A 72,089-nucleotide genomic window follows, 5' to 3' on the forward strand; every position below is an offset into this window, starting at 1 on the left:
GTGACTTTGGTGATATCTGAGTTACGCACTTGCATGGGGACGCTGTTGGTCTTGTATCTCCAGTGCCACAGCGCTGTGTGCAGTTCCTCACAGCACCCACCTGCAATGCCGCGATGCCCACTAAACTAGAGAGAACCCCCTCTGTGACAGGGATCCCAAGCAGATTCCTCTTACCCCTTCTAACTTACACACGTTCAAGGGCAGGAGGCTGAAAACAATCTTTGTCCCGTGTTTAGAAGCACCTTCTTTTTCTCCAGCTCTGGACCTTGTCCTTGGACTGAGTTCTGATGTCGTAGTCTCACCCAAATTGGTGAGTTCTTTCTTTCCCAGGAGGATCCTTGGTTGCTTTATGCAAATAGACTCTTGGCAAGGCCACAGCCTGTCATCCTGCCCAGAAGTGCCTGCTTCCTAGAGTGAATACAGACTTAAGATAAACCCATTTTTATTTGAGAGCTTTGCTTCCCAGGTATCAGGAGTCACATGTTCAGAGTTCAAGTCCTGTTGCAGCAACGATGATGATGATGACAAATCTTTCCCATGTATCCCATACTAAACACTTTGGATACATTACTGGATTTAATTCTGCCGACAATTCTGTGTGATGTATATTATTATTATCCTCATTTTACAGAGGAGAAAACTATAGCTTAGAAAGCTTAAATTGTAGCCTGTAGTCACACGGCTGGCAAAACGCAGAGCCAGCCCTGGACCCACTCAGCTACTCCTCCAGGCTGGGCCTGGCATCGAGCCTTCCTCAGCCTGGCCTCCCAGACCCCCTGGGCCTTCTTCCAGCTCTGCTTTCATCCTTTCTAGGCCAATCTCCCAGGGTCCCCACCGCAATCCACAGGTGGCTTATCAAACCTTATCTAAAGGTGTCTGAGTTTGTGGAAACTCCTAAGCCTCCATCCTCTCGATTCCCACAACTCTCTGAGCCCAACCAGGGCTTCCTGGAGAAGGGGGAAGTGTTATCAGCAATAAGAGCCCCCTTGCCAGGCCCCCTAAGACTTTAACATGGTAAACTGCTCTCCCTAGCCCCCTCCTCAGATCCAATCCTTCAGTCAGGACTTTGTCTTTCCTAAAAGGCCATTAGCAATCTACATGACAGGGTTAACATTTTGCCTGATCTTAGTGGGTTAGTGGGTGTTTTCATTGAATAGGGAATTCAAGTCTGGGCTTTAAATGCCATAGAAAAAGAAAAAGTTACTGTCTTTTCAGAATGCCCATTGTAATTTGTCCTTAGAGTCCCCACTCCCCTCCCCATGGTCCTTTTTCCACTTGAGCTGACAAACTTAGCCACCAGATACATATAGCAGCAAAGTGAAGTTATGGATATGATTTCTTTTCCTCATCCATTTGCCCTTCTGGCTTACTCAAGTCAAAAATAAAAGACTGCTCACACTTTCTTTGACCATGTCTAAAGAGTACAAAGCCAAGGTCTGATCAAGCAATCTTGATAATTTGATACATTTGAAGGGGAAACACAGGGAGCGAATGATCCTGTTTAACCTCATTGATCACTTTAACCAGGTATCTGTGATGGTGTCACCCCACACAGAGTGGTGGCTCTGCTCCTAACCGTCCGAATGACCTCTCAGTAACTCAGTTTCCTCATCTATAACATTTTGGAGATCGAATCTGAGAACTCCAAGGTTCCTGAAAGTTCTCCGGGTCTTTATTTTATAATTACAAAATGCATCATTTACAAGTCAGATAAGTTAGGGGATGGGTGGTAAGAATAAAAACAATCCTCTATAAAATTTTTACCACATAATTATTTTTATGGAGCAAATTTCCACTGTGCACTTGAAGCAGGATGCAATTTACAAAAATCTGGCTTGCAGCCAACTTTTAAGTGACACTTTTACCATTTCAAGTAGGGCTTGCCCCTGGGTCACAGTCTAAAAACACTCTCATATACTCCCTCTCTCCCTCCCTCCCTCCCTCCCTCCCTCCCTACAGAGACTTTGACAGTGAAACATTAGTAGAATCTATTCTAAAATCATTACTTATCTTGGATTGAGGTGTTTTTTTTTCCTTTTCTGTAAAAATGCAACATATTTATATACCCTCAAAAACTGGCTGAATGATAATAATCTACTGGTCCTTTTGAAGCACAAACCAGATTAAATCACTCCTAAAACACTGGAGGGGTGTCCGCTGCTCCCTGGGGGGAGGCCAGGCCCTTGTGTCTGTTTGCCCCACCTAGAATGCTCCCACTCTCTCTTTCATTCCCCCTTACCTAGGAACTCAGTTTAATCATTACTTCTTCAGGGAACTGTCCCCAGACTCCCTTGATGAGATCAGATCCCTCTATTGTAACTCTGAGATGTGATGTGACATTTCTTTGGATGAGCATGTCCTGACCATGAATAGCTTCTCTGCTCCATTGTCGCTCTAGAAGGCTTACTTTTTGCACACTGCGTGCACAACGCTGTCCAGGCACTGGGTTCACTGCAGGGTGCCTCCCTTCATGAAGCTTACAGTCTTTTGGGTAAACAGACAGAAATCAGCTACAAGAATGAACATGCCTTTGCTGCTCCGCCCTCCCCCCCCCCCCCCCCCGCCTCCAGAGTTTATAGAGATTAAACAAGTGATAGGCATGAGCATGGGGCATGTGATGCGAGGGAAAGGGGAGATGGGTAAACTGACAATGCATCAAGCTCCCGTAGAGGTTGAGTTTATGTCATAATCACACCTTTGCTCAAATGTTCCTAAGAACATGTCTCCGCTAAGAAGCTGAGCAGGAGACAGGATTGCAGGCTGACATCCCCTGGCCAGCTGTGCCAGCTCTAGGGATGGCCAACTTCAGCATGGTAAGAGGACCCACAGTTTATTTTCCAACGTGTCCTCCAAGCTAAGGGTCTTCCCACCCTCTTGGACTATACCGCCCTATCCCAATGTCAAGGACTGTTGTGGGTTTTTTTTCTTCTTTAAATTAATTTCCTATTCCAAGGGTACATTCTCTTTTCCATCAAATGTGACAGTAACGTAGCCTACCGTTTTGATTTAATGTTCATAATATTTATGGAACACCTTGGTGACCATCCTCATTTCACAGGCAGGGGAACAGATGCAGGGATAACATCAGCTAGTTTGTGGCAGAACTGGGACCTCAACGCCAGGTCTCCGGCTCTTAGTCCAGTGCTTCCCCCACCCTGTCTGAGCCTCCTGGGCTAAACCAGGATCTTTTCAGGGCCCTGAGAAGCCAAAGTTGGCTGCCTCCTGCTGGCAGGGAGCTCTTTCAGGCTTCTGGTTCCACTACTAACGCAGGGGGAGTGAGAAATGAGGAAAGTGGATTATGCACAGAGGCAGTCCACACTGCCATCTCCACACCTCATTGGGGACGGAGAGGATGGCTTACATATGGGGGGGAGGGGGGTATTATGATAACCAATAATTCATAACTGTTGATAAGTGTCAGAAAAGTATTTACTCACATTCATTCCCTGAAAGTCACATTCTCCATGTGTTCTCATTTGTCTTTCAACGATGGCATCAGTCAGGTGGATTCAGCAAAAACTACCAAGGTTTTAGCCAAATGCTGCAGAGGGAGAGAGTTTCATTTAACTTCATTTTTCCAGCCAGGGCTGGCTCCAAAGCGAGTTTTTGGTTTGCTACATGCAAAGCAAATTCCCAGAGGTTTCTGAGACTGCCGAGATCTGATACAAGATGACTGCTCCCACCCACCCACCCACTAATAAGACAGAAAGCCATCCTATTTTTGGTAACAATTAAAGAGCCTCCCCGTGCAAGCGGAACGCTGTTTATTTTCTGTTACATCACTTCACTTTGCCTTTGAAGGCTGGTCTGTGCTCAGTGTTCTCTGTGGTGATGCAAGTCGGCTCTCTCCTCCAGCCGTTGGGTCCCTCCCATCACACAGCACCTCACAGGTCTCTTCCCGGAGCAGCGCATTGCTGGAGCGAAGAGCAGCTCACGAATCAGCTGCAGGTCCCCGGTTTGAAAAGCAGAGATACAGAGAGGCAAAGGAAAAGGGTGGACTCCTGTGTGACCTGGTCTCAGAGCAAGACAATCACCAGCTGAATTCCAGAAGCCCTGTTCATGTTTGGGGATATTTTTTCGACTGCATGGAATCAGAGAGAAGCCAAAGGATGGGAAATGCCTGCATCCCCCTGAAAAGAATCGCTTATTTCCTATGTCTCTTATCTGCGCTTTTGCTGACTGAGGGGAAGAAACCAGCGAAGCCAAAATGCCCTGCCGTGTGTACTTGTACCAAAGATAATGCTTTATGTGAGAATGCCAGATCTATTCCACGCACCGTTCCTCCTGATGTTATCTCATTGTAAGGCCCGTAAGCATTTTGATATCTAATTTACGATTTAAAAATTCCAGCCGATGTATTTGGGGCTTTTTGTATGTATCGGTAGGAGGGCATGGAGAGAGAAATTCCTCTTGCGTGCTTGGCCATTTGACAATGCTAACATTTTGCTGCATTTAGAAATTTTGATTTTTATTAGCTGCTATGGAACCTGCTTAGAGACCCCCCAACCCCTGAACATTATTGTGGGAAACCTGTAGCCGATTCATCTCTCCTACTTCATCTGGGAAGGAACAGTATCGTACTTCATAAAATAGTGTCAAAATAGTGACTGTTTTGCTAAACCGGATTAACATAAGGTTTGTTCTGTGTGTGTGTGTGTGTGTGTCTCTTTGTGTCTGTCTGTCTGTTTGTTTTTTGTTTGTTTTCTTTCAGATCCTTTGTGAGATCTGGTTTTACTGAAATCTCAGAAGGGAGTTTTTTATTCACACCATCGCTGCAGCTCTTGTGAGAAATATTTATATCATGACTATTTTTAATATAGCATATATTTGGATAAGCCCTCTAGTAAAGCGATCTCAATATTAATTTTGTCAAATGTGACTGTGTTTCTGGAAAGAAAAAGAATATCAGTAAAGTAAGAGGTAGCTGGGTTTGTTTGCGACTTGACATGGGCAGTGCAGGTTGTTTCTTGCAAGGGTAAATTTGCTAACCTGTAATGCTGTCTACTTTCATGGCTATTTATGAAGTTGTTGGAATGTTTGCAACAATGATCCCAATTCCATGCCACTATTTTACTTTCATTTTTGACTTGGGAACTTTGCTTATTTCGCCCTGGAGTTTTTGAATTAGTCCATACAGAACCCTGCGTAACATATGCGCTCAAGATGTTGTCTCCCAGGGATCTGGGGCTGGCTGCTACCTTGTATGATTTACCATGTGGGGAAAAACAAATCCGGGTTCCTTCGAGGTAACTCCTTAATATATTAACTCTCGTGAGATTGTTTTCTAATCTCCTGTAATTTATAACTTACAAGGAGGGAAGGAAAATATTAATATAGGATAGTGCAAAGGATTAGTCTTTGCTGTATGTTTTGAGTTAGCCACGAGGGAACCACATATTCAGTCTATGTCTCAAAACAGTCAAAAAACAATATTCGACTAAGAAATCAGATTTCTCCACAGGCACAATAATCACATGTATAATTTGTTTGGACGTGTAATGTTGGGGCCACTGGAGTACTCGTCCTTAGAGCAGGACCACGTGAGGGTCAAGAGGTCCCCTGGTACTCAGGTATCAGGCAACAGACTAGGGTTGTAGTGACATGGGTCCAGGAGGAAATTTAGGCAATTGTCAATCAACTGAGTTTTGGCTATCTGAACTGCATGATTCAGGACCCAAATTTTTTGCTTGCTTGTTTTTTGTTTTCTTGCCTTAATTGACCATCTTGGCTGTTTTAAGTTATATATAGAGAGACAAACAGCATGATTTGAAATTGGAGAGACCTGTGTAAATCTAACCCCACTATTCATTAGAAACTAGACATGGAATCTTGTGCAAATGACTAAATCTCTCTGAGCCTCAGTCTCCTCATCTGTAAAATGGAGGTGATAATGCATTGAAGGAGTGTTACCAGAGATAATCAAGATTTAAGTAGATAAAATGCTTGGCATCAGGTATGAAAAATTGTTTACACGTTTTACAAAAGGTGGAGGTTTAATTTTTTACATAAAGCTATAAAGCTAAAAAAAAAAAAAAAAACCTCGGTTAAATCTGTTAATATATTGCTTTATCTATATGAAATCCCAAAACTGGTTTGTCTATGTCATTGATTCACAAACCCGATCAGGTGTTATGACATTATGTAACAATGTTGGCTAATGTCTTTCTACCAGCTAATGTCTTTGAGTGATACACAATTGAGTAGAATATTCTTAAGGGATTTACCTGATTGATGGCTAGTGGTGTGATTAGGGGAAGTGTTTACACATCAAACAGACCCAAAAAAGAGTCAGGCAAAGAGCACATGAAGAGGCAAAGTCTCCAGTGCTGGAATCCTTCCATAGCGTAAGAATTGGTTGTATCTGAAAACGCGATACATTGTGCTTCTGTTGTCCACTTGTTAAATAAATAAATGGCTCATTTAAAAAGCATCCTTTTGATGAGCTGAGGCACCTCCTTCCCCCCAGGATAGTTAAATAGATCAGTCCTTAAAACTCAAGAAGGGTCAGTCAACACATACTAATATTCCAACACTAAATAGACATTAGCTGTGACACAGAAAACCTGGATAGAGCAACCCCATCAGTCAGAACGCCCCTACTTTGTTTTTGCTGGAGGACCAGCCTCACAGGCACAGATGCCGGACAGTGTTATAGGAATAGTTACCGGCTGCTGCGGGGTAATGTGATTCCACGTATTTAGAATCACAGAGGGAAGCCAAGGAACTGGTTTTTAAATAGCCCACACCGAGTGTGTGCCATGCCCCTGTGTCCCATGCTCTGAGTTCCTATGGAACATTCCAGCCCTTATTTCTAAAAGCAGTTCAGGTTTCAGAAATAACAAAAGGGCGAGTGATTCTTGCCCGGTATGTCCTTACTTAACTCACATTGGGTAACCTCAACATGGCAGACTTGTGCCAGGGCAGAGCTTATGCAAAAATGTCAGGTGTCAAAGTTTGTCTCTGATCTCAGGACCCTGTTTCCTAAAGATTTTGCTCCCTATTCTTCCTGCCCAATGTTCTCTGCTTCCTGCTCCTCAGGAAAGGGTCTAATAAGCTGATTTTCACTGAGCAGGAAATAAATTCTAAGGCTCCAAATACGAATTGTGCCATAATCATAACATTGATGGGACTAGATGGTTCACAGACAGGAAGAGTTCTCCTATGGGGTAGGGCCATCCAGTGCCCTGAAAAACCCATGTGGGCTGCCAACTCCCCATGGAACATGAAGACAAAGGGGCCTGAATTTGCCTTTGCATGACTTTTGCCATCAAACGAGGCCGGATCACACCAGCCATTGCTTGTGTTTTGCAATGAATTCTAAAGCATTTGTGACTGTGGACTGACCTGTCATATCCTGTGAAGATGCAAACTTCAGACTCAGTTCTGCTTGATTGACACACAAACACAGTTGGTTTCTTGCTCTGTTTTTGAAAAGGGAAAAGAAATGACCCATTCCCATCATCCACACTAACAATCTGATAATTTTGTTATGGCTTTTTCAGACCTTCTGCAGAAGCATGATGAGAAGTACTTTTTGAAATGTCAGCTCCAGGTAGTGAGGGAAACGGACGCAGTGCCTCCTTAAGTTGCATACCGTGTTTTGGGGGAAAAGATCCTGGTAGGCCATGGCTGGCAATGTGCATTGGAGAGCAAGAACAGCAAAAGCCCAGACTCTGTAGAGAGGAGAGAAAGAATAGAATTATCACCAAAAAAAAAAAAAGAAAAGAAAGAAAATCATCAAATTAGTTGTACAAAACATTTAAAAAATGTCTTATTTACGGTTTTTAAGCAGCAACAATAACAAAACTTTGCCTAAGAAAATGCAATTTCATTCATGTTTTCCATAGGGCCAGTCATGAAGCATAACCAAGGAGAATGATTATTCACTTGGGTTTGATTTTAGCGGTGGAGAACAGTGCTTGGAGTGAATGCAATTTACAGAAATGTGTTTTCACACATTAAAGCCCTGTTCTTCTCAATTACAGACTGAAATCCCCAATGATAAAGGCTCATTCCAGAAGTAAAATTCTAACTGAAGAGTATAAAATGTGGCCACATTTCCATTCATTTATAAAATGTTTAATAAACAAAATCCCTCCAATTCTTATGAGAGTGCTATATGCAGGGAATAAATTACAGGGTTGATTTTAGTATCCTGCTATATATATAAGAATTCAGTGTGGTCAGAAAAAAATTCTATTTATTCCAATGAGATTTGATCTTGTTTGAAGCAATAGAATTGATCCTTGTGGGGGAGAAGATATCAAAAAAATCACTATTTCTTTTCTTAATCCACAATCGGCACACAAGTACATAGTCCATAAGAAGTAAAAAAACTAAATAAGGAAAAAGCAAATACCATGAACAAGGTAAATAATAAATCCATCCTTATTAAAGTTTTATCGTTTAGTCCTTCAAAATATTCTTTGTCTGGGAAAATATATCCATGGCCTATCTCTTCTTTGCAGTGATCAGCCCCCTTTCATCCTTAGGTTACAAGATTAAGAAAAATGTAGCACTCTTTTTTTTTATTTTTATTTTTTTAATGATTATTTGTTTTTGAGAAAGAGAGGGAGAGAGAGAGAGACAGTACATGAGCAGGGGAGGGGCAGAGAGAGAGGGAGACACAGAATCGGAAGCAGGCACCAGGCTCCGAGCTGTCAGCACAGAGCCTGACACTGGGCTCAAACTCACCAGCCATGAGATCGTGACCTGGCTGGGCGCTTAACAACTGAGCCACCCGGGCACCCCATATGTAGCACTCTTTGATGAGTACTCAAGCCAAACCTAAAAGCTAAAAGGGCTTCTAGAGGAATTATTTGCTGGCTGTGGATGAGCCTGTTTTGGTTTATGCCCAGCTGATGCCCCTCCCCCCCACAATAGACCAAGAAGTAAAAATTTCAGCCAGCTAACTAGGTTGTTCTGTCTACAACTTGCCTAAGGACCCATAGATCTGATTTTGAGCTTTTTAATTAATTAATTGTCGTGACTGCAAGCTGACCCTGTACAACCAATGTTTTCTCTGAAAGTGTATTTCATCCTTTCAATTATTCAAGCAAGAAACTTAGGAGTTACCAGCCCCTTATCCCTCACTATCCACTTCCAACCAGACAAGTCCTCTCTCAAACAGGATGAGAACCCGCCACCTCTTCTTCACCCCAGGGCCATGGCCCTGAATGAGGCTGCAATTCACCCCTCAGGCCACTGTGGGAGTTTGTGCACTGGGTGCCTGTTTAACCCTCCTCCATTAGTGTTACTTTCCTGAAACACAGATCTCATCAAGTCACACTTGTGCTTGGAAATGTTTAATGTTTCCCTAGAAACAGAGAAAGACTGAACATCTGAAGTGGTATTAATAGAATTTGGCTATTGGTCCAGGGTCATCTCTCATAATATTGACACCACACACACACACACACACACACACATTCTCTCTCCCTTGGCTCCATTTATACCAGACTGAAGTACCTCATTCCCTGACCTCTATTTTCTCAAGCTCTATAGATTTTACAGATGTCTCTCGTTCTTCCTGTCACTTACTAGAGTTCTTTGTGCTTGTATCTGCCCCATGTCTCTGGACATCATGGAGGGTTATCAATAGCCAAGGTCCTACAAAAGAGCCCAGATGTTGTAAGTCTGGACTAAGCATGTTATTTGTTGGATTCAATCCATATTTCCACAGATTTTATGCTTAATACTCTTGCTTTCCTATCAGTAGATAGTCACATCCTTTTTCATGTTCGGTGTACCCTATCAGATTTCACATGAGCTAATTGTGTGGAGAGCTAGAAAGTGAACTGAACCAAAAAAGAAAAAAAAGTGAAGAGATTTTCTTCAGCCTCAGAATAAAGGTGTTGTTCACCGACTCAGTTCCCTCCTTTTTAAAAAAAAATTTTTTTTAATGTTTATTTATTTTTGAGAGAGACAGAGACAGAGCACGAGCGGGGGAGGAGCAGAGAGAGAGGGAGACACAGAATCTGAAACAGGCTCCAGGCTCTGAGCTGTCAGCACAGAGCCCAACGCGGAGCTTGAACTCACAAACTGCCAGATCATAACCTGAGCTGAGGCCAAAGCTCAACCAACTGAGCCACCCAGGCACCCTCTCAGTTCCCTCCTGCATACTGGCACCTTAAGTTGGGAATCGTCCCCCTTCCCTAGGAACCAAGGACTGTTCCTACAAAGAGAGTAATGGTTGGGTGATATTCTCTCAAGCCAAAGAGAAGCTCCCTAATATGTCCTAGGGACCCAGGTTGACCTAGAAAGTGTGGGATAGAACACAATGTGGGGAGCCCCTGGCTCTGAGGTTCAGGTTACTGGAGGACTTCTACCCTCCTCCCTCCTGAAGACCTAGATATAGACTAAATTTGAGTGGGTCAGGCAGAGAGTCTAGTCAAGAAACTACCTTGCCTTTGGGACCAGAACAAAATAGTGGAAGGCAGACTGCGAGGCACGGCCACATCCTCTTCCCCAGGAGAGGCCAGGGCCAGTAGAAGTTTACCTGGAGACCCCGTCCTCCCTGTTCTCTGCCTCTTCACTTTCTTTATGCTTCCCCCCCGCCCCCACCACAGCCCGTCTCTTCACACCTACTCCTGGGCTGTCCCAATCCTCTCTTCTGTGTCAGGTGTGTTATCTGTACATAAAAATTATACTTTAAAAAAAAAGGAAAGGAAAAAAGCATGGTGTTATGATGTTAAACTTCACCAGAGATTTCCAGTATACCAGAACGTAAAAGGCAAAGCTTTCAAAGCCTTTCCTGAGACGCACTGCCTGAGTCTCTTCTGTCCCACTTGGACTTCTACTAGGCCTTTGACATGTAAGAAATCAAATATTTCTCCCAGGTTCTCTATTGATTCTGGAGGTCAACTAGCTTCTCTCTTATGAAGGGTAAAATTCCCCCATTATCCTGTCCAACAAGACATCCAAAGGGAAAGTTGCTTAAGCTTAAAGAGTATGAAGATGAAAAAAAAATTCATTAACATAGGGTAATTTCCTTTTTGACTTATTTATATTTGCTTAGCTAAAAGTATTTATTCATTGCATCGTGGCAAGCAGTAACAAAATGAAAGCAAAAAGCTTCCCATTTCATAAACACATTTTTGGATTCTGCTGTGCAACAGGCATAGCATTGGACTTTGTTAGGGACACAGAGATGAGTGTCACCTCCCTCCCTGACCTGATATGGCAGCTCTCAGTTAACAGAGATCCCTAATAAGGTAAATTATAATTGCCTGATTTTGAATGTATCATAATGTAGTCTCTTTTTTAAACAATTTTGTCGTAAAGTAGTCTTTAAAAAATTTTTTTAATGTTTATTTATTTTTGAGAGAGAGAGAGAGAGAGACAGTACATGAGCAGGGGAGGGGCAGAGAGAGAGGGAGACACAGAATCGGAAGCAGGCTCCAGGCTCCGAGCTGTCAGCACAGAGCCTGATGCAGGACATGAACTCACGAACCATGAGATGACCTGACCCATGAGATCAGGACCTGAGCCAAAGTTGGATGCTCAACTGACTGAGCCACCCGGGTGCCCCTATTGTAAGCCAGTCTTGATTGGCTTTCTCATTTTGTTCAAAATGATATCCAGTTGATTGGTGATGATGGTGACTTGTGCCAACTGTTGAGATATAGGCTACAGAATGATTGAAGGGGCTTTGTGGTGACAGCTGTGATATCCAAATGGCTAACCCTGGAGAGCTGGCAATGTGGCAAGTAGCAAAGAACACAGGTTTTATGGTGAAATAAACATGGGTTCAGTTTCCACTCTGTTGCTTAGTAGTTCTATGAGTTGGGGCAAGTTTTATCAAGCCTCATTATCTGCATCTGCAAAATGGGGACTAATCATAGATTGCACAGGCTTACAGTAAAGATTAAATGAAGCAATAAAGCAAAAAAATTTTCATTCAAAAATGAAAAATAAAGTACTTGGCACTGTGCCTGTAAGTCAATATTAAATGTTAGCTTTTATTATAGTTTTTGAAAATCACTTTAGTATATATTAGGCTGAAGCGAGCACTGAAAATCACTTTAATTTGACTGACCACAACATCAGATTAGCATCCGATTGTATGGGCTGGGTTTGCTTAGGATCCTAGATTCAAAATTTTGTTGTTCTACACATAGGTCTCCATCAGAACCTGCTAAGAAATCTTTCCTTCAAATACTCTGACAGAAAACATGAACTATTTACCTTTCTTGGGGTCAGGGACAGAGAGGAAGCAGAATGCTCTCACTTCCTCCTCATGAAAAAAATGCACCACATTTTGTAAAACATGATTTTGTTCAAAATAATGAACACTGACCAGTATTCAGATGAGTGGTTCTGTGACAGGATAGAAAGAAGTCTGCGCTAGAAGACATTTGTTTCAAATCCAGTTCAGCCATTAATGGGCTTTCTGAACTTGGGTTGGTCACAAAATGTCCATGGGCCTCAGATTTTATATGTAGAGAATACCAGAGATAGACCAATTATGGTTCTCAAACTCAAATGCCAGTGGGGGTTGGGTGGTAGCATAAATAAAGGAATCAGCTGGGTATAAGACCTTAGGGCCTGGTAGTGACTGGGGTAAACCAGAGAAGACATGCCTTGCCTAAAAATGACATCCTCTGCTCCAACTGATTATTGCTGATGAGAATATGGTACATGAACATGGGGTCATATTTTCCTTATTTTCAGGAAAAGGCAAAAATCTGGAAGCAGATTTTTTTAAATTTTTTTTTTTCAACGTTTTTTATTTTTATTTTTGAGACAGAGAGAGACAGAGCATGAACGGGGGAGGGGCAGAGAGAGAGAGGGAGACACAGAATCGGAAACAGGCTCCAGGCTCCGAGCCATCAGCCCAGAGCCTGACGCGGGGCTCGAACTCACGGACCGGACCGCGAGATCGTGACCTGGCTGAAGTCGGACGCTTAACCGACTGCGCCACCCAGGCGCCCCAAATGTTTATTTATTTTTGAGACAGAGAGAGACAGAGCATGAATGGGGGAGGGGCAGAGAGAGAGGGAGACACGGAATCAGAAGCAGGCTCCAGGCTCTGAGCCATCAGCCTAGAGCCTGACGCGGGGCTCAAACTCACGAACCGTGAGATCGTGACCTGAGCTGAAGTAGGACGCTCAACCGACTGAGCCACCCAGGCGCCCCTGGAAGCAGATTTTTTTTAAAGGATAAACACCAAATAAAATGTAAGTTGACATTTTGAAACCTTTACATTCAATTAACTAAGGCGTCTTCCTGGCTTAAAACAATTCTATTGTATTCTGTTCTATTCTACAAATAGTTACTTTAAATTATAATATAGAAAGTGGTCTTGTTAAAGAAATGGACAAAATTTATTGTATCAGTTCTAACAAACCAGTAAATTGGATTGTTAAATGAAAGAGCCTCATAATATGGAATTGACTATTATAGAATCATTATTAAAATAATAATGTAGTTCTCAATTTCTCATGGTGGCTGATGATAAAACAATATTTCACTATCCCTCCCATGGGCAGGGACTAGAAAGGAATTGTGCCTGTTTGCATGGCAAGATGGCAAGTGTTTGCCTGTGTCAGGTGTGATTAAAAAGCAACGAACCTTTAAAAAAAATAAACAGACAAGAATTTGTATGTACAAATAACTCTGGAGTTGCAGCGAATTCCTGTGGAAGGTCATAGATTCCTCCCTTCCATGCTTCCATGGCGAAGCATTTCTAGGTCCTTCTCTGAGAATTGTCTTTGCTGCCACTTTACAAGCCATGCAGTAAAACCAGGCAGTCTTTTTAGGGGGGTTTTGTCATTTTTGAATCGCCTGATGCTAAGCACTTTATAGATCTCTCTCTCTCTCTCTCTCTCTCTCTCTCTCTCTCTCTCTCTTTTTTAACTTCATCATCACAATAACTCTATGAGGGCGTATGATTACCTCCATTCCACAGAGGAAGCACTGAGTCCTAGAAGGGTTTTAGGTAACCTCCTCAATGTCTCACCCTTCCTAAGTGGCACATCTGGGGTTTAAACCCATGTCCTCACTTTTAATTACTTTCGTCTACTTCCTCTTGAACATGAATCACCGGGCTTGACTTTGCACAGTTCTGTTCCCAAAATCCAACCCCCTCTCAAAGGGCCAACCTTTGCCATTAATGAGGGTATTCAGGGGAATGTGTCCTGATTCCTGGACACAATTAATGAGAAGGAGTTTCAAAAGCCCTTTGAAAGAGTGGCAGCATTACTGGCAAGAACATCTCGTTTCCCTAGGATTCAACTCTCATTTGTATGTGTAAGCTCTGGTCTCCTTACTTGAAAAAAAGAGAGAGAGGAAAAAAATAGTAAATGAAAAAGGACTTATATACTTTAAAGTTATGCCTTAGACCAGCATTTTCTAAACCTGTGTCCTGTGGAACAACTGTCCTGAAAGAAATGCGTCTGTGCTCAAATAAATTTGGGAAACTGCACTTTTTACCCCCACCTTGACTATTCACAGGCACTTGGGCTTAGAAAAGCCTCTGGAATTATTTCATGTCATTTCACTTTTCTTAACATCTCATAGGGTATTGGGAATCTATGCCTTTGGTATGCATATTATTTATTAGATTAATTATTTGTACCCCACCTTCTTTTAGAAAGCCTTGCTAGCAGTGCTTACTTAGGCAGATACAAAGAATTCCATCTTGGAGGATACATGAAACCATTTATCTCCATATAAGGCCTAACTCAGACCATCTTGTCAGTGTGGATTCATCGGGTGTGAGATCTGGGAGGACGCCTCCCTGCCACACTGTCCACCTGGTCAAGCAGCTTGGCACACACAGCTTCTCTGGCACCTCCCAGTGGGTGCTCCATCTTCCTGAAGAAGTAGATTACCACTTGCAGCATGTTAAAGGAAAAATGCCCCTGAACTTAAATCTACACTCTCACCGTTTTTGTCTGGAGCAGGTTCCATCACAGCTATTTCCCAAATGGCTAATCCAACATTTCTGTGGGTATGTTCCGTGGAATATTCGTTTTACATAAAGCTCAGTGATAAAAGGGTCCCATGATCAATAAAATTGGGAAATTGCATATTTCATTCCCTTTTGAAGAGTCTCTGTTTAAGGATAGAAAGATCCGTGTAATTAAGATTATCTTCAATTATCTTCACTTACTCACTTTTCCCAGACTTATTTGGATTATTGTTGTTGTTGTTGTTGTTGTTCATGTACAATCTCTCAACCCTATAAAGCCTCATATTTCAGGGAATATACTCAGGGAACAACTGGGCAAGGCTGTTCCAGATTTGTAGCAGATAAGTGGGCAGATCTGATGGGATTAAAAAGAGGAAGCGTGGCCTTGCCTATGACCATTACCAGTCTAAGCACAGAATCCCAGCTCTGCCAGTTACAGGCTTCAAATTACTTTACCTCTCTCACTTTGTTTTTTCTTTATATTTTAAGAGGAGAATATAAAACCTAAATTAAATGTTCATTTTAAGATTAAAATGAGTTAATAGATGGCAAGCTGCTGAAGATGAGGCTTGTCACAGAATAGGCTTAAAACTTAAGTCCCTTCTCCTTGGTGCTTCAAGACCAGGGCAATACACGCTGAATTTACACACAACATCAGGAGGATGGGCTGTTGACTAGTAATGCCAACTCCTAGAAAGGAAAAGTTTGACTATCCTGGGATGAGAGGTAATAGACTATAAAAGCAATGAGGTAGATCCATGCTCTAATCTTTGCTAGTATGCATGCCAAGAATATTCCCAAGGGAATCCCTGCAACTCTAACACCTACATTCTAATCCTGGCCCTGCCACTGATAAAAGATGTATGTGACCTTAGGTAAATCACTTAACTTATGGAGACCTGTTTTCTCACCTTAAAAAAGAGGAATTGGGGGCACCTGGGTGGCTCAGTTGGTTAAGTATCCAACTTCTGCTCAGGTCATGTTCTCACAGTTCGTGAGTTCAAGCCCTGCATCGGACTTTCTGCTGTCAACACAGTGCCCACTTTGGATCCTCTGTCTCCCTCTCTGTGCCTCTCCCCCCTCTCAAAAATAAATAAACATTAAAAAAAAAAAAAAGGAGGACGTAAACTACATATCTCTCTGGAGTGCCCCTCACCTCCCGCCAGATTTACATGAAGCTAAAGTAGGGTTGTTTCCTATCAATCCAGATGAAGAGGTGGTGGTCTACTTAAGTGTCAGCTGAATTGCACTGAAAATGTTTTGCAGGGATGAGAGACCAAAAAAAACCCCAAAACCAAAAAACTGTGACATAATGTGCTCATGTGTGATGCTTCCCATTTTAATGCTTTCCTGTCTTAAAAACATATTTTTAAATATTCAAGTATAAATTATTCACATGGCACATGCACTTAGAATATGTGCATTTAACTAAGGTGAATCATCAGCCTATCATTAATTATCATTCAACCAGCCCTATTCTTTTAGATAAAGGAGAATATTAGTAACTGAAGGGGCTGAATCATTTAAGCACAGTGAGCTCTAAACAAGTTGGCAAGCTTTCCAGCTATGCCCTTAAATCTTCTAGCAGCTTATAGCCTGTGTGGCTTGATCTCTCATTTACCTATATATGCATATATAACACATGTTGCATATGTGCCTGGAATTGTGCGTTTTTGTGTCACACACACTACCCATGGCTGGTTAATTCCTTGGACGATGCCCATAACAGTTCTCTTGGACAGGTGACAATCTCACTAGACCTCAGTTTCCCTAGCAGTAAAACTAAGGTTCTTCACTATATCTAACGGCTCTTCCAGATCTGATGTTTTATGTCTATGCTCTTTGATTATTCTCTGGCAGAAGCATTGGAGACATGCTCACGTACATTGTCTCAGGTAATTCTTAGAATCTTCCGGGAAGTCTTTTGGTTATCATAATTCTGATCTTGACAGATGATGAAACAGATTCACCTACTTTATGTATCGTGTACATCATAAGTGACAATTACAAGCTTCGAAACCAGATTCTCTAGTCTATATCTGATTAATGCCATCTCCAAGTGAAAGTACTGGCTGATCACTCTTTTCTTCTTCATGCAGAGTAGTCCTTACTGAGGGGAGATTATATGGGAGAGCCCTCCTAAATCATCTCCATCGTCCCCCCCCCCACCCGCCCCCGCCCCAAATAGCCAGAAGAATCTGCTGTGGCCTAGAAGACACAACGCAGGCCACTCGTGTGTGAATGACAATTCTAATGGTAATCGAGATATCACAAGTGACTAGAGGGAATTTGAAGTAGTAGGTATCATTAGAGTCAGGGGATGCTGGCACATGGCCAGATCAGCAGTCTGGTTGGAGACTAGGGGAGATTTTCTCAGCAGGATTACTCCTCCTATTCAGCTATCTGCAGCTCCCCATGCAGAGCCCAGCCCTACTCTTCCATGAATGAAGCCCACAATGCTACAAGCATAGATTCATATATATTTGAAGCTAGAAACAACCTAAAATACCTTGTCTTGCCCCCTCATTTGACAACACAGCCAGGAGAAGTCTCAAGGCCACACGGAGTATTTATGGTTAATTCTGGGAATTAAGAGCCAGTCTTCCTGATTCCCTCTTCACTGTGCTCCTCCCGCGGTCCCTGGAGAGGTGAGGAACCAGGGCAGGAAACCACTTCAGCGGCCCATTAGTCTTGGCATCAACACATGTGCCCGCCCAGTCCTTTTGCTCTTGTGGACTTCCATCTCCAGCCTCTTGGCTGGACGTTGGGCAGCCTGAAACTTGACCTTCTTCCAGTGTAGCTAGATCCTAATTCTCTGATCTTCTGCTCATTTCTTTACTTCTCTGTTGTTACCTCGGTTTCCCTCAGGACTCTGAGCTCCGCGCTGACCCTGTCACCCACCTTTTTGTTCCTTTGAATTAAATGCTCTGGTCCTAGCTTTTGAATTCAACCAGGAACCCCCTAACAATTTTATGGCCTTGGTGTTAATTTATTGCTTGCGAAGACATGCGACCCCCACACACACCCCCTCCTGCCATCTAAGCAGTTGGATGTAGGCACCAGAGGGAGGCACTGGAGCTTGAGGCTAGCAGATACTTTTCAGATACCATCCTCTGTTCCCACTGCGATATTAACAATAAAATCATGAAAGCTTTTTAAAAAAAACCTATCATTGATAGGGAATTTTAAGAATATTATTCTAAATGCTTGAGGCAATCAAATATGCAATTTGAAAAGATTATTACCGGGGGGTGGGAGGCAGGGGAGGGTGGGTGATGGGTATTGAGGAGGGCACCTTTTGGGATGAGCACTGGGTGTTGTATGGAAACCAATTTGACAATAAAGTTCATATATTGAAAAAATAAATAAATAAAGTGCTCTTCTCCAAGGTCAGAGCATTCTTGATGGTGATGTGATATGTGTTATCAATAAAAAGTATATATTTCATTTTAAAAAAAAGATTATTACCTATCAAAACTTACTGGATGCTTTACTCAGAAGTAAAGTCATATTTCTAAATAGTTTCATTTTAAATCAGAAAGAATAAACATATATGAATTGAGCACTAAGCTAAATATCCTAAGGAAAACAAGAGAAAATAAATAATAATTAGACAAAATAATAAACTAGAAAGCAATTGGAATAATAAATAAATCCAACATTTGATTCTTGGGAAACCAATAACATAGCAGACCTTTGAAGGAAGCAACACTCACAAATGGAGAGAACATTAATTATTCAATAAAAGGTTTTGAGTAAGTTTGGGTAAGTATTTAGGAAAGAATCAAGGCAGTATCTCACCTCATATTATACATAAAAGTAAGTCCCAAATGGATCAAGGAGTCAAATGTTTAAAAAAAATTTTTTTAAGGGGGTAGATGTAGGTAATAGTTCATTGATCTTTATGTAGGAAAGAACATTTTAAGAATAAAAGCAAAGAAAGAATATGTACCATATGTATGCATATCAATATCTTTGGGTAGTATGATTATGTAATCTTTAGTTTTTCCTTTAAGCATTTCTGTGTTTTGCAGAATTTCTACAATGAGCATATAGTGTTCATAAGCAGAATACACCAAACTGCATTCAAAAGTTTTAAAGTCTTTACTTGAAAAAAAAATACAGGTTTAAAAGGTTTTAATATCACTTTGAGACTACTCACATTAATTAGTTCCTTTAAAAAGGGGATTATTGTTTCATTGTATTTCTTAAATCCTTATAAGCCGAACAGTGTTGTTACGGTTGTCTGCCAGAATGTAGCTATTAAGTCATTATGTGACCCTATACTGACAGGCTACCAGGTGTGTCAATACCAGGGCACTGGACAAGGAGTCTTGGGCCTCATGACCTTAAGCAAAGCTTTTCACAACCCTCTGATCCTCAGTTTCCTCTTGTCAAACAGATATTAATATCTCCTCTACCACTTTCACAGAGTTTTTCCAAAGACCAAATAAGATAATCCAGCAAGAATCTATGAAATATAGGCTATTATGAAGGCAACAACCATCATTTAAAGAATGAGCTATTGCCTGCCTGGAATTAACAGTTGGTATGTACAGTCTTCCTAAATCTCCTTCTTGTAAGGAAACATACACTCCCTTGGTTGCAGAGAGGAAATAAAGTCCTCCTCATTCCTCCTACAGTCCCCTTTCTTACTGAATTCATGAGGGTGATGACTAAGAGATATAAGCGCATTACCTTTGGGGGCAAGGTCAGATCGGTCAACACACATCCCTGTGTGCACCTCTACCAAAACTCTAGGGGGAAATGCCTGATGTTTTCCTTCCCTAAGAATAGAGGAAGTGGCAGAGACCTCACAGGTTCCCATAGGACCAGAGGTGAAGAGCAAATTCTAGACTATCTCCACACCAACCCACAGGATGGCTGCTTGGCAAGCCTATGGGATCTAGATCTCTGATTTGTGCCTCAGAGTATCAAGTTCATTCAGATGGTACATTGGTCCCCACCAACCCTTCTATGATGCTGCTTTTGTGAGCATGGTTGTCAAATCTGAGTCATATTATTGCAGAGTCTTACTACATGTAGTTATGGGGACAGGACCACCCACAGCACCTCTATGTCCCAGAGCCACTGCTCCAACTAGACTTGCTACAAGGAGCGAACTGCTCTCTCAGCCACCACAGGTAAAGAGGGGGTAGTGTAAGTGACCTGGAAGGGAAGCGTACCATATGCAGCCCAGGCTGCATATAAGAGTCACCTAAGGAGCTTTTAAACATCCTCACGACCAGGCCACACCCCAAGTGTAGAATTTAACTAGAACCCCTCAGGGTAAGAACCAGTTACCACCATATTTTTAAAGCTTCTCAGGTCTTTCCAAGTGCAACCAAGATTAAGAAGCTGTGGCTTAGGATCTAACACAGACCTAGGCATCTCCCCTGCTTCAACATTCACACAACCTTCCCTTTGCAAGGCCTCCTCCACATTCTGCTCTCTCGTAAGTGTGCCTGGCTCATACTTTGCCTGCCAGGGAGCTAACTCAACCCTGAGGCATCCTTTCTCCTTCAGCTCCTCTGCTGGCTGGCTCCATCTGTGTTTGCTGATTCCAAGTACCCAGGAAGGGACTTATCTTCAGCCTAATTTGCCTTTTGAACCAGGGTATTTGGCCCTTGGGAGGCTGACTGACCCCAGGATCAGCCCTTCTGGATAAAGACATGAGTCCTAGCCCTAGTAATCTGTGGAAAGGGACAGAGTTTGTGCTCCATAAAACATGCCGCCTTGGTCTGCTCTAGGTCTGTCGTGTGTGAAGATGGTATGGAGTAGCACAGTTTCCTTTTAACAGGGACTGTGGGATTCTTTAACAACTGGCCCAATGGCAAATCATAATATTGAAATCAAACATATTTCAAGAAATTCATAAAAATTAAGGGTCAGAGTTTCACCCTCTTTATAGAACATGATTTTTAGTCTTTTAAGTATACATAGAATAATAAAATGGATAGCCTATTCAACTATATTTATAATGTATGTATAATTTTATACATCTTTGTCTACAGAATCCTTGTCCATAGAAAACCACAATTGAATTTAGAATTGAAAGACTAAGATACTCATTATTATCTTAACCAGAGTGATTATTTTTTAGTTTTTATTAAGAAACTTTTTTTATTGAAATGTAATATACATAATGAAAAGGGTACATATACTAAGTGTTTATCTCGATGACTTTTTAAGAATGTTTTTCAGAGAAGTTTTAGGTTCACGGCAAAATTCAAGAGAAGGCACAGAGATTTCCCATATACCACCTACCCTCAGACATGCATACCCTCCCCCATTACCAACATCCCCCGCCACAGTGGGACATTTGTTACAATTGATAAACCTACATTAATACCCAGGGTCCCTAGTTTACATAATGGCTCACTTCTGATGTTGTAGATTCTAGGGTTTTGACAAATGTATGATAATATGTACCCATCATTCTGGTACCATACAGAGTATTTTCACAGCCCTAAAATTCCTCTGTGCTCTACCTGTTCATTCCTGCTTCCACACCACTGTGGTTTTTTATAAAGTGAATATCTTTGTAATCAGCATCCAGGTCAAGAAACTAAGCACTATCATTACCCCCAAAGACTCCCCTTGAGCTCCCTTCCAGTTACCACCCATCTCCAATGGTAACCACTATCTCGATTTCTGGCAGTATAGAGAGTTTTGATGGGGTTTGTGGGTTGTTTTTGTTTTTGTTTTGTTTTTGTTTTGTTTTGGTTTTGGTTTTGGTTTTTTTGTTTTGTTTTTTTTTTTTTATTATGTTCTGGCTTCTTTCTCTCAACTTAGGTTGGTGAGATTCATTCATATTTTTACATGTAGCTTCCGTTTTAGCCAGAGATTTTAATCCTTGAAATATCTAGTTCAACAAGCATTATTTAACCAGGAACTGTGCTCAGGGCTGGGGACACAAAAGTAAATAAGGGTAAGCCCCTGCTCTAAGGAACATTCAATCTAGTAATGTAGTAATGACAAGAATTTAATGTAAATTGAATTCCTTTTGTTTAACAAATATTTATTCAGTGTCCACTATGGGATGGGCAGTATTACAGGTGCTAGGGATAAGCAATGGACACGCAGATACAAATTCTACTGGGAATCCTCTGTTTTATTTCCCTGACATGTGTGGGCAAGTTCTGCCCACTAATATCTATTTCCTGCTCTGTTTTGCATCTAATTTCAACATAAGGGGAACTAGTGCTGAAAGCTCTTTCTTCTGGTGACTTAGAGTGTACAGTTTTGAAGTGGCTGCCCCAACCATGGGGCAGTTTGTAAAGCAGTGAGCATGGGAGGTATTTCTCAGTATCTATTTTTGCCTTATTCTATTCTGTCCATCACTGATACTGCCTATTCAGAATGAACAAAGCTCTGGAACATAAGGAAGGCTTTGGATGTTACTTGGAGCAAAGCTGAGCAATCTTGTTTTTCACAACTGTGAAGTAAGAAGAGACAAGTGCCAGAGTTATGACTGGAATCATAAACCTTTGAATTTGTTGTAATAACTACAAGCATCTAATAAGTATCATTATTCATTAGTGTTGACTTTTCAGAGCCTAGTCAATGACTTAAGTATAAAGCTATGATGTTGGAAGAGGAGAGAAAGAGAATCCAACATCACTCCAGGATTGATAGCTTAAGATGAAATGGAACAGAGCATCTAGTTTTATTTATTTGGTTCATGTTTCCTCCCATTTTTATGGAAAATGTCAAGCACATATAAAAGTAGAGATAATAGTAAACTTCATTTCCATGTATCTATGTTTTACCTTCAAAGATTCTCAGTCATGATCAATTCATCTCCAACTCACTGCTTTCCCCTCCCCTGATTATTCTGAAGCAATCCCAGATGTCAAATAAAATTTTCAAAAATGTTCAGGAAGTAAGATCTCTTAGTATTAATCTCCTTAGAGGTGAAATCACCAAGCTAGTTAGTGCCAATTATTTTTAATCCTTAGACTTCAAAAGTAAGTCAAAAAGATTCCTAACAGAGAATATTGGACTTTACATAGTACAGTTAAATGGGATGTATGAGATTTGAATTATCAAATTATGTCAAACACCTGGTCTAGTCCATGACCTAGATCACATTTTGGAGAATAGTTACAAGTGGAATAAGAGGTTCCCCCACACAAGAGCCTTAATGTGTAGATGGAACATCACTTGAACCCATTATAAATTTGTCACCAGTACATTTAAAACTTTATTTTTAGCTTGTATCTACACTTTATCTAATGAATTCCATAAATTAATACTTACTCAAAAAAAAACACCTCATCTTTGTATTATTTGGCCTATAATCACCTCTTTTAAGTCCGTCATTCAGAAGCTGGCAACTTTTCCAAATTGTTCAACAGGATGTTGGGACTGCTGGTTGATGTTCCTTTTCATCAGTAATTTCAAAACCAAATTCTTGTGGATTTTGACATTGCAAATAAATGTGCCCAAGTTAAACTGTTTTTTTCCCCCAACTATTTAGTAATAAATGGGTCTAAACCTTTTCCTAAGCCTCACTGTTTCCCATCTTCAGCCTGTTCTATTATCTAAGAAGGATGTTAGTTGATGTTCATTGAGCCAGTGTTGATGGCCTATCTACTGTGAGATATCAAAGCAAAACTAGGCTTTGATGGAGCTACTTTTCCAGGGCTTCCAGGCTTAACACCCTGAGGCACCATTGTGTGAGCTGATCAGAATGTTCCAGAAGTTTATAGAGCAAGAGGGAAAGATTCTGTTAGTGTCTTTGTCATAAAAATGTGCAAAATGTTGCTTTGGCTGCTTTGACTGTCATACTTGTCCAGTTATATCTCAAAAATGTTACTCAGGGCATGTGACATCCATCACTGTGAGAAGTGGGACATGAAGACTCTATGAGTATCTGATGAAGAGAGAATTGGGGGTAAAAAAAAAAAGCTTCAAAGATTACCTAGATAAACAACACTGTGGAAGACAGACACCTAGACACTTTTCCATACACAACTCCCATTCATTTCTTTAAGACATAATAGCAGCAAAGATTGACAATCTGTCAGGTTAACTGTTTTCATTGTGTACTTTTTCCTGGGCAGATTATTCACATCGAACTCCTTTGATGTGATCAGTGACGATGCTTTTATTGGTCTTCCACATCTAGAGTATTTGTAAGTAAAAAAAACTTTTCTTTGACATAATGATTCAGGACAAGTCCTCTTGGGTTCCTACAGCTGTCTGACAACAAATATTATAACTTATTGCAGATTCATAGAAAACAACAACATCAAGTCCATTTCAAGACATACTTTCCGGGGACTAAAGTCTTTAATTCACCTGTAAGTATGAATGTTGCTGTTACTTTTTAAGCTTACTAACAGACAATGCAGTTTGATAATCTGTGGCTAAAGCGCCCACTTAATGGGTAGTCCATGAAAATTTAAGAAACCCAAATGATTTCTCTCCATGCATACTTGCCATATCTCCCTGTCATCAGCCAGTGTGTGTCCAAGAAATTGATTACTATTGATAGGATTAGCCTAATCCAACCATAATTAGGAAAATAATCTAATGCAGGGAAGTTGTGTGACTGAAATAACTTTTTAATTATCTACTTCATTACTCACTTCATGGATAATTATGGATTGACTATATAGCTTAATTTGATATGTGCTGTTTTTCTTTTTCTGTGTAAATCCTGACTTTATATACATTTAAATATATGCTATACCCACCAGCAATGTCTACACAGTACCTGAACAGCTTGTTTATAAATTAAATGTTTAATTATTCAATGGATGGCTAGAGGTACAACTGTTGTTCTTAACAGGAGACAATTTTGCCTCCTAGGGAACATTCATCAATATCTAGAGACAGGTTTGATTGTCACAACTGGGGGCTGTAACTGACATCTAGTGGGTAGAGGGAAGCAATGCTCTTAAACACCCTACAATACACAGGACAGCCCCCACAGCAAAGAAATATCCAGCCTAAAATGGCATAGTGCTGAGCTTGGGAAGCTTGAAAAACATGAACAAAATAACTTATTTGTCCTAGCCTCCCCCACCGCCTAAACACACACACACACACACACACACACACACACACACACACACACACACAAATGTATTTTTAAGAAAGCTAGAGGGCATGGGAAGAAAAAGCACTAACATTTATTAAGTCCCCACTATTATGTTGGTCAATTTGCTTTACATGGATTTTCAGTTAATCCTTTTAACAATCCTGCCAGATAAGTAAAATAATCCCCATTTTAGAAATGAGAAAACAGAGACCTAGAGGTGATATGTGACTAGTGAACTGAATAGCTATGGGATTATAGCATCAGTAGTCGAACTGCAATGATTATTCATCCATTCAAGGCTATTTTTCAAGTGCCTAATATGTGTCTCATTAATGTTGAGACAAAAGTCCAGGAGATCCAAATGTCATTCCATCAACTTTAACCTGTTCCCGCACAATACCTCACTATCAGCTCCGTTCTAAGCCCCAGGATCTATAGCAGGGAACAAGGCAGACAAAAATACTTGCCTTTTGAGCCACATTCTAGTGTGTCCACATGGTCCTAATGCTTCTTCTCACCAAGCCTTGTTTCAACTCCTGTTTGGATTTGCAGCAAGGAAGGGGGAACTGATGGCCAGATGTATTATGCACAAATCATTATACCTTTCAAGTCTCCTGTAAAAAGTAATTACAATAAAAAATGTTTGCTAGGCTGCTCTGCATGTCAATGATATAATGTGATGGAAAAATAATCGTGCATGGTATATATGTTATGCCATTTTATCACAGAGCCAAACACCACCAAACCTCATTATTTAGAAAATGATAAATAACAGAAACAAATATATGGAAGAAGAAATGAAAGTCTTGACCTCAACTTGAGAGCTTCTTAATTCACATAAATCCCATTCAACATAGCTTCTGTGTGATGCTTAGCATCATGAAGGGCTAAAGGAAGGATGCAAGATCCAGGTATCCTTTTTGGGAACTTGCAGTATAAGTCTTGCCATTCCCCTTGGTTCACTCAAGTGTATCTTCTCTTCAGTCTAAAGGACTGCCTGATCTGGAAAGAAAGGAGGAAGGAAGGAAGGAAGGAAGGAAGGAAGGAAGGAAGGAAGGAAGGAAGGAAGGAATGGTTAATGAAGGGAGAGAGGGAGAGAAAGGAAGGAAAGAAGGGGAAGAAAAAATGGAAGGAAAGAGGCTAGAGATGAGGAGCAAAGGGAAAAAGAAAAAAAAAAATCTATACAACACCCTAATGAAGAACATCTATTTTGTTTGACTACAGGCTGTTAGGTCCATCAAATGAAATGGGAATTGAAATTTGGGTCATAATGAGGCCCTTTATAAGAAGGGGACACTGGTATAGCGTGTGCTTAACATCTAGACATTTTCAAGCTCAAGGGAACACTAAAGTCAGTATTCAAAGGGGCATGAATCTTAAGGGTCAGACGGTGAAAGGAAAGATGATCCTCTCTGACCAGGTGCTAGAGGTGGGAAGGTGTTATGAGGGAACAGGTTAAAGTTGACTAAATGAATATGACCCTTAGGTCTCCTGCATCTTTATCTAATACTCAGATTGACTCATATGGCATTGCCAATATTAGACTGGTTTTGATCTACAAAAATGCAATGCCATATGGTTCCTCCTAAATAGTCTTTAAGAAAGTGTCACACAAAGATGAATAAGATCCAATTCCAACCTGGAGAAGCTCAGCCTGGCAAGAGGAATTAGACAAACAAATATTTTCTCACTGAGTGCCTTTGTCCCCAAGTTATATTCTCCTTTCCAGTTATGCCGTTCTTTGAGCTGTACTCCTTTCTTCCTTCCTTCCTTCCTTCCTTCCTTCCTTCCTTCCTTCCTTCCTTCCTTCCTTCCTTCCTCCTTTCTTCCTTTCCCTCCCTCCTCCCTTCCTCCCTTACTTCCTTTCCTCTTTTTTTCTTTTCTTCTTTCCTTTTTTTCCTTTCAAGGAGAGATGGGTAGGGAAGATTTGAAGCCTAAATGTCCCTCTGACTGCTCAGCACGTCAAGTTAATTTTCCATTATTTACCACCTGTAAATAAATCTGGCATCTGTTGGAGCCATTAGTGTCCTTTTTAAGATTTTAGGCTTCAAAGTGCAATTTCCTCCACCTCAGACCAAGTCTTCCAATCAAAGGCAAGCACTGAACCAGTGAGGAATGATCACCTGACCCTCTAAATTGCACATACTGGAGGAAGAGTTTGCCAAGTTTTTTCAGGTCTTGACCTCATTATAGTCTCCTGGTGACCTTACAAAAGAGACAGGACAGTGGCACTACCCACGGTGACATGAGAACATGGAAGTGCACCTGCATTTAAGCTGCTCCCCAGCTAGTAGTAAAAGCAGAAGTTTCCTGGGGTCTTTAATAAGACGTCTCGTGCCCTCCCATTATGTCAGGACCAGAAAGCTTTGATTGCGCTGCCTGGATCCTCCCACAGGACATGGTCTGGGGAGCAAATATGACTAGGAAAGAAGGAAAAGATCCTGAAGACAGGAGCCCTAGCCTTGCTCTTCATCTCCAAATGCAAATAGTTGGGATGAGACATATACTTTTAGGTCCAGCTGGCTTCCACTCTGCCCCACCTGAGCATATACACATTCAGTCAGTTTCTAAGGAAGCAGCACACTTACCTTACCTTCTTATACATCTATCTCAGGAGACTTAACTTCTAAAGAGAGATTTATAGATAACTTAAAAGTTACTATATATACACACTCCCCCTCAAGCTAGCTTTCAGAGAAGGGTGAATACGTTTCAGTCCTTATAAGGCCAGTCAAATCCTGGGACACTATCTATTAGTTTATTTTGAGTGACTGTCCCAATGTTATACATGTTTAACTTGAATGTTTGAATAGTTTATATATTTCAACAAGGTTTGAATTTTTCTAATGACTGTGTATTACTCTTGAAATCAGGGGGAAAATGCATTAAAAATATTTTATGGCCAACGATGATGAAATCTCTAAACATTGTGTATTTCTGTTAATACCCATGAGCCTTTTTCATAATTATTTCCTTGGGTATCACATATGTGTTTGTAATTAAGGCCCAATAGAGGCAGGTCTGTTTGCATGTATATATAAAAATATTCGGGGAAAATTGTCATCGATCTGTATGTGTTGTGGGGCACCTGCTGGTTGCTCAGCACTGTAGGGTAGCAAAAGGTATATACAGCAGTCCTCAAACTCAGGGTGCCTATGTGTCCCCAATCAGTCAGGCAGGATGCCTTCACAATGACATACATGCAAGGAGGCAGTGCGATGCAGTGGCTGAGGGTGATTTCTGCCACCAGACTGCCTGGGTTCAAGGCCTGAACAACTGTGGGATATCAGGAGGTCACTTAACTCCACTGTGCCTCAGATTTCTTATATGTAAAATGGGAGTGATAATAATCTGTAAAAATATCGACAGGAAACAATAAGATACTTAGGAGTACCTAACTCCTAAGGTTATCATGAGATCAAGTGAGTTAATCTATGCAAAGTGCTTAGCACAGAGTCTGGTATGCAGTCAGCACCATTACGTAGGGATAAATTAAACTCACTGCCTAACTTCTATTCATCCTGGATCAAGATTCCAAATGCTGCAATGTATTTACCCCTTTAAATGTTTTGTATGAAATGAAAATACCTGCTCTTGAAGCACTACAAGTTCAGTCAGACAGCAACTCAAGATGAGAATCTGTACTGCAGGGAGGCTGGGAGCACCCCAGATAGCTGTGGGTGATGTTTCTTAGCAGCAGAGCCCAATGGCACTGAAACAAACGTGCTGTCTGAGACAGTCTGGTCTGCCTTAAGAGACAAGACTTTCCAGTAGGTTCCATAGTCATAATCACAGGTTTTCTCAGGTAAACCAGGAAGACACCAAAGTGGAGGGAATGGTCATCCCCTCTGTTGGGAAAGAAAGACCGTCTGCCATTGGGAATGCTTGACCCTACTCAGCTAGTTTCAAGGTAACTAGACATTCAGTTGGGTAATTTCCTGGTGTCTTAAAGAATATGTCTAAGGCAGACTCTGAACCAAGACTAGAGAATGGTGCTTAGTTGAAGGCACACTTTAAAGAGCCTCCACATTGCTTTGGAATGAGTGAGGCTAAGTGAGGGTGAGGCTAAGAGGAGGGAGGGCTCTTTGTGAGCAGTGGATCTATGTGATGTGGGGGTGCATGACAATGGCAGTTCACAGGGCTTTGTACTTTCTCCCTAACTCAGTGTCTTGGTATAAGGGGGGCTAAGAGAAGCATCTTCTACTCTTTTCTTTGTCTAGATTGGTGGCCTTCTACTCCTCCACTCCAGCCTGCCTCATTCATATCTAAGTATCTACTGAGGGCTTACTTTGTACCAGGTACTAGGAATACAGTGATAAGAAAAGCATCCTTCCAGTACTAACTACAGAATCAACCTAGAACAAATTAACATTGATGAAATATATCCTCAAACCTTTCCTTGCCTTGTCTTCACTCCTCTCCTGATCAGTGCTATCCCCAACACGCTCTTCCCCACCTCAGACATTCCGGTACACCCCTACTCCCTATAAAAACCTGTGACCAAACTCATTGACTCTTAACAATGTGACTTAAAGTATTGCCCCTCCTCATATCATTTCATAATTATTAAAGATGAAGCCATAGCCTTTCACAGGTGAAAAGTATAAAAATGTGATTTAAGAGCTAGAATAGAACTTGCAGATTATTCTGACCAAGTGATTGTTCTCTTTGCAGAAAAGAAAACAGTCAGAGCTCAAACCCAGTATGCCATTCCTGGCTCATGTCATTTCCACCCCACTCTGCTGCCCAATCCAGGGAGCCCTGAAGAGGGCAGGCAGGCAAAGTGTCGGCTTGGTCAGTTGCCCGGATTTCCTTCAGTCATGCAATGCAGAACGTCTTTTCCTGACAATTCTAGGGCCACCTCTGACTCCTTTCCTCTCTCTCCATCAGCCTTGTAATTTGTTTTCCTCTTATTCCTAATAATACTCATATTTAGTTTTAAAATCTAGCAACGATTTGACCCTTACCCACCTAACATATTTTTGAAGAGGAAGGAGGCCCCCCACATCAGTTCAAGCTCACACCCTTTCATGCCATCTCACACTGGACCAGAAAGAAGGAGACAGAAGGTCTCTAGACCTTTAGGAACAGTAACATGTGTCTCTGAAATCACTTGCTTTCCACGTGAATATCACCATGAGATGAACGCTGTATTAATGACTAAAAGAAAATATGACAAAATCTTTCTTTAAATGTTTTTATTTATTTTTGAGAAAGAGAAAGAGACAGAGGACGAGCGGAAGAGGGGCAGAGAGAGAGGGAGACACAGAATCTGAAACAGGCTCCAGGCTCTGAGCTATCAGCACAGAGCCTGATGCAGGGCTCAAACTCGTGAACTGTGAGATCATGACCTGAGCCGAAGTCATACGCTTAACCGACTGAGCCACCTAGGCACCCCAAAATATGACAAAAATCTTAACAGTAATTGGCAGGATGGTTATTGTTTTACACTTGAAAAATAGAATTTTTATACTTTCCAAATTTTCTTGAAGAAATAATAATAAGTATTATTACATATGTATGTATACATATATATGCATATGCATATATGTGTGTATATGTATATCAGGAAAAAATATATGCCAGTGACATATCTATCACTAATAAATGTGTATGCTTTATATACATCAGTAAAAGATGAGACACTTAAAAATACCAAGGCATAAAGTTCTGTCTACTCAAAGAGGCAAAGAAAATAGATGATCTCAACCTCCTGAATTGAGCATTTAAAAGTGCTTAGATATTGGGGCACCTGGGTGGCTCAGTTGATTTAGTGTCTGACTCTTGATTTTGGCTCAGGTCATAATCTCACAGTTTGTGAGATCAAGCCCCATGTCAGGCTGTGTGCTGACAGTATGGAGCCTGCTTAGGATTCTCTCTGTGTCTCTCTCCCTCTCTCTCTGCCCCTCCCTGCCTCTCTCTCTCTCTCAAAATAAATAAATAAACTCAAATTTTTTAAAAATAATAAAAGTGCTTAGGTATTAAGTATCACTGGCATTGACAACAACCAAGAAACAGATTAGTTTTGTGCCTTGATTATCTGACATAAGGCTTAAAAATTCACATACAGATGCAGAAATTTTCCCTGGAATCTATTTCAAAAGTGTGTTTATAAAAATATTAGTAGTTTTTTGTGTTAATTTTCACAATAAATGAAATTGGTATTCTTTACTCAGTTTTGCAGATGTAGAGACAGAAACCGAGAGAGGTTAAATTAAGTTGGTAAAAGGCACACTCCTGACAGTGAGGATGCTCAAATGGAAGCCCTCGTCCACTTGAGACAAAGCCAGCACCCAAACTACTATGCTGATGTGGGTATGAAAGTGACAGTCAGTTTTACAAAAGACAGAGATCATATTTCAACCGGAGCAGCTATTAGGGAAAAGGGAATGATAATATGAAGCTGTTACTCATGAAGCAGGGGGAAGATGGAGGGAAAGGAGAAACTGAGAACATTAAATGGATTGGATTTTCCATTTTGCTCTCCAGTAGCAAGACTCAATGTAGAGATGGAATCTGAAGAATCAAATGATCCTAACATCAAGTCTAAAAACTCTAACCCTAACCCTATCTCAATATCTCTAGCTGTTTCAGTAACCTAATAGGCATGAAATCTTCACCCTTTCTGCCTAAGGACCAAATGCTGAGCAGGCTTCCCGGAGCATCAGGGACTTGCTACTTTTTCTTCCTAGCAGCCCTGGCCCAGACCCCTCAGGAGCTCCCCACCCCACCCACCCACCTCCCAAGTCTCTCAGAGAATTGCCCATAAGCCCCAGACACCCATGATGGTTTTGGAAGCTCCAGGCCCTCCTCAAAGCTGAGTTTCAGCTGGTGCAAGGAACCCAGAGGTGTAGCTCCAAATCTGGACTGACTGCAGTCCTAAATTTCCTCAGAGGATGAGGGCCTGAAGCCATGTGGGAATCTTGTGAGAAAAATGGGAGCTCCATCCTGAAACCGATCTCATAAAATAGTTGACATCATCTGACCATGACAGTTATTCACACTCCAGCCCAGTAACTTCAGAACTTTACAGATGAAGTAAAATAATTGGTTTAGAATGATTAAATCCTCACTGGACAGAACCATTACATACACATATACTAAGCAATGGGGTCTTTTTAAAACCTCAACTTTATCCTTTGTTTCTTCTGAATTTAGAATTTAGAATAACAATACATGCTCGATGATAAAAACTCTTACAATCCAGATGTTTACATAGCAAAAGTAAAAGATTCTAAGTGTAAATGATTATATCTTTTTCAGACCTTTATGGATCGTTAGACACATATCCTCCCTCCCCAAGTGGGATTATCTTCTACGTACTATTCTCCAATTTCCCTACTTTTTGTTTTCCTTTAGGCATAATCTCATGTCAAATAATAGAGATCTACCTCATGTTTTAAAATCTCCTGCAAAATATTCCATGTTAACTGCACACAATCCTTACTGACAGACATGCAGGTTGTTTCCAATTCTTTTCTACTCTAGATAATTCTAGATTAACTATCTTTCCCCAGTTGGGCAGTGGGTCTCAACATAATTCCAATTCTATTTACTTGGTAAATTGGAAAATACTCTTAACTGGCCAGCTAAGAAATGTGTGGAGGCATTTCATATTTCTTTTCTTCACTTTGCAGACTCTTCTGATCTCCTATGTGCCCTATGCATCCTTCACCATGTGCCCATCAGCCTGCACTGGCTGCTTTACATCAGGGCCCGGTTACATTAGTTTTGCAGAATAATTCCCAGGCTTTGTCAGCATTGCTTTCCTAAGACATTCTCTGCTCCATTCCCTCTTGCAGCTTTCTTCTTATGCAAATGTGAACCCTGTCACTGAGGCCTCCCAAAGGCTTCAGGGAAGCTGTCTGAACTCCAATTCCTGGGCCTCTGGCATCTGGAAGCCTTCCTCTCATTTCTGAGTCTTCCACTTACTTCTGCCTCTTTTAGGATTCCAGGCAGACTTCTCATGCCTCCCTGTCACCAAACCTAGGCATGAAGCTCCATCCGATCTCCTTCAGAAACGGTCCACTGTGAGTCAGTATTTCACTGAATTTTGGCAGTGGAACAGGGAAAGAGTCACATTGAGTGCAGTAAATCCATCCATCACTTCTGCCTTTGGCACCTCTTATGCTGTCCCACTCTCTGGTCCCCAGAGTGAGAGCCTCTCTGTCACAATAAGTCCTCAAGAGGCACAAAGCCTTATTCTACAGTCCATCAGGTCAACCTGCCTTCATCGGTCCCATCCAACAACTCTGTTGAATTAAAAGTCCTCCATCTTGTCATGGAAAAATGATGTGTCTCTACCCCAGAAGACTGTAGCTCCAAGTCTGTGTCTTACCAGCTGCTTCTGTGGTTGCCTTCACCTTGGGTATGTGAGGCCTAGAGCTCTATGCATCCTTTGGGCAGGAAGTGGAACTCCCAGATTTGTTCACTGTTTAGAAGACCTGCCTTGGAAATGGAATGGAATGGAATCAAATGGAATGAAATGAAATGAATTGAATTGAAATAAAATAAAATAAAATAAAATAAAATAAAATAAAATAAAATAAAATAAATAAAATAATTGCTTTGGGCAGCAATGCAAACAGGGTATCTCTTCCTGGGCAACCCTAGTGGCAGTAGTAATTCAGGACTTGTCTGTTTCTTCATTTCACGTCCACTGTCTTATGATCCAGCCTCCTCCAACCTTGTGCCCTGCAGCCAGGTGTAGTTTGTGCTGGTTTCACCCATGTAGGAGTTAGCATGAGAACTTAAAGACACATCGTGCCAGAAAATAAATTGAGACACATAACTCGGGAATGACTCTGGACTTGTCCAAGACACTAGGAAATCTCTTCATTCAAGAGAATTCAGAAAGGTGAATTATGGAGACATTCTCTTGAAAAGTCTTCTTTAACAACATTTTATTAATACTAAATAGGTGGACAGTCATGGTAGTTTTTTCGTGTGGTCAGTTTTCTAAATGTTGTTTCCTGAGCAGTGTACACACAGAAGCCCTTCTCCTTCGTTTCCTCTCCCCACCTCCCTGCTGCCCTTTGTTGAGAGTAGACCAGATGCCAGGTGCCTTCCTGAGTTATCCCATTTACTTTTTCTAACAATCTTATGACATGAGGTATTATTAACTTCCCCCTAAAAATGAAAAAACTGAGTCTTGAGGAAGATTTATAAAGTCGCACAGCCAGGAAAGAGTGGAGTCAAGATTCAAACCAAGCTCAGAATGACTCCAAAGCTGTGCCTTTCTTTATATAATGGACTGTCACTGAGACCGGAACATTCTGATTCAGTTCCCATTCTTACGTTCCAAGGTCCATTGAAAAGAGTTTTCCAATCTAGTAGTAATTTCTAAAACTCAGGAAAACAACATAATTAACTTAAAAATAGGTTTTAAAAGTCTTGAATGTTTGCACTTGAGAAATCTCATAGTAATTAGAGCAGGTGGAAGACAAGAAAAGTTTTGAGTGTGTTTTAAATGGAATTTGAGTGAATTTTCAAGGACTTTGGAGGCCAAACACATAAGCTCTTTTTATTTCATTTAATTAAAAAAATTTTTTAATTGTTTTTAATAGTTTTGTGGAATAAAAACAATCATAAGAAAAGTATATAACATGTATATATACAATGCTGGTTAAAAATAAAAAATTACCAGTACCTACATTCCTTCCTATCATGCAAGGCCCACTCCTTGTTATGTCCACACTTCTGTAATATGGACACATTTCTCTTTTCTTGATAGTATCAGGACTATTTTCTACTCATTAGCTTTGATTAGAATCATTCTAGTGATTCATGAAAGAACAAATAGAGAAAAACAATTCCTGTGACAATAAGACAAGAACTGGAAGAAAAGGAAAGAGATGATTAAAGAGGATGGATGGATGGATGGATATTTGTGAGAAAGCTGTTTTCTGAGGTCGAATGAATGTATGTAAAAAGGGAGTATATACTTTGGAAAGAAGAAAGGATATGCTGGCAGGGAGGTAAGTTAGACAGAGTCCTCAAACTCTAGAGCTATTGGCACTATCAGTTGTGGATTCAGCTGCTGTCTGGAGAACGTGAGGAAGAGAGAGGGAGGAGGAGGGGCAGCCTGAGTGTGAGGGGAAAAGGGCACTGTCAACCATTTAGTTAGTCATCATTTGGGACACATCCCCTAGACTGAATGTCCAAGAGTATGAATCTCATATTCTATTCTACATAGAAGGATCAATGCCCAGTATCATTTTATTGCTGGCATTGTGGGGGTTGTTTGTTAGTTTCTTTTTTTACCATGACATATAAAGTGCCATAAACACTGAGCAAGTGTTGAAGCAATGAGACCAAGAATTGAAAATACGATAGTAGGAATCTGAGTAGTATCTTAGAAGAAGGAGAAGAAAAGGTACTGCAAGTAATTTAGCGTAGTCGGGAAAGAATAAAAGGGACTTATAATTAAGTTTTATCATAAAATGCATTTATTTAGTTTATGACTATAGTTTACATCACTCTTTTTTTTTTTTTTTTCCTTCCAGGAGCCTTGCAAACAACAATCTCCAGACACTCCCAAAAGATATTTTCAAAGGCCTGGATTCTTTAACGAATGTGTAAGAGGACCTAAGAAATCACTGATTAATTAATTCGCAGTTGTTAACAAAGAAGCCTGTTATTGAGGATTAGAATTCGTAACTGGCTTTAAAATTAAGTTAGAATTTTAAAATTTAAATTTTAAATTGGCTTAAATTTTAAATTTACTTGAACTAATGTTGGAGCCTTCTATGGTATTTCCCACTGGAAATTCTGAATATATGGTGCCCAGGCATTCCTTTGACAAAGTGTGTGTCCTCTGGGAGGTAGTGCTGATAAGGGACTTTGAGGGTGTGGGAAGAGGAGGCCCAGAGTGAAGTTTCAAGATGCCTTTTTTCACATGAGTTCCAGGAAATGGGGCTACAAAGGAAAAACATAAAGGAGTCTGGGAAACTGACCGAGTACAGATGAAAGGTTACACCCATGGGTTGGTCAATCAACAGAGAAATGGAACAGGAAGTGGGGGAAGGGAGGCAAGTTTGCCTTTTCTCTAGTTAGACTGAACAACAACTCTAGGCTTAATCCCCAGGAATTTGGCTTAAGCCCCAGGAAGGGAATGAACTTAATTATTTTTGACCCTTTTTCAAACAAAAGAGCTTTCAAACTTTGACTTTTAAGCTTCAGAGTGAAAGATCTTTGTAAGGAATTTGTATATTTTGCTGTAAGCAAAGCAAGTAATATATGCCTAATCCTCTCAAAAGCAATTTAGCTTCATTAAGTGTTTTCCAGACATTAGAAGGGTATTTAAATGTCATAAGATAGATACAGGAACAAATGAAAGAATATATGAAACCAAAAGATTTCTTCTTATCAATTCAGGTACTTTGCTATAGAATATACATTCCAAACAAATTTTCTCCAATGACAAAAGATCTAAGCCAAGTATTTTCTCCTAAACCTAGTAGTTAACTTCAAATCAGTAAGCTAATGAAAAACTTTCTTTGTTCCTTGTGGTATTTCCTCAGCCCCTCCTCAATGCCTATTACCCCAATTCCTGAATGATGGTTTATTTCCAAGAGAGTGCCAGAATCAGGACACTTCCAAGAGAGTCTCGGACAGACCACAGTTATCCGTCTGGTTTACAATCACCCAGAAAAACTGATACTCATTATTCTGGGTCAGAGTATTCTTGGGAGATGAAGTCAGTCTGGGGAATGTCTTAGAGGTTAGATGATATGCTACGACAGACTTGGGGATACAGCTTATTTGGGCACCATCCTCTGGCCCATCCTGGTGTCAGCCAATACTGCACACTAGAAACAAAACAAAACAAAACAAAAACCCAAAAAACAAACAACAACAAAAAAACCCACTTGAAATTGGCTCAACCTCTATGGAAATCCCATAATGGATTTGGCCTCTTGGGCCTACTCTGAGATGCCCAAATCAAGAATTATCTAAGAAGTACAAGGATCCTTGCCAACTTGTCTTTTAGTGGATTTCTTGGTTTTCTTGAATGTATCCCTCCAAAAGCATTTTTAAATGCTTCAACATTTAAAAATTACTCATGTGCTGTGTGAACACTAGGCAATACCTATCTTAGGAATTCCGTGTGACCAAGAAGGGTTTTAGGAAGGACCTGGAATTTCCGAACAAAAGCAATGCAAATAAACAGAAAACTTGGTGAGTTGGGATCATATGTGGAAATTTGAACTACCCATGCTGTATAGTTTATTACAGACATGAGTTGTTGTATGTCTGAGTTAACTCTGCTGTGTCGAAGTCATTTCCTATTAAAATTCAATTTGTAGACCATGGAGTAGGATCAGAATGAATTACATCTGTGAGGAAGAAGAAAAGCAAATAGCTCCCTTGATTTAATTAAATATGATATAATAAGCACTGTATTCTATCTTCTAGACCTGCATTGTCCAATATGGTAGCCACACATGTGGTCACCAAACAGCATTCATAGTGTAACTGAGGAACAAAACTTTAAATTTTACTTAATTAAAAAAAATTTTTTTAATGTTTATTTATTTTTGAAGGAGAAAGACACACAGTGTGAGTGGGGTAGGGGCAGAGAGAGAGGGAGACACAGAATCTGAAGCAGGGTCCAGGCTCTGAGCTGTCAGCATAGAGCCTGAAGCAGGGCTAGAATGCACGAACCGCGAAATCATGATCTGAGCTGAAGCCGGATGCTTAACCAACAGCCACCCAGGTGCCCCTAAATTTTACTTAATTTTTTAAAAATTAAGCCAAAAACTAAATTTAAATGAGTTCAATTATGGGAAAATGTAATTATGTTTGGAACAACTTGGATGTGTGAAACTATTGTTTCCAGCTATAAATTTTATGAAATCTAATCCATATCACACACTTCTGATGAAAATTTAGCATCCAAATTGAGATATACTCTAAGTGTAAAGCACACTAGACTCCAAAGACTTACTATTTTTTAAAAATGTAAACTATCTCATTAATAATGTTTGTATTGACTACACATCTAAATAATAATATTTTGTGTGAAATACTAAGCAAAATATCATTTTAAAATAAATAAAATATATTGTTAAAATTAATTTCACCTATTTCCTGTTACCTTTTTAATGTGTTTATAGAAAATTTTAAATTATGTATAGAGTCCACACTATATTTCTATGGACACACAGCTCTAGACAGAGCTGCCTTTGATCCAAGAGGGAATAACTTCTGAGGTTCCATTGACTGGGTAGCAATGAAGGGTGCACTGTGGGAACTCTCTGAACTCCAAGTGAATTGTCAATCAGGTTTAAGGTAGATTATGGGGCACCATGTAAAGCCAGGTAAAGGCATTTTGCATGTGTTAATTGCTGAAGTAAAGTCATGCCTTTGGAGGTAGGACGCTCAGCTGATTTTTGATTCAGCAAAATCAGCTGAAATTTGTCTTTCAGGGACCTGAGAGGGAATTCATTTAATTGTGACTGTAAACTGAAGTGGCTGGTGGAATGGCTAGGCCACACCAATGCAACTGTTGAAGACATCTACTGCGAAGGCCCCCCAGAATACAAGAAACGCAAAATCAATAGTCTCTCCCCAAAGGATTTTGATTGCATCATTACAGGTAATGGATTCCAAATGATTCCACCTCATAAAGTTAAAATAAGGGCTACATTTTATGTGTGTGCAGGAATTGATATTTTTTATATCTTTAAAAACCAACTGACCGATTTAATTTTTAAAATACTATAAAGCATTAAAACTTTGTGGGTTTAAAAGCAAAGTAAAATTATCATTTTACTATTTCTCTTAAATAAATGTATTTCTTATGGACATTTGAGATCTAGCCAAGGAACAAGGCATTAGCACAGTTATTCATCATCATTTCCTGTTTTTGCAGAATTTGCAAAGTCTCAAGACCTGCCTTATCAATCACTGTCCATAGATACTTTTTCTTATATGAACGATGAGTATGTGGTCATTGCTCAGCCTTTTACTGGAAAGTGCATTTTCCTTGAATGGGACCATGTAGAAAAGACCTTCCGGAATTATGACAACATTACAGGTATGAAAAGCCTGATTGTATTTTGAATAGAAAGTTAAGCACATTGAACCAAGGGAAACAGAAAAAGACAAGTGGTATAGGGGGATGCTTTGGGCAGGCTTAGAGTCATTTAAACCCCAACTGTACCATTTACTAAGTGACTTGGGGTTGTTCCCTAAACCTTAATTTCCTGACTTGGAAATGGGAATAATAATACCCAACTCACAGGGTTGTTGTTAAGATAATGCAATCATAAGATAATGTGATCACATATTCAAGGAACTTAGCACAGAACCTAGCCTAGTAAACACACAATAAAAGGTGGATTATTTTTCCAGGAAAAATATTGGACTAGGAATCATGAGGTTTAATCCAGGTTCTGCCACAAACTAGCTGGGTGAACCACTCACCCTCACTGGGCCGTCCCTTTTTCTTAACTATAAAATAAGGATGTTATTTTAGATCATTGAATCTCAAGCTTTGTTGCACAAACATGACTCCTACAAAAGGTTAATGTACTCCTAGTGACAGAAAGGGTTTTTGGTCCAATATATCTGTGAGCTATATCTCCCTGTTAGAGATTCATAATACACAGTAAAGACCCAGAAGTCTGGCAGTAAGGCAGGCTCTTTAAAGTGTTTTATGCATTTAATTTGATGTTGGAAACCACCTTTTTTCCCTGAAAACTTTTACTTAGGTGCCCTCTTAAGTTTTTTCAACAACTTTACAATTTTTAAATAAGTGAGAATATGGGCCCCTTCTGAAATATTTCCTTTAGCTTTAGCTTCTAATGTATTTAAATCTTAAACTTTTCCATAAACTTCTCCCACCTTTTTGGGTGGGAAGGGTCATAATTAGATTTTGTGGGTGGCCACAAGCCCCATTGCTCATAGGATCAAGACAGGTCTGGGGCTGGCTTGAGACTGAGGTGCCCAGATGAAGGAATCTTCTTCAAACCGAAGTTGTCCCAGAAACCTCCTTCTTTCTCAAGGTGGAAGGTCATGCTTCCCTTTCTCCCCCAAACACCTCAGTTTTCCCATGGGCTATTGCGCAGTTTTGTGCAGTTTAGTTCAGGTTCTTCTTACCCGGAATAATTCATCATTATTCCAGATGAATCTTAAGATGAACACTTGAAAGAGAAATGAATCACACATTTGCAGACTTTCAGAGGCCATCATCTCATCTAGAATGACGAATATATGCCAAATATGCAGCTACTATGACTTCCCTTACCCCAGACAGATATCGCTAATCAATCATGGTGCTCTTGCTTACAGAGTGCAGACAGGGCAACAGAATCCTTCTCAACATAATTTTCCAGGAAGTTTTCCAATCAATCAGTCGATACAGTACGTGGTTGAAATCTAGTGGACATCCCTGATCTTGTCCAAACTCTCATTGTATAGAAGAGAAAACTGAATTTTAGAGAAGTAAAGTGATTTTCCTGAAGTCATACAATCAGTTGAGCCCTTGAAAGGTAACAAATAGAATAATTTCACCTATTAGTACAGAGTTGATGCAGAATTTATTGCCTCAGAGCCTTTAAAGTTGCAGTTAGAAAAGGCGTGGGCCCAGATTTGCCCCACTCTCTTTGGATTTCTTAGAGCCAAGCTCCTTCTAGTCAACCAGAATTTACTGATCAAACTCTCATCAAACTCTTACCAAAAGGATACTGAGCTGGTCCACTGATCCCATATTGTTTTCTGAGATTTCCCAAAATAACTGTTAGGAGTATCACCCATGACTGTACCCCTCTTCCATTTTTCTCAAAGATTCCTCTTTCTTCTCTTCTCTCCTGCCACCAAAACTTCAGAAAAATTACAAGTGTCATCTTTTTCCTTTTTTAGGGGAAAATTATGTTACTTTTAGAGCAAGATTCAATTCACAATTAGAACAAACCAATTACAGTTAGAACCATGGGCTACCCAGATCACTGCTCAAGACTTTGTAGGATGATCTAGAAACTTGTGGGATCCTAGCCCAAGTTGGAAGCCCTGGAATAGCTCACCTCCTCCCAGCTTGGGTTAAAAGCAGAGAGACTCTGGTAGACCTGGGTTTGAATCCCAACTTTGCCTTCTCTTAGCAGCACTGAACCCCACTGAGCTTCAATCTGCTCATCTGCAAAAGGGAGAATAATAATATTTATCTCTTAAGATTGTTGGGAATTTTTAATGAGATGATTTGGCAAAGCACATAGTTGGTGCTCAATAAATGGCAGTTTTCACTAGAATTACTATAACTCATAATATGTCAGGGAAAGCAATGCTTTCTTTCTGTAAGAAGTGAGAGGAGGAAACTCAGGCTGTAGCCATATGTCCTGAATGTCTAGTGCAGGTTGGATGTGACATGGCAACTCAGGTGTTGGTAACAAGGCCTCATGAGGCACAAAGGCACAGAACGTCAGGATCCTGCTGCCATTGGGTCTTAGAGATTAGCCTTGCCTGTTCAACCAAGGAAATCTCTTATTTCAGGCTGATTTTGGTGGAAGTTGTATGGCCTCAGCCTGCATGTTTACATGCTGCAAAAGAGGATGGCCATCCAACTAATCTCTCATTTGTCTTTTCCCAGGCACGTCCACTGTAGTGTGCAAGCCTATAGTCATTGAAACTCAGCTCTATGTTATTGTGGCCCAGCTGTTTGGCGGCTCTCACATCTATAAGCGAGACAGTTTTGCAAATAAATTTATAAAAATCCAGGATATTGAAATTCTCAAAATCCGAAAACCCAATGACATTGAAACATTCAAGATTGAAAACAACTGGTACTTTGTTGTTGCTGACAGTTCAAAAGCTGGTTTTACTACCATTTATAAATGGAATGGAAATGGATTCTACTCCCATCAATCCTTACATGCGTGGTACAGGGACACTGATGTGGAATATCTAGAAATAGCCAGAACACCTCAGACACTCAGAACGCCTCATTTAATCCTGTCTAGTAGTTCCCAGCGTCCTGTAATTTATCAGTGGAACAAAGCAACACAATTATTCACTAACCAAACTGACATCCCTAACATGGAGGATGTATATGCTGTTAAGCACTTCTCAGTGAAAGGTGACGTGTACATTTGCTTGACAAGATTCATTGGTGATTCCAAAGTAATGAAATGGGGAGGATCCTCATTTCAGGATATTCAGAGGATGCCATCACGAGGATCCATGGTGTTCCAGCCTCTTCAAATAAATAACTATCAATATGCAATTCTTGGAAGTGATTATTCCTTTACTCAAGTGTATAACTGGGATGCAGAAAAAGCCAAATTTGTGAAATTTCAGGAATTAAATGTTCAGGCACCGAGATCATTCACGCATGTGTCCATTAATAAGCGTAATTTTCTTTTTGCTTCCAGTTTTAAGGGAAATACACAGATTTACAAACATGTCATAGTTGACTTAAGCGCATGACACACCAAATTCTGTGGCTGCCATCAGAAACTTTCTACAGTACATGATCCGGACGAACTCAATGCATGATGACTCTTCTTATCACACTTGCAAATGAATGCCTTTCAAACATTGAGACTGCTAGAACCAAGCACTACCAGTATCTCCATCCTTAACTGTCCAGTCCAGTGGTGTGGGAAGTTACCTTTTATAAGACAAAATTGAATTGTGTAACTGTTCTTTGCAGTGAAGATGTGTAAATAAGTGTTTAATGGTATCTGTTACTCCAAAAAGAAATATTAATATGTACTTTTCCATTTATTTATTCATGTGTTCCAAAACAACTGCCAAATAAAATGTTTACATTTTCTTTCATATCTCAAAGGTAATTATTTACAATTATTTTATTCTTGGTGATGGATGCTGAGGAAATAGCTTTATACAATAGGGTTATATTTACATCAAGAACTTAGGGTGTGAATAGTAAGTGATGATGAAGCACTGATATTGATTACCCAAGATATATGAACAGGTTTATCAGCTGATTTGGAACATTCAAAGGTGTTTCCAAAGGTCACGGCATTTAAGAACATTTTGTGGCGAAATGGCGATGAATTAAAAGCAGGGTAGAGAAATTTGCTTATTACAAGAAGACTGATTTAAAATAAAGAATCGTAAGACCCATCCTTTCCTATCTGATAGCTCTAGCTAAAAAAAAATTATTCAAAGAACCTATAGAAGAAACCAAACTCAAGAATCTGAATTTTAAAAACCCTATTTAGGGACTTTCTTAATGTCTGACTCTAGAATTATCTGAGAGCTGATATAGATTTGTAAACCTTACAGTACTTGCCTCAAATTTACCCAATATGATGGCCTCTTAATCTGATCAAAGATGCTTCACTTCTAGACATCAGTTTGGATGTTACTGACATGCCACAGAGTGTCCAGGAGGCTCATATTTGATTTTCTAAATTCTTGCTCCTGGATCACATGGTTTGTTAGCACCTAGCACAGTGCCTGTTATAGGGTAGGCTCTCAAAAACTGCTTTCGAAGATGCATGTGTGTCCTCCTGTTATAATACAACAATAAACTTCGTAAGTCCCTTTGATCTATTCGGTCCTATTTATTGACTACCTATTAAGAATGGGGTGTTGTTCCTGTGGTGCTGGGGAGGAGAATTGAGGAGGAACAGGGTATGGTCCTTGCCCTTTGGGGCCTTAGACTAATCGGAGGGTTAGGACACAGAAACCTACAGAGTAAGCCCTGAGTGCCAATCATCATCTGAATATTCTGATTATAAAGATCATGGGAGTATCAAAGATGAGTTCCTAGAGGAAGTGGTCCTTGTTTGAAGTTAAAGGGGAGATATGGTTTCAAAAGGGGATCACGGCAGAGGAGCTGTTTCTGAAATGATTCCGTGTGAAAGAGCTTCCCCCAACTTATTGCTCCCCACACTCTTTTTCCAAATGAATGGGGAGCAGAGAGGGGTAGACATCAACCCCACTGCCAGCACATATCTGGCAAACTTAATGGCCCTAAGGTACACACAGTAGTTACACATTTTCCAGGAAGCGACACCTTGGGGCGTTATGCACAGGAACCAGATTCCTTTGCCACATGGGGAAGATATTAACTGACATTAGAATTATGGAGGGACAAGAAGTCTTACCCACTCCCGATCTGTACACAGGGAGACAGGCCTTTGAATGTCTTATTTTTTTCAGTTCCCTTTTTCTATAAGTAGCATATATACTGTTGAAGAACACCTACTTTGTACAGACTGCGTTTAAGTCCTGCCTTGCCATGTGCTGGCTTTGTCCACAGGCAAGTTACTTAAGTTCTCTGAGCTTCAGTTTCTTCATCTGTAAAGGGATAATAATGCTTACTGCAAGGACAGTGGAAGGATGAAATGAGATAATGTGCACTTGGTGGACTGAATTTTCCAAATATGGCGACAAAATTTCCCATCCTACATGTTCTGTGAGAACCTTGCCCTCACCCCATCAAGAGGTGGTACCTAATTCCCTTATCATTAAATCTGGGCAGGCTTGTAATCAATAGAATGTGGTGGAAATGATGCAGTTTGAATTTTGGGCCTAGATCACAAAAACAAGGAAGCTTCTGTCTTGTGAACTGGGACAATCGTTTCTGGAGCCCTGAGCTGCCACCTGCAGGATCCTACTAGGCTGAGGCCACCATTCTGAGGAAGTCAAGGCTTTGATCAACAGCTCTGGCTGAGGTCCCTCCTAACAGCCACATCAACCACCATCCTGTGAGCGAGGATGCCTCTGGGTGATTCAAGCCCCAAGCTGTTAAGTCACCACCAGCCATCCAGTCTTCCCAGCTGAGGCCCCAGACAAGCAGCTAAGACAAGGGACAAACCATCCGCATGGTACTGGATCCAAATTCCTCACCCACAAAATCTATGAGCATAATAAAATCGTTTATTTGAACATCTAAGTTTTGGGGTGATTTTTTTATACTGCAGGTGATCAGAACAGCACACCAAGTACTTAACACAGACCCAGCACAAGTCAACACTTACCAAGTGCTAGTTAATGGGCTCCACACCCGGAATGTTGCGTGCTTCGGGGTCATGCTCTACCTTATTACCTTAATGTAACCCACGGTCATTTCGTTTTTAAAGTCTGTCTCCTGTTTTCAATACATTGCCAGTGTTCTAACTGTGCCAGGCCCTCTGCTGAGTTCAGGGATGCAGAGATGAAAGACCTCGATTCTTCTCTGTTTTCATAGAAGCATTATTAGCAAACCGACTCTCTGATTTACCTGAAACCTGAGACCCGGAGCTGTGAAGCAAGCCGAGTGAGGCAGGCTACAATCCCGGCCTCTGGACACTCAATTCAGATCTTTCTTCATCACATGGTGCTACCTTTCAACACCTCACCCTCCAGTCTGAACCTGGGATTGCAGACAGGGATGAGGTGAGGAGTGAGAAGGCTGACAGAAATTCAAGAAAGACTGAGGAGGAGGACACATGGTAGGGTCCACTTTCACTACAATTGGCCAGTCCTTTCTCAGAGTTGCTCTTTTCACCTGTACCCTTCATCTACCTTACACTGTAGAACTCTGCCCCCTCTCCAGCCATAGATGATTGGACCTGAAGTGAACTCCTCATCCAGGGTTCAACCCGGATGCTGGGCTGGGCTCAGCCTGAACTGATCTAGTTCTCTCTCCTGGATATTTGGAATTAGGACAGCAGAAGCTGGGTCAATTAGCCACAGGCACTGGAATTGTAAAATGATCTTAAATCAGGTCCCCTCAAAGCAGAGGGATTTATTGGGGGAGTGCTGTCATGCTATACCTGTAAGGGAGTGAGACTAGGGCAGGGGAAGATGCCACACAAAGATGTCCTTTCAGGAGAAGTTAGCTTCAGCCTGACTCCACCACGGGGAACTCCAGAGTGTGAACTGTAGCACACAGTGTGTCCTGCCTTGAGGCAAGGAGGACAGACGTTCATACCCCACCCCCCACCTGATAGTCTTTGACCAAAAAGTATGGGGCATAACGTCTCAGACATCCCCAGCAATGAAAGTCCCTATTGGCTAAGGACAATTCTCAGAAAAGTATGCAAATGTAAGCTGATATAAACTGACACCCATGGCTGCTGCAGGATGGGTGCTTCAACCTAGTAAAGAGCAGTTGGGTGGGAACCAGTGAGAGATGCTACAGGGACAGTCACTGAGGTGCTAAAGACACCATTTTGGAGCAGCCATAAGGGCAGCAAAAGAGCAGAGGAAGCTGGTCTGAAAAGTGAGGAGAGAATGACTTAGAAGGTCAGAGAGAAGAAGGGGTGAGTAACTACCTATCTGAGGGGGAGAGGGAGGAAGAGCTAGGAGAGAGAGAAAGGAGAGGGAGAAAAGGTAAGAAAAAGAAGAGAGAGGGAGGTCTGGTGTCCCAAGTCAGGTCGCCTGAGAACCAGACTCTGAGAAGCTAATGTACACACATTTATCAGGTAGTACCCTTGAGATGACACCCGACAGGGAAAAGAAAGGAGAATTCGGCAGAGAGCAGCTGTGCTGTGGTGCAGTTCCAATAAAAGTAGCACTGTAGGGAGCCAAGACGCTCCCGCTCAGGTGTCCCAAGTTGGACCGAGGGGCCCCACCAGGTCTTTACACCTCCATGTTGATTAGTTATTGGATGTGGGCTGAAAGAAAGAAAGGCTGTGTTTTAACCACAGCAATCCCCAAAAAGGGGAGGAAGCAGAAGCTGTCTCTGGGAGTCCTCCTAGCAGCTGGAAAAGTAAGTCTTTTATTTCTGAATAAGGATCTGAGCAGCACAACACAGCATCCACCACAAGGGGAAAGAGGGGGAGAGAGAGAGGGTGCGAGAAGGAAGCAGCCCAATTCCTAGGGATTGTCCATTTCCCGCAAATACCTCATTACATCCAATGGCACTCCCTGCCGCTGAATTCCTTGACGTACTTCAGTAACCTTCTAATAACAACCCCACCTCCACTATCACCACACACACACACATTTGGCTTTGTTCCAGATTAGTTTGACTGGGTTTCTGTACTTGCCACACAATTATCTTCACCTAAGTCAGAATGTTTAGGCACAGTTACTGAAATGTAAATACAATGCGGACTACTAGATATTCCCATCTCTTTTTCCTCTGCTAATCAAACTGTGTGATTTCTATTCATCTATCTTCAAGTCCACTGACTCCTCTGTCATCTCCGACCTCAAATTTCTTTAAAAGGTAATATTACTTCAGCTAGATCAGAGCTGCTCAACTTTTAAAAAATATTTTAGTGTTTAAAAAATTTGAACCATGGAAATTTAAAAAATCTCCAGTGTATTTTAGGCCAATGTCTTTCCATTGTGTTGCAGACCAACATTTTTGGAAATTAGAATAAAAATGAATTACCAGAAAAATGATCAAATGCTTCGTTATTGTGGTCACACTGCTGTAAGAGATTCTCAACATTTCCTTTCTTTTTTATTAAAAAAAATTTTTTTAACATTTATTCATTTTTGAGAGACAGAAAGAGACAGAGCATGAGCAGGGAAGGGGCAGAGAGAAGGAGACACATAATCCAAAGCAGGATCCAGGCTCTGAGCCGTCAGCACAGAGCCCGATGCAGAGCTTGAACTCATGAACTGCAAGATCATGACCTGAGTCGAAGTCAGAGGCTCAACTGACTCAGCCACCCAGGTGCCCCCTCAACATTTCCTTTCAAGTCCTGTACTCAATCCATCCCAATTTAATTCCAAACTTTTCCCAGCCTGGCACTACATGTGGTCCTAGGACCACATCTGTAGGTATCTGAACTGGTCAATGAGAGCTAAACTCTCTCAACTCAGTTCTTTGTCGATTTTAGTGTGGGATATAGAGGCATTTATTTTTATCTTTTTATTTTTTATTTTTTGAGAGAGAGTATGCCCTCAAAAGTTGGGGAGGGGCAGAGGGAGGGAGAGAGAGAGAGAGAGAGAGAGAGAGAGAGAGAGAGAGAGAGAGAATCTTAAGCAGGCTCTAGGCCCAGCTCAGAGCCCAATGCAGGGCTGATCTCATCACCGTGAGAACTTGACCTGAGCCAAAATCAAGAGTCAGAAGCTTAACTGTCTGAGCTACCCAAGTGCCTTGGATATAGAAGCATTTTAACATGGTTGCTCTCATGGGTATAGTGCACCCAGGACCACCGCAGGCCTAGGAAGACCTACAGTGGTTCCTATAAAGTCCTAAAGGTGGAGTTCAAAATCTGGCCAGCTTCTCCTCCTACTCCTGCACCTCTGTTTCACCCACACTCCCTTTATGCTCACAATTTGCGACTCCCTGTTTATCTGAGCACATAGTTGCTTCTGTGCCCATGCTACCCCAACTACCAACAATGGCATTTCCCAACTCTTCTACATTTTGACATCTTAGTCCTCATCCAACCAGTTAGATGTGGATTCTCCTTTCTCAGCCCATGTCTTTTACCATGAGCAAGGCTCATAATTCATACTGCCTTACATTATGGTTGGTTGTTGATCTATCCATCTCTCCACAGGTTACACAGCCCTGCAGATCAGGACTATGTCTTAGGCATCTGTGATTCTTCTATGCCATCCTGTCCTCTATCCCCTGGAATAGTCCTGCTTTGTAGAAACTCCATAAAGCTGGTAGAAATGAAATGGCTTTAAGCCTACCAGCTTCAGCCTCCCTGTTTTGCATATCTGAGAAGTGGCCTCATCCCCTACAGCAAATTCCCTGTCTCACAAAGAATCCTGGCCATGGAAAACATAAGAGACTCTTCAATATAGAGAGCAAACTGAGGGTTGCTGGAGGGGTTGTGGGGATGGAGGGAATGGGCTAAATGGGCAAGGGGCATTAAAGAGACACCTGCTGGGATGAGCACTAGGTGTTATAGTAGGGGATGAATCACTGGATTCTATTCCTGAAATCATTATTGCACTATATGCTAATTAACTTAGATGTAAATTTAAATAAACAAACAAACAAACAAATAAATAAATAAATAAATAATCCTGGCCATGGATTACCCCAAAAGAACACACCTGTACAGGCCCACCTGCTTCCTAGGGGTAACTGGCGTGGTCTGGAAGGTAAAAGAAACACAATTTATTTCCTGAGTAAATTCTTATTCAAACAATTTATTTCCTGAGTAAATCCTTAGGCAAATCTACCTAAAACCTGATCCACAAAAATGAAGGACTGGAACTAATTTAATTAATCCATAGAGACCCAAAGAACACGAGGCTTGATATTAACACTTTCAGAAAGTCTATGCCCTTTGAAATTTTTATCCCCAAGAGGGATCCATATCCATGGTCAGCACTACTCAGAGATGCCTCAAAGGGAGCATTTTCCCCAGCTGAAGCTTTTAACAATAATTCTCAGCAAAACTGTGTCCCAGAAATTAGTCTTTCCAACAGTGCCAGATCCCAGGACAACTGTCCTTTGTCCTTCATTCCCTTAACGCTGTCCACCCACACATATTTAACAGTTCTTAAAAAAAATTTAGGAATTTTAACATTTTAATTCAGTATTATGATTTATATTTTAACATTTTAATTTCATTATAATAATAGGTGGCACTTATTGAGTACTTACGATGAGCCAGGCACTATATTTAAAAAAAATTTTTTTAACGTTTATTCATTTTCTGAGAGACAGAGAGAGACAGAGAATGAGTGGGGGAGGGGCAGAGAGAGAGGGAGACACAGAATCTGAAGCAGGCTCCAGGATCTGAACTGACAGCACAGAGCCTGACGCACGGCTTGAACTCATGAACCATGAGATCATGACCTGAGCCGAAGTCGGACGCTTAACCAACTGAGCCACCCAGGTACCCCTGAGCCAGGCACTATATTAAATGCTTTATCTGTACTGTCATTCCATCTTCTAGGATTCTGTAATAATAGCATTGTTTTACAAATGAGAGAGCTTAGTCTTAGAAAAGCTAAGTAACTTGCCCATATAGCCAGTTAAGAAGGAAAGTCAAGATTCATTTTGGATGGTATCCATCAATGACATCATGGCATGCTATGAAGTGCTTAAAGACAAAATACATATTAAAAATTGAAAATTCAGGACTGTGTAAACTACAGAAGACACCCCAATCAAGAACCTTGAATGTTCCAAGTAACCTAGGACTACTGATTGGTATTTATACCCATGGACACAACAAACTCAATTTGATAGAAAACATTTATTGAACAGCTACTATATGCAAAGTGCTATGAAAAATGATATGAAGGAAACAAAATGAGCAAGAAGTTCTCCCTCCTTTTATTTATTTATTTATTTATTTTTTTTTTTTTTTTTGGGACAGAGAGAGAGCATGAACGGGGGAGGGACAGAGAGAGAGGGAGACACAGAATCTGAAACAGGCTCCAGGCTCTGAGCCATCAGCCCAGAGCCTGACGCGGGGCTCGAACTCACGGACCGTGAGATCGTGACCTGGCTGAAGTCGGACGCTTAACCGACTGCGCCACCCAGGCGCCCCTCTCCCTCCTTTTAAACAATGTACATGCCTCTGGAGTTTATTTCTAAAAGGCAGCATGTAAAAACAATAAAAGAGGCATCAGTAAGTTCTACAGTATCTAAAGGAGAAGTGAAACATGACCCACGTTTTCTGGACTTTTGTCTGTAAATCTATCCTATTTCGTGACCAGAATATTCCTCTCTTTAGAGCCGCAGACATAGTGATTAACAACATGTGTTTTAGACTCAGGCAGATCCGCGTTTGCATCTCACTGTGGCTACTTACTAGTTCTATGACCTTAGACAAATTAATTAATCATCGTTTCACCACCCAGGCTCCGATCCCTGAGGGGAAATAATGGTCAGGATTCTTTTGGTTATAAACTGCTGAAATCCAACTAAACTAGTTTAAATATGAAAATACATATAGCTTCAGAAACATTACCAGTTACTCAGGTGATACTTTCATAAATCTGTTTTTCTCTGACTCTATTGTTGACTTCTTTCTAAGCCAGTCTCTCCTTTCATGGCGGAGAGATACCCATCAGCAGCTCCAACATGACATCTTACCAGTAGCCACGCCCAGTTGGAAGACAGTGTTCCTTTTCCAGTAGTTGTAGCAAAAGTTTGGGGCTGAGACTCATTGGCCCAGTGCCCATCCCTGAAGCAATTGTTTTGGCTAAGGATAGAAGGCTCTGATTGGCCAAGCTTGGGTCATATGCCCACTGTTGGAACCTGTGGGTGAGAATCATGTGCAATGACAGTGAGGTAAGGGTGATTCCCAAAAGTAAAACTGTAATGCTATTAAAAAGAAAGAAAAGATGCTGAACAGACAAAACAACAAAAGTCATCAGCAGGAGGTGTGGTCTCTATCGAGAATCTGAGTTTAGAGAGCCAGAGTTCCCAGGGAAGAAGCTACACCCTTTGATGTTTCTAGAATCCCTTCACTAAAAGGTTTCAAAGAGTCCTTCCAGCTCTTATTTTGCAAAACTTGACAAAATATAATCTCCCATCTTTGTCTATTATTCATGATGATTCACTGTAACAATTTCTATATACATTTTTAAATGGTGTTCTCGCAAACATTCTGTTTTAAAATATTTAAACTGATATCCTCTGTTTCAGAATGATGTTTTCCCAAGTGAAGTCAGGCTGCCAATTCTGATTTAGTGGCCACCCATCCCTGGAAGATGAGATCAAGCATTCCTAGATCACTTTTTGTTCCCCTGGATGTGCTTCCGTTTCAGATCAATCTTCACCTGGCAAGGGCAGCTCTCTCCTTACTCTAATCACCTTGAGGTTGGCTTGAAGATTAACACCTTAGAGGCTCCCTACTGCTCAGGACTTTTCCTGACTTAGTTTTTCCACAGGTAACTAGGCATTAGCTGGAAATTATCATAGATCAATCTCTGCAGAGAAGAGAATGACATAAAACACTGACTTTTGTTAATAATGGTTCCCTGACCTGGTTTTCCCCTAGAATCACCCAGAAAGCAAACTAACTACACAGGTTCCTGGGACCCCACCTCAGAGCCACTGAAAGTGAATCTTCAAAGAACAGGACTTAGGAATTTTTATTTTTAAACATTCCTTAGGTGATTGTGATGTTGCTAACCCATCACCAGTTTACTAACTGGGCCCCTGCTCTAAATAACCACATTGAACTGACCGTGGCATGTCAGGAACACCAAGCCTGTGGTTACAAAAGTTGGCCAAAAGCTGTAGAATGTACTAGCTTTAAATATTTCCCGAAACCAAGACACCGAGTCTCCTTTGGCCTCAGTTTTTTCTATAAGATATTGGAACTGAGTCAGGTCAAACTAAAGGTCTTTCAGCTCTGAAAAATCTGTAATTTTCTGTTATAATGGGGGGTAGGGAATAGCTTGTAAGTTTGGAGATCTTGGCCCAATACAACCACCTTTATAGTTTTGTGACCTTGAGAAGTCACTTTCACTCCCTGGGTCACAATTTCTTTTCTTTAAAAGTTGGTTGGAGTACATGAGTTATAATTCTAAGATAGCTGTAAGATAACAATTAAGCCTTAGATAATTCTCCAAAATAATCTGTTAATATGTATAGTATGAACAAGCTGAGGTTGATCACAATTTCCTGTTGACTTGGGTTTGCTGGCTTAAGAGTCTATAAGCAGCATTTGGTATGTTGGTGTTTAATGGATATGACATTTCATTGCACCAAATGGGAATGGAATATTTTTAGCACAGAATTCGCTAAGTTTTAGTAAAGAGGGCTTGTTCTGTGAATGGAGTGTGAACAAGCAAAGATACTATTTTAAAAGACCAAATATAACTCCCCTCCCCATCACAAAATAGTCATATGTGTACATATTTTCACCACAGAGCTTGAAGAACTTACCCCTTTTTGTATTTTCTAAAAGGCAGTATTCCATCTACTTTAATAACTATGCTGGCTCACACACATTCCTCCTGTCTTTGCATGGCCTGCATACTTATGATTAGTAGGCTAGAAGGTGCCTGGGTGGCTTAGTCAGTTAAATGTTAGACTCTCGATTTCAGCTCAGGTCATGATCTCATGGCTGGTGGGGTCAAGCCTGATGCTGGGCTCTGCCCACTAAACCCATGGAGCCTGCTTTGGATTCTCTCCCTCTCTCTCTCTGTCCCTGCCCCTACTCACATGCGCATGTGCATGTGCTCTCTCTCTCTCAAAATAAATAAATAAACCTTAAAAAAAATAGGCTATCACACTCTGCACTGACAATGCAGAGTCAGCTTGGGATTCTCTCTCTCTCTCTCTCTCTCTCTCTCTCACACACACACACACACACACACACACACACACGTTCTGAGTCTCTCTCTCTCAAAACAAATAAACTTTAAAAAAATTGGGCTAAAAATATTGTTAATGATTGAAGGCAATAATGATAATAGCTACCATTTATTGAACACTTACTATGTGCAGAACATATGCTATTTCATATGTATTTAGCCATTCAACCTTGCACCAATGTTATTATTCTCAGCATTTTCTTAAGAAAAAATGGAAGTTCAGAGAGGTACAGAAGCCTGCCCAAGGCATGTAGCTAACAGACAGCAGAACCAGGGTTCAAACCAGATCTCTCTGCAATCAGAACCCTAGTGATTGACTTACATTGATGTACTTATACTGATTGTTATCAGTCAGGATAAGGTGGGTTATTTGGTCATACTTTGGTGGCACTCAAATACTACTGGCTTAAAACAATAAAGACTTATTTCTTGTTCACATTACTGACAGCACAGTTCCAAGTCATCACAATCTGCATACACGGATGCATGCATTGATGAGATAGACACCAAATGGGGCATTACTACATCAGAGGGGAAAAGAGCCATGGCAAAGTATGCATGACTGCTACAACTGGTTTTGGAATTCTTTATCTGATTTTTAAAAACTATTTTCATTTTCCCCCCACCCTTTTTTTTTTAATTTTACAACCATGCCTGGCTGGCTTGTTTTATTGGAGAAGGGCATGTGGAGTTAACAATGTGAAGATAGTTGGGACCTGAGGTCTGGAAGAACACCCTCCCCTCCCCATACATACGAACTGTCCCAAATAAAAAATAACCAACTATGGGAGAGCAGCTAAGACAGCGACTGAGGGTAGGGAAGGGAACATGGAACCCAAGGGCCACAGGAGAGACCATGCATGGGCTGGGAGGGCCCAGAGGCAGCCTCAATATGAGGAACGTGAGTGAGAGTCTCTCTACCTTCCACATAGGTCTATATAAGTAGAAGTTGTTCACCTTCCCCTATTCTCCCCTCTGTTCTGTGCTGCTCACTGTGGCCCCAGCTCCTCTGTTCACAGGTGGGCAAAGGAAAGGGATGATGGGCAAATCATCACTGAATTGTGATCAGACCCACACATTCACCAGCTCTCGGATCTTTTGTGCATTACAGGATTCTTTATGTGCTGAGTACCTGGGGGTCCTTCTGCATCTGTTCCAGGATGAGCTGCATGGCGGAGTCACTCATTACCTGCTGCACCTCTGGTATGTGGTGTCAGTTGTGCTGGGCCATCATACGGTGTTGGTAACTGTCTACAGCCTCCTTACAGTTGGCATCCAGTTCTAAGGCTTTCTGGTAGACATCCACGGTTTTCCTGTAGTTCTTCATCTCTTCTAGGGCAGATGCTTTCCCTGTGAAACACTTGATGGAGGTTGGCTCTAGCTGGACACATTCCTTACAGTCCCTGAGCACTAGCTGAGACTCCAGGAGTTTGGTGTAGCAGGCAGCTTGATTGCTGTACAATTTGGAATCCCTTGGGTTCTGTTTGATGGCTTCTGTATAATGCTTCACAGTCTGGGGATCCTCCCTTTCTGAAAACATTCATTGCCTTTGTTCTTCTCCTCTATAGGCCAGTCACCCTTGCTCCTTTCTCTGCTTGTTGGCATTTCTTTTTTTTTTTTTTTAATGTTTATTTATTTTTGAGGGAGAGAGAGAGAGAGAGACAGAGTACGAGCAAGGGAGGGGCAGAGAGAGAGGGAGACACAGGATCAGAAGCAGGCTCCAGGCTCTGAGCTGTCAGCACAGAGCACAACACAGGGCTTGAACTCACAAACCGTGAGATCATGACCTGAGCCCAAGTCAGATGCTTAACTGACTGAGCCACCCCAGTACTCCTGCCTGTTGGCATTTCTTGAGCACATCTAGGGTTCAGTGCTCTGCCAAAGACTTGTTATAGAAATGGGTGGCATCCTTGTACTTTTCTTCTTTGAAGTAGGCGTTGCCAACTCGAGCATAAGCTTTGGCAATCTGTCGATATTCTTCTTGATTTTCTCACTCCACTTTGATGGCCTTCTCACAAAGCTCTAGGCATTTACTGTAGTTGCCCTTCTCGAAGTACACAGATGCTTGATTGGTCATGTAAGTCCTGTTGGTGGGGTCCAGGTCCCTGGCTCTGTCGTAGTGCTTCAAGGCTGTATCAAAGTCTTTCTTCTTGTAGGACTCATTCCCCAACTCCTTCTCTTTCAGTGCCTGCTTCTTATTCTCTGGAAGATCTTCTTCCATTGGCTCTGGCTTGGTATCCTTTTTGGGAGGAGGTAATGGAAGGTATTGCACCTTCCTCCTCCTCATCCATACTGTCCCGATCGACTCCCAGGAGGACACTGAGAGTCTTCATGACCTGGGGATCTTGCAGTTTCATGCCCAGGTCAGATGGCTTGTTTCACAGCTGCTCTATCATTTCCTGGTAGGTAGGATCAGTGAGCATTGTCTTTGTCCTGGGATCACTCTCCAACTTCTGATACAGATTGGATATGTTGAAAGGGTTCATGGAACCTCCTCTCTGCCACCTGGGCCTCCATATTCTGTAAGCCCTCTTTCAGCTGAGATTATTTGCTTAATGTTCTCAACCTTCTTTATAGGTTCACTTGGCTTCTTCAAATCGGTTTAAGAACTCAAGAGCTGCTGCTTTTTGTGAATAGCCCTTGCCTCCATCAGGCTTTAAGTCAATGGTTTTATAACCATCCTCATAAGCCTTCTGGCATAGGCCACTGAGCAATTGCTATAGAGCATGTGGTTCTGGGGATCTAACTTAATTGCTTTAGAACAGCACTATAATGTATCATCAATGTGGCCAGCTCTCAGGGCCTTATTGCCCTTCTCTTTTAGCTTATTTACCTGCTCCATAGCCTGGTCCAGAACCGCATTGAATCAATTCTATCCACTTCACATTCCCAATTCTTAAGAACTATTTGCATTTAATACGTGGATAACTTTTTTAAAGGGAAGTTTTCCCCAAAATGGAGCTTAAAAGGGCCTAAGCTCCCCCCACCCCACCTCAGCCATCTCTTGGAGATGTCACTGTTGGTTTGATGAAGATTTTACTGTCTTGTCCTCCTAATCTGAGTCCACTATGCCCTGTAGTCATCAATGATATGAGCCAGATGGTCATGTTTATAATATTTACACTGGTGTAGGGGCAAAGTGTAGACCACTTTTATATACACACATCTGCCAAAAGGTTCTTCCATGACAAAGAAGAAAGGTTACATGGTAGGTGGATCCTCCCAGAAATACTGCATTAGTGTGCTAAGAAGGGCCAGAGGGGCCAGCCCAAGATTCTGAGGAGGTCTACAATATACTATAAAATCTGGCAGGTATACTGGTTCCTGGTAACCCAGCACATTGGGCTATCTAAACCCAGTCTCCTTTATCCCCAGGATGCTTGATTTCACCTCCATCAACATCTTTCCAAATCTTCTCCCCTTTACTTTCAGTTTAAAAGGTCAACCTGATGCTGAGATTTGAGATTTCTGCAGTGCTCAGGTACTGCTTCAAGGATGCTCTAGCAGATGAATCATAATAATAATAATATTATTATGCTACAAAAAGTGGCTTTGTGTTTAGAGGCCCCCAAATAGTAACTATCATAATATGCGGGGGCAACGTCAAGAGATATCACCGTTGATAACAAATTGAATGAGTCAGGGCATATTTGATGAGCTCAGACATTTCCTGCACATATTTCAGGGCCTTTCCCAGAAATAACCCATTATCCATTGTGATGGGTGCCAGAATCATTCACTCAGACATGTTAGATAAACTCTATGTGGAAGCTGCAACCTGGCCCCATGCCACCTTCCTTAATAATAAGACGGTTTGGTTCTTACTGTGAATTGTGGAGGAAGAAGAGTTGAAGGGTAAGAATTGCAGCCTCCTGGGGGAGAAGGACATGACCAATGGTTAACAAGCCGAACATGACCACTGTGGCCAGCAGAGGGCAGCAGAACCAGATTACTTGTGCAGGTGGCTCCAGTGACCCTGTGGCCACTACTGTGAACATCTGTGCTCCAGGAGACCAGGACGACACAGGGTAGTCCCTAGAAAAGGTACAGCTAAAGTGGGAAAGGAGGTTTGGGGAAAGAGATTTCCTTCCCATTGATGATATTCTTTCTCTGAAATCAATCCACTGGCCTGCCTCCTGGAAAATTAATCTTCCAAAGGCTGCTCATCCAAAAAGGAACAGTCAGAAAAGCAATTTAAATCACACAGAGCTAAAGACTAGAACATAAATGTCTAATGACTCAATCAAGATATAAACAATTCATTAAATTCAGCCTGAAACAGCCACCATCCTTCCCTATGCCCTAACAGATTTACCATTGCATTGCTTGTGCCACCAATGTCCACCACCTCCACAACAAAGACACATACTATAAACACTTTGCTCTCATCTTCCCAGTAGATCTCTTGCCCTCCGTTTTCTTCTCCAGAAGGTCAGTGTTCTTAATCAGAGGGTAGTGAGTATGGGCAATGGGCAATACACACAAAGAGAGGACCTGTTTCATCCTCCCTTTCTTCTTTGGTTAAGCCAGAGATGACTCAGTATAGTTGAATTTTACTGTCCTTGAACACAGCAAGACTCCTTAAACTTCACGAGTAGAGGAGGGTCAAGTAGGGCATACCACTAAGAATTATTGCTATTATGATGATTGTCCCAATGAGTGTGGGTAGATGCTCAGATGCTTAAAGGAAATTACGGCTAACTTTGTTATCAAAAATGTAAGTCTAATCAGGTAAAAATGTTGATGTCAGTGTATTTTCAGCCCTTCCCCTGGCCCTATGAGCTAAAGAAGGTTCTGCTTTTTTCTATTCTGTTTCTTCCTTTCCCACGCTTCTCCCAGCAGGGTCCTGTTTTAGGGACTCTCATGAAGCCGTACTGAAAAAATAACATAAAGAAACTCACAGGGCAGGCTGAAGGAGGATGTTCAAATCTGTGTTTTAGAAGAGAGAGGCCCAGAAGCAGCTGTGGAAGGGGAGTGGGTGCGTGAGGACATGGGGATTCTAAGTATTTCTGTGGGTTACAGCCTTTCATGACATTAAAAAACATGTTGTTGTACCATTGTTCATTTGGTGCAAGTCTTCTTTGAGAATGGACATTACGAATCCTAGTTTCAATAGAATTACAGAAGACACTAACACAATTCTGCCTCTTCCTTGCAGTGATCATTTGCATAATTTGAGTAGGTTATCCTGTAGCGCATGAGGAGCATGGAAAATTACCTAACTCACAGAATCTCAGTGTATCAAAAACTGAGCAAATCAAAAGCCAGATACTTAACCAAAACTCTGCTGTTTCTCATCTCTGCTTCTGTGTTATTGTACCTAGGGCTTTTTAGAATCATCTTTGCTGCTTGAAAACTGTTGGAGACTTTTCCACTCCATCTCTCTTGGAAAGTTTCTTCTTCTGGGGACCTTTAGTTTTACCACCTCATGACACAGTTCAAGGCTGTCCTGCAAAACCTCTCACTGGGACCTAGACTGACCAGGCTGATGCTTTATACACTGAGGCCTCCCCCACATGACAGAGCCAGTGTTCTTGGTGTGGTTCCTTTTTTCTGTCCTGAAGGGACCCTTTTAACTTCCAGAATTGGAGGCATTTAAAGAAGAAAACAATTGCTGGGTGTTATTATAGCCTCAAGGCCAAAAGGCACTTAATTAATTAAATGTTACTTGTGGATTTAGGATGACAGCAGAGTAAGAGGCATGAGGACAAGAATGGCTTTTCCTCCCAAAAAAGGAAAACCAAATAAAGAGGTAACATTACCTGGAGAAAATCTCCTGGTTACAGATAGAATTTTGATATCTGAGCAGCTGGGATTTCCAATCTCTCTCTCTCCCTGATTTTTTTCTTCATTGGAGGAAGATGAGGGCAGAGATAATTGAGAGGAGCTGGAATTCACTGGGGAAATTACCTCAGAAGCAAGCTATGGAAGAGGGCACCACAGAAACAGGTCCCCATGTAACCATGGTGACAAGCAGAGGAAGGAAAGGGTGGGGAGAAAGGGAGCAAAGAGCCAGTACAGATAGAGGGCAGGAGGGAATGCGGGGAGGGGAGGGGAGGGGCACCCAGGTCAATGAGTGAGTGACAGGAACTTTTAAGCTAAATTCAGGTTTTTAAAGGAAGAAAGAATTAATTTGTAACTGCAATTAACTAGGAAGGCAGGATGTATGTTACACCATGGATTCTTTTTACATTTAGAAAGGGTTTTTAAACGTTTCTAGAGTTTAGCTACTTTAACAAAGCAAGATTAGGAGTGTACAGTAGAAAGTCACGGCTGAGCTGGGGTTGAGGTGGGGAAGGATGGAATAGAAACGAAGGTACACTCCCAGAGACTGCAGTCATCCAGAGTCCACAAAGCACCCGGCTGCCTCCTGGTGGCAGCTGTCCTCCCAGAGATTCCCCTACTGAGGCTGAAGTGGAAAAACCAACACCATAAGGACAGAATGGCCGCATTTAACAAATACAAATACAGTTAATTTCCAATGTCAGATAAACAGCAAATAATATCTTAGTAGGTTTGTGTTCCATGGCAACCCTAATAAGGTGGTACCCACTAATTAAATATCATCTTGTTCTCTCATCCCCTATATATTTAAAAAAGAAAGGAGAGAGGGGCGCTTGGGTGGCTCAGTCCCACAAGCATCTATTTCAGCTCAGGTCATGATCTCAGGGTTCGTGAGTTCGAGCCCCACAACGGGCTCTGCGCGAACAGTCCAGAGCCTGCTTGGGATTCTCTCTCCCTCTCTCTTTGCCCCTCCCCCACATGTGTGTGTAGGTGCGCATGCACTTTCTTTCTCTCTCTCAAAATAAATAAATAAAGAAACTTAAAAACAAAACAAAGAAAGGAGAGAGGCAAAGAAGAAGAAAAGGGAGGGAGGATCTAAACACTAAATGGTTACTTTCTCTGTAATTATCAACCCACACTCCATTCCTTCTTGCTTTCCTCTCTCCTCATCATCACAGAATATTCTCTATTCCCTACACAAAGCCTTCAAACAATCAAATCCGAACAAAGCCACACACAATCAAACCAGACCTCTCTGGTTCCTGCAACATCACACTGTCTTTTCCAGGCTGTTAGTTGTGTGTTATGGCGCCTCCTCCAGCCTCACCTGGGGCCTCCACCCTGACCTCACTAATCTTTCTTGCAGCTGCTGGTTGTTCCTGCCGATCTGCACCTGTACCAGTTGACCCCACCTCTGAGCTCCCTGCTGGCACTTTGTCAGTCCCTTGTCTACGGTTAATGCACAACTCTTAAAGCCTCCACCAGTTAGGTGGCAGGTATCAGTAAATCCTGTCACAGCAACATTTCAACAAAGTGTTTTACAAAAAATCAATGCCTATGGTTCAGCAACGGTAATGACTTTGATGGATGTTTCTCACTCATGCCACCTCAGCTCCAGCCCTAACCAAACACCACTATGGAAAAGACCAAACAGAAGACAAGAAATTGGTTCACACATCACCTTAAAACTTCAATCAGATCATGTTATTTGGTTTAAAACCTTCCACTGCTATCTCATTACATTGAGAATAAGACACAAAATGCTCACTATGGCCTGTAAGTTCTGCAGGATTTTCCTCTACCCACACATCTCACTCCATCTATGACTCACTCACTGTTATTCAGCCACGTGGAACCCTTTTCTGTTCCTGGAAAATGCCAGGCCTTTTCTTGCCTCCGGATCTTGCTCTTGCTTTCCCTTCTGCCTGGAATGTTTTCCTTGACCAGATCTTTGGTTGGACAAATCATTCTGATCCTTCGGAACTCAGTTCTGGGGTGCTAAGTACATTCTACATTATCTTGAAATTTGTGTGCTTTATTGTATGAATGTCACAACCCAGTGAAAGATAACATATTAAGTGGGACACCCTAGTAATTTATTATCACATCACCCTCTTTATTTCCTTCCTGATAATGATCACAATCTAATGGTGATGTTGATTTGTTGGCTGTCTGTCTTCCCCCAAATCAGACTTGGCAAAATGATGTCCCATTGTCCAAATCCAGCTACCATCTATTTTTGTAAATTAAGTTTTATTGGAACTCAGCCATGCCATTCATTGACTATTGTCTGTGGAAGAGCTGAGTAGTTCTGACACCGATTTTGTGGCTTCATGAACCTAAAATGTTTACTATCCAAACAAAATTTGACTGTCCATGCCCTCAGTTTCATGAGGGTAAAAACTGTGTCCATCTTAGTCATCTCTATTTTCAGTGTCCAATTAGTGCCTGGTCCAAACTTAGGAACCCTTCAATAAATGTTGGCTTCCCATTATGCCTCCTGCCAACTAGCTCCCACAGTAGTCATCTCCTAGTTGTTCTTTCCCCCATCAGAGCCTGGATCCTGACCGGTTGCCTGCAAACTGTAGGTTCTTGCCATCTGTCGTCCCCTCCTAGTCCTACCTCCTTGCTCTGTATCTCCAACTTGGGCTACTGAAAAGCAATATGATCACAACCAATAATCCCATACCACAAAGCTTCCTCTGGTTTGTGGTCATCAGAACCATGTTTTATAATCAATTATTATATGGCCAATCCATTCTTTATAATCATGAAAGCATTCCTACTTAAAGTTTCATTCTTCTATCACTCAGCTTCTTGACAACATATTTATTTAGGTCATTTTCTATTATAAAAATGATTTATACACATAACATGAAATTTTGGAAATATAGAAAATAAAATAAAAAGTCACCAAAAGATGATCACTTTTATCATTTTGGTGTAGTTTCTTTCCATTCTTCTTTCTATCTTTCTATGCTTTTTTTTTTTTAAGTATACCTGTATAAAACAACAAAAGATAGCTGAAAATAATTTTTTCTCTTGCATTATAAAAAACATTTTTATATTGCACATTCTTTGTAAATTAATATTTTTGGTATTGGCAAAATATTACATTGAGTGAATATATTTATGAAATATTTCCCAGTTCTTAAGAAATATTTATAATATATCCATATTTTAATAACCAAATGTCTTTGTGCATGCATGAAGCTTTTTTTCCCTACCTTTTGGATAACCCCCTCAAGTAAGATTTTCAGAAGCAGAATTACTGGATCAAAGGATTTTTTTTTTTTAGTTTAGATACATATTGTCATTCTCACTTTTGAAAAGGCATAAAAACCTCTGGATAAAGTTCTCAAAGTAAATATACTCAAAATCCTCTTTCCTGTACTCCAAATCCGTAAGAATGAGAGATGAGATATTAAGATATATATTCATACACTACTGTCAAAACACAAGAGAAAAATCTCAGTGGCTCAAAACAGAGAGAAAACTTAAACAATAAGCCAAAGTGTCAAGTCACAGGAACCAAAGGTGGGACTGGAGCCAGACAATTAAATACCTCCTAAGGAAAGTCTGAATGCACCTTCTGTAACAAGAACCTGAGCTGGGCTTCCCACCCAAGAACAGTGGATGACATAGCTCCATCCATGCATCTAGAATTGTAGTAGAAACACCATTACCTACTCAGGGCCAGAGTCCATAGCAGAGTCTCCTTCTGGTCTGTACCATGTGAATTGTGGAGAATTGTCACTCCAGAAATGGGGAGCTCTGAGCTGAACTACAAATATATGACCTGGGTTGAGTCTGGTTAACCCATGAGATCAAGGCTAAGGCAGCTAAGAAACTACCTCACAGAAGAGGGATGTATGGGAGAAAACTCCTACACAATATGAGCTTTCCAGAAAAAAGTTTCAAAACACACATAGCACAATGAAAAGTAGTCACAAAGGAGAGATTTACACCCTGAGGTGAGAGAGATACAAGAATCTGAAAAGAAATTTGAAATGAATCTGTCTGAAATCTTCAAAGAAATAAAATAAGGTAACATCAATAAAATCAGAATAGGACATTATAAAATTGGAATAGGTAAATAATGAAAAGAACATTAAAAAATTATCCACCCTTGGGGTGCCTGGGTAGCTCAGTCAGTTAAGCTTCCAACTTTAGCTTAAGTCATGATCTCACAGTTTATGAGTTCAAGCCCCACATTGGACTTTTCTTCTGTCAGCGCAGAGCCTGCTTCAGATTCTTTGCCCCCTCTTTCTGCCCCTACCCCATTTGTATGTGCTCTCACTCTGTCTCTCTCTCTGTCTCAAAAATAAATAAACATTAAAAAAATATATATGCACCCTCCAAATTAAAAATAAAAGCAGCCCTTAAAGGAACTGTACTTCACTACATTGACAGAAGAGGGTGATCTTGAACTAGGAATGGCAAATTTCTCTAAATCCATGAAATGAAATGAAGTATCATAAATCCACACAAAGCGACTCCAAGGGGGAGGAAAAAAAATTAGAAATTAGAATAAAAACACCTCAGCTGGAGAAAATTTTTACCAAAAAACACCCACAAAGCAACCACAAAACACAAAATTCCAAACAGAATTAATATCCTCAAACAAGCATTTGGAAATATGAAAAATGACCTTAAATCAGAAATTCAAAATCCAAGAATAGAAATGGACAAAGTGATAGGTGGAGAGAGAAAGAGAGAGAGAGATTGAAGTCAGGAAAGAAAATGCATATTCATGTTAGGAATGAAAGCTACATTATAAGTACCCAACGGAGAATAGACTCAAATGAAGTTGTTCTTGTTTTTTTAAGTTTATTTATTTATTTTGAGAGAAACAGAGAGAGCACACAAGCAGAGAGGGGGAGAGAGAAGGACAGACAGAATCCCAGGCAGGCTCCATGCCATCAACGCAGAGCCCAATGTGGGGCTCGAACCCACTAACTGTGAGATCATGACCTAAGCCAAGAGTCGAGGTCTCAGATGCTTACCCAACTGCACCACCCAGGTGCCCCTCAAATGAAGTTTTAATAAAGAGTATTGAGGAGTGGAAGAAAAACAAGAAAATAAGAAAACAAAAATGAAATAAAGAAAGAAGTAAAAAGATTCAGAGAGAAAGTGGTTGAAATGGAAGACAAAGAAAATGAAGGGTCCATTGGAACCCCTGAAAAAGACATATGAAACACGGGAATAAAACTTGTGTTTAAACCTACAATCCAAAATAGAGAGATATACCATGTTCATGTACGGGAAGACTCAATATTGTTAAGATGTCAGTTCTCCCCAGACTGAACTATAGACTTCTTGTCTATAAAACTTCTTGTTTCTCCTTTCCTCTCATACTCACTACTCTTCTGACAGTGTTGGATAGAAGTGTGGGTAACAAACCTACACCCACCAACTCTCCAACACAAGCTGGGTGTCCTACAGCTCAACTCAGCACTGTCTGCCTGAAGTTAGCATTATATCCCACAAGTTAAGGGCTCAGTCCCACAAGACCATCCCACTTCAGATACCTATTGTAGATCCCATGTTGTCTTTTATACGTTTGATCAACAACCAAAAGTATATCTGTATATATCTGTATATATCTATATATATACAGTATATCTGTATATTAGGGTTCCCATGACTTCCTTTTCAGATTTTATAATTTGCTAGAACAGGTCACAGAAGTCAGGGAAACACTTATTATGTTTACTAGTTTATTATATAATAAAAAAATATGATAAAAGACACAGATGAACATCCAGATGAAGAGATACATGGGAGGAAGTCTGGAAGTGTCCCAAATGTAGGAGCTTCTGCTCCATGGAGTTGGGATGTGCCACCCTCCCTGTGTTCACCAGCCTAGAAGCTCTCCAACCCCTGTACTTTTTGGATTTTTGTGGAGGTTGTATTGTGTACACATGATTGATCTTAGCTCAAGCTCTAGCTCCTCCCTCTTTCTCAGAGAATGGGGAGTGGAGATGAAAGCTCAAAGCTTCTAATTGTGACTACATCTTTTTAGTGACCAGCAGACATCCTGAAGCCATCTAGGAACCCACCAAGAGTCACCTCATTAGGACAAAAACATTCCTATCACCCAGGGAATCCCAAGGGATTTAGGAGCTCTTTGTCGGGAACCAGGACCAAAGACTAAATATTACAACAGAAGATGCTACTTGTGCTCTTAACACTGAGGAAATTATGAGGTTTTAGGACCCCTGTGCCAGGAACCAGGGACAGAAACATATATATATATCATTTCTCCCCAAATTGAACTATAGACTCAATCCCAATCAAAGTCTTAATAAACTTTACTATAGGAATTGATAACTTGTTCCTAAAACTCATATAGAAATGCAAAAACCTAGAAGAGCCAAAATCATTTTGAAAGAAAAAAACAAGGTTGGAGGACTCACATTACTTGATTTTAAAACTTAATATAAAATGAACCATAATTAAGAAAGAGTGGCATTCATTGAGATATCATCTCATGCCTGTTAAAATAGCCATCATCAAAAAGACAGAAGATAACAAATGATGGCATGGATGTGAAGAAAAGAAAACCCTTGTGCACTGTTAGTGGGAATAAATAAGCCATGTGATAAAATATTCACATGCATATATAGGACCAAGGACTTATATCCAGAATATATAAAGAACTCTTATAACTCAATAATGAGATGGATTGTTTAATTTTGAAAACTAGAAAGGAAGGAAGATTGGGAAGGAAGAGTCTTGGGCAAGCTGATGTGGAGTCTTTAAGCCAAAGTCATGGTCCTCTTGATAGATGGGCTTCCTTAGTCCCTCTGCCATGCTTAATCATTGGAGGGAGCAGCCCGGGAATCAGGACTCAACTTAATGGTGGCAGTGGATCTAGTGGCACAGAGGTTGTGGCCAGCCAGGCAATTTTTTCTTCACAATAGAAAATACAGGTGATACATTTTCATGGCCATGCCATCTTCTTTCTCTACTTTCTATTCTTCTTGGCCTTTGATCTCCCAAGTATCATTTTTCTCTTAGCCTCTATCCTCCCTCTATAAAGTCAGAGACATGGTAACCAATCATAATGCATTTTCCTAACATCTGACAGAGATGAAGAGCTCCAGCTCTCCAAGAGGCTCCCTTGAAACTTGAAGCAGAAAAGTACTATTCTCACTCTTGCTAGGGACTACACCTTTTTTCTCTAGTCCTATATTCCCTACCATGGTATGTACCCATCTCTCTCAGGGAATTCTGTCTTATTCCTACCCTGTAATAAGATGCTAGAATGCAGAAAATCCCACATTTCACCATCAGCCAATTCTGTGTGTGTGTGTGTGTGTGTGTGTGTGTGTGTGTGTGTGTCTCACAGTATTAAGCAGTTTTAAAGGTTTTAAGCATATTTTTTTTTTGGAAGACCTGGTGATTCTATCATAAACAGTTTTCTGAAAATTCCTCTGGCTTACATGCACTGTTAACCTTTGAAGTTGCTATGGGAGCCAGTGTTTCTTAAATAAATTATATATATAAAAGAAAAAAAGGCCTTGATGCCTAACTCAAGGAAAAACAAATGAGGCATTGGAAGATATTTTTAAAAAACAAAAAAACTGAACACATCAATAACAAGAAGGAAAAAAAGTGTTTTAAAAAATGTGGGGGCACCAGGTTGGCTCAGTCGGTTAAGCGTCTGACTTCAGTTGCTCAGGTCATGATCTCATGGTTCATGAGTTTGAGCCCTATGTTGGGCTCTGTGTTGACAGCTCAGAGCCTGGAGCCTGCTTCAGATTCTGTGCCTCCCTTTCTCTTTGCCCTCCCCTACTTGCACTCTGTCTCTCTCTCTCTCTCTCTCTCTCAAAAATAAACATTAAACATTTAAAAAAAAAAAAAGAGGGGGGTGCCTGAGTGGCTCAGTTGGTTAAACCTCCAACTCTTGATTTCAGCTCAGGTCATGATCTCACAGTTTGTGAGTTCGAGCCCCCATATCAGTCTCCATGCTGACAGTGTAGAGCTTCTTTGGAATTCTCTCTCTCCCTCTCTTTCTCCCCTCCCCCACTTGTGCTCATGCTCTCTCTCTCAAAAATAAATAAATACACTTTAAAAAAGTGCTTATAACAAGAAGAGCCTTTCATTCTTTACTCAAATTGTACTAATGGAAAGCTTGCAGAAATTCTGCTATGTGGGGAATAAGAGCCCTCATTTCTATGAACAAAGTCAACTAATACTTGTTGGATGAATGAATGAATGAATGAATGACGAATGGGAGACGAGACAACCCTAAGACAGTATTGAATAAACTGGTCATGCTTTATACTCACTTGGGTTATAGAAATTGGAAGGGTTCATCACCCCATGATTAGCCACTGATTCCAGCTTCTTATCAGTTCTGTTCCTTAAACCTTGAGAGATTTCACTACGAATCACACATTCATTCTTCAGAAACCTATTTTCTGGGCTGTAGGAGTTTAAAAGTTGGTGTCTACAAAAATGTCATACTATGAACCAGCCTGAAAAAGCCAACGGTAATCTATGACTATAGGCCAGGGGCTTCCTGCCAAAGAAATTTAATCACTATAGCCAGACGTTACAATTTCTCAAGTATAAAACAAGATCACATTAATTTTTAACATCCACATTTGAATGACTGAAACGAGCGGGATCATTACTAGATCTCAAAGTCTGTAGTAATGGGGATGGTGAATCCCAGGTCTTCCTTCAGGGAAGGATTTTTATGGCTGCTGGGAGTGTTGTCAGCAAAGAAACTTCAGTTGTCAGCTCCTTCAGGGTCAGCCTCAGCTATAGAGAGCTGCCTTGCCTAAGGCCACATTTTTCCTAGGCAGCTTATACCCCATGATGGGAGGAAGCAGGGGTATAAAGTCCCAGCCATTTCAACCCAGTGTGGGACAACTTGGATACATTTAGTTGCCTTTAGGATCGGTTGAGGCTGTGGGGCCTATCTCAGTTCACCTTCTTTCTTAACCCAATTCAGTTTTCATCTCCCCACCTCCCCGCCTGCTTCCATGTGTGTTGATCTCAAAGGCACTTCCTAGTAAAAATCCTGCACACTAAACTCCATCTCAGACTCTGCTTGCCAGAGGACCTAACCTGCAACAACTCCTCCTATCCCCTGCTACCTAGCATTGTCGGATAAAATACTGCCCAGTGAAATATGAATTTCAGACAAACAAGGGATAATTTTTTAGTATAAGTAAGTCCCAAATATTGTTATGGCTCCATTCCCTATTCCTTGTATGGTACTTGGCTTAAGTAAATGTTTGTTAGATGAATGAGAATGTTAGGACCCCATCTTAAAATAGAGTGCCCTGGGGCGCCTGGGTGGCTCAGTCCGTTGAGCTTCCGACTTCGGCTCAGGTCATGATCTTGCAGTCAGGGAGTTCAAGCCCCGCATCGGGCTCTGTGCCGACAGCTCAGAACCTGGAGCCTGTTTCCAATTCTGTGTCTCCCTCTCTCTGACCCTCCCCCATTCATGATCTGTCTCTCTCTGTCTCAAAAATAAAATAAAACATTAAAAAAAAAATAGAGTGCCCTGTCACACAAGGAAGAAGGCAGAGGTAAGTAATGGTCCCCTACTTTCCATTATGCAAGTGTTTCTCAAAATGTCAGGAGGTAAGCAAGATCCTAAAGACTTGGGAGTGGGTGGTGCTAGTTATAAATGCAGATTCCTGAGGCCTCACCAGATTAACTGAATGAGGATCTCTGGGACTGATCCCTAGAAATCTGCATTTGTAGCAAGCTGCCTGGGTGATTCTTCTGCCTCCTAAAGTTAGAATCTTCTACACTGAGAATGGTATCCTTGAACTAGAAAGACCAGTTTCATCTAAATTGAGAAGGTCTCTCTCTGTGGTTACCAAAGAACCAAAGACTGCAGAGTACCAGCCCTGTTTCTTTCCCACTTGTCTACCTTCTTTCCCTTTCCTCTTGAGTCTCCTTTAGACGGAAAGTAAGTTCTTGGACCAGGCTGATCATAAACTCTGGGAGAAGTGCTTTATAAGAATACCAATGTATTCATTCAGCATAGTATTGGAAGTCCTAGCCACAGCAATCAGACAGAATATAATATAAAATAAAATAATAAATACAGAAATACAGAAATAAATAAATGGCATCCAATTGGTAAGGAAGAAGTAAAACTTTCACTATTTGCAGATGACATGATACTATTTTTCAAAAACCCTAAAGGCTCTACCCAAAACTACTAGACTGACAAATGAATTGAGTAAAGTCACAGATATCACTGTGAAAGTCATTAGATATGAAACTAATATATAGAAATCTGCTGCATTTTTATAGACTAATAATGAAGTAGCAGACAGAGAAATTAAAAAAAAAAAATCCCACTGCAGGGATGGGCTAAACGGGTGATGGGCATTAAGGAGGGCATTTGTTGGGATGAGCACTGAATGTTATACGTAACTGATGAATCACTGGGTTCTACTCCTGGAACCAATACTAACTGTATGTTAACTAACTTGAATTTAAATAAATAAATTTTTTAAAATCTCATTTATAATTGTACCAAAAATAATAAAATACCTAGGAACAAACTTAAATAATGAGGTCAAAGACCTGTAATCCAAACATTATTTAAAAAAATTACTAACCTACTAAATCAGAGACTCTGAGAGTGATATGCTGAGCCCAGCAGGGCCTCAGAGAAGCCAGAGTTACAGGAATAGGCATTAAGGAAAAACTGGCTGTGAATGATGGATGGTATTTGCATGGGCAGATTGAAGAGGTTTGAACATTTTAGAATTATAGAATTAGAAGCAGGAGAAGCATGGCAGGGGGACACTTATTGTTAGAAGGCTCCTGGAACTCACTGACAGTGTTGCTGCAGAATCTGGGTGGCAGGTTCAGAAACATTCCTTCCTAGCTGGCTGTAACACACAGTCTTAAGTTTCTGCTGCCAGAAGCCCTCCCCCCCCCACCCCTCTGCCCTGGAAATAAGCAGAGGAATCTTCTTATGGGGTTTGATCAGATCTCAAATGGGTCAACACAATGTACCAAACGATCATCCACTAGAAATTCACATATTGGTACCTCAACTGGCTGGTCACTGTGCCCAAAAGCTCACATTCATGTTTGTATCTTTGTCAGGGTCCTCCTCACACAAAACTCTACTTTCTTCCCATCAGGATGAAGGTGCATCGGGTGCGTGAGTGGTTTTCCCCAGATGCCAAACAATGCCACAAAACGTTTCCTCTCCCCACCTTTATTTTATCATTTAAGAAACAATAGGATTCACGGGTAAGAGACATCTAAACCTTTGGGGTTTGAGAAAGATGATTTGGGGCTGATGAAAAATATGTCACCTCCATGGAAGGGTAAGGTCACTCTCTGCATACACCTGGCTAGAGCAGCAGGTACATGTTGAGGAAGAATAAAAATCAGATTGGATAATTGATGGTGATTTGCCAGCCATGGAATGCTAAGAGTTACAAGTTATCTTCTCAGCACATCTTTCTAGTCTAGACTCATTTTATTCTTGTCATTCAAGTCTCAGTTTGTATGTCTCCTTCTCAGAGAGGACAGCCCTAAGCACCCCCTACCCTGTCTAAAATCACTTTGGCCCTACCTTGTCACTCCATCACATCATGCTGTTTGATTTTGTTTAGAGTGCTATTCTTCTATTTAAAATTATGTTGCTCATTTATCTGTTTTCCTATTTATTATCTTTGCTCTCACAAGAATGTAAATTCTATTGGGACTGGGTCTATATCTGCTTTGTTCACAGCTCCAATCCCCTACCTAACATTATTCCTAGTATTTAGTGAATACTCAATAAAATAGGTGTTGAATGAATGAGTGAACTTACATTTTTTCATTTTTACATTTTATTCATTATGAATATTTGTTAATCCATACCAGAAACATAAGTATAAATGCTATAATAATAGAACCATCAGTGCTCCAGGGGCCCATACCTTGCACCGTCCTCAGAATCCATGTGCACTATTTTGTGAATCCCAAACAACATTTGAAAAGTCACTGACAAGGTCAATGAAGAAAAAGACAAAAGTTGAGCATTTGCAAAGTCTTTATCAAGTTGTAGCACAGGGCTTTCTGATTTGACATTTAAGGGAAAATCAGCCATAAATCCAAGAGAAGAAAGGTAATAATTACTCATAAACATTACATTTTAAAGCTTTACCATGAGAAAAAAAAAACCCTTTAGACAGATGGGTATATTTCACTTAAATTTTATTTTATCTCAGAAAAAAAAACAGACTTAACTGAGTCTTTCTAATGAATAAAAACGCATTTTAACACTAAATAAACCTTGTCACAATCTGCATATCCAATGAAGTATTTGTTAAAATTTAGGTGGAGAAGACTCAAATTCAATTAATCCTAAGAACTGAGAGTTCAGTCCAGGATAAAAGAACTAGAAGAAGGATGTTAAAAGCTCTCACATGTTAATGAAGTCTGCACACCATTTCCCAATATGTACGATTATAATATTCAAAATTTTAGTTATCTGTATCTCTGGGTTTAATTCTCCTATGTTTTGAATGTCATAAAAGTTCATTTCTTCAGATCTGCAAAGAGCACAGTGTTTCTAAAAATAGGCAAATAGAACCTGTAAATCATTTACCTTCTGAAGTCTAAGTATCTATAATTATGCTCTGCTTTTAAAAAGGAGGTAGCTACATTATCTGTGCCTTTTAAAGAAATGTTCAGGAATTTGGTTAAGGCAGTCAAATTTATAAGATGGTTAACTAGCTTAAAGCAGGCTATTTGGGCTTCTATTAGTGATTTTGAAGCTTCTGCTTTCATTCACTTTTCATTCATTTATTTCCAATGTTCTCTGAGTTATGGGTCTATGTCCATCATAGATAATGTGCCTCTAGTTCACAGCGTCTGTGTTCCTAGCAGAACCTAGCATCATCCATTCATTCAACAAATATTTGTAAGTGCCTGGTATGATCAAGATACTGCAGAAACAGCAGTTAAACAAAGACACCTGCCTCCTGGGAGCTTGTGTTTTAGTGATGAAGATAGACAATAAATAAGTAAAATAAGTATGCTGGTAGACTGTGATGGTAGATTGTGTGCTAAGAAAAAGCTAAGCAGAGAAATGTCCATAGGAAATCTGTCTGCGGTAGTGTGGGATTTCAAATGGCATAGCCAGAAAAGACCTCAGAGAGAAAAGATGAGTAAAGATGGGAGGGAAGGGGT

The 72,089-nt window shown here is 40.8% G+C and overlaps 1 protein-coding gene and 1 pseudogene across 4 annotated transcripts; one reads left to right on the forward strand and one right to left on the reverse strand.

The window, feature by feature from the left end:
- Positions 1 to 3,738: 3,738 nt before the first annotated feature.
- On the forward strand, positions 3,739 to 43,480 carry LGI1 (leucine rich glioma inactivated 1). Of its 4 annotated transcripts, none has more exons than XM_058697200.1 (8): positions 3,743 to 4,300; positions 4,712 to 4,783; positions 23,983 to 24,054; positions 24,151 to 24,222; positions 35,471 to 35,542; positions 38,396 to 38,565; positions 38,842 to 39,006; positions 41,554 to 43,480. In XM_058697200.1, exons 1-8 carry the CDS (start codon positions 4,086 to 4,088, stop codon positions 42,387 to 42,389), a joined length of 1,674 nt encoding a protein of 557 aa, XP_058553183.1. In that variant the 5' UTR covers positions 3,743 to 4,085; the 3' UTR covers positions 42,390 to 43,480. The 4 variants fall into 4 exon arrangements, with proteins under 4 accessions (XP_058553185.1, XP_058553184.1, XP_058553183.1 ...); XM_058697203.1 differs by having other exon boundaries at positions 3,753 to 4,300; positions 42,335 to 43,480; XM_058697201.1 differs by lacking the exon at positions 4,712 to 4,783 and having other exon boundaries at positions 3,740 to 4,300.
- Positions 43,481 to 54,191: 10,711 nt separating this feature from the next.
- Positions 54,192 to 55,968, reverse strand: LOC131492437 (stress-induced-phosphoprotein 1-like; annotated as a pseudogene).
- Positions 55,969 to 72,089: the final 16,121 nt, after the last annotated feature.

Source organism: Neofelis nebulosa, chromosome 13, assembly GCF_028018385.1.
Source record: "Neofelis nebulosa isolate mNeoNeb1 chromosome 13, mNeoNeb1.pri, whole genome shotgun sequence".
Classification (NCBI taxonomy): domain Eukaryota; kingdom Metazoa; phylum Chordata; class Mammalia; order Carnivora; family Felidae; genus Neofelis; species Neofelis nebulosa.

Excerpts from the sequence above, each read along its gene's own strand:
- LGI1 (XM_058697200.1), top strand. The coding sequence starts at position 4,086 with ATGGAATCAGAGAGAAGCCAAAGGATGGGAAATGCCTGCATCCCCCTG. Across the intron at positions 24,055-24,150 it reads CTTCCACATCTAGAGTATTT|ATTCATAGAAAACAACAACA; the intron begins GTAAGTAAAAAA and ends AACTTATTGCAG. Across the intron at positions 38,566-38,841 it reads TTTTGATTGCATCATTACAG|AATTTGCAAAGTCTCAAGAC; the intron begins GTAATGGATTCC and ends CTGTTTTTGCAG.